Source organism: Labrus bergylta, chromosome 11 (assembly GCF_963930695.1).
Source record: "Labrus bergylta chromosome 11, fLabBer1.1, whole genome shotgun sequence".
Lineage (NCBI taxonomy): Eukaryota > Metazoa > Chordata > Actinopteri > Labriformes > Labridae > Labrus > Labrus bergylta.
The window spans coordinates 18,702,693-18,763,640 of NC_089205.1; the positions used below are offsets into that span (position 1 = coordinate 18,702,693).

Genomic DNA, 60,948 nt, shown 5'->3' on the forward strand with positions numbered 1-60,948 from the left:
AAGTGTTGGTATTAATGAACATAAACATGATAATATGCCAGATTTTTGGCTTGGCATTTCTAAATCATAAAAGTGACATCATATTGTCACTTTAAAACTCTGCACATTTTCTATTACTGTGTATTGCAACTAAACGTACCCAAACTCTTGGATAAAAACCTGTAAAAACACAATTCTACGCCTCTGTTTAAATGGACCTCATGAGATCTTAACATTCTTGAGAAATCCAAGCACAGGTTTTTTTTTTTTTCACAGCATCTCACGGCCACCCCAGCAGGTGAACTAGGTTTGGTATCAGGGCAAAAGAATAACTCCAGCATGTTACCGTACTGTATGCATACTTGCATTCTTGGCCGTACAGCTCAGCTGCATTATATCTCAGCATTATTCAACTTGTCAAAAGCTGAACCAGCCATAACACCAGAGGATCACCAGGGAGTAATGCTGGGAAATGAATTCACAGAAAGGAGCAGAGGGAGAAAGTACCATATGTGGGTGAGAAACATGTTCTCATAAAGGCTGTTTTTCTTTTGTTTCAGCTGTGAGCCCCACCTTAAATGAGGACAGGGAGCAAGGGAGTGCACTGGACAGAGGAGGAGAGGGGAGAGGTAGAAGGGGATCCATTGAAGAATTGGGCATAATGTGCTCTGGGCAGTCCCCAACCCAGCTGTTTTCCATTCAGTGGGAGTCTGAGCAGTGTAATGTAGCAGGGCTGGGAGAGAAGAGAGGGGAAGAGGGAGACTGTGAAACATGGCGTGAGACACAACATGCAGAGGTCATGATGAAGGTCACTCAAGTGGGCCTGTGTGTCTGTCTCCCTGTTTCCTCTCTACTTCTCTTTAATTATTTCTCTGTTAGTGCGTTTCAACATATCCAAAATGATTCAAACTCAACGTTTGGTTCTTCTCGCTGGCCTGCGGCAAACTCTCATCCCACACTGGATAGAGTTACAGTTTACAATAAGCATATAATCTATCAAAATAAAGTCATTCAAAGCAGCCAAACGACCATGAGACACATTTATTGGACACATCAAATACATCAGGTAAGTTGCTTATAATGAAACTACAGCCTAAAAATAATGTGCATTTAATCTATCGCTGAGAATCATTAAGCAGAAATCTGTTAACTCTTGTTAAATTCAGTAATAGCTTCATTACACACCATACAAAAACATGGAAGAAGTTGTAATTGTCCTCATAAATGTATATTCCTGTGCTTAAAGTTTCCCCTATTTTGTCTGTTAATTATTTGTTTTCACAACCCACCCAAGCAGAAATCTTAGGTGTGAAAAATGAAGTGCAAAAAAAGTGTCAGCTTGAGGCTTGCTCCTAGGAAGTCACAGACACAACCCGTTCAAAAAGGCCTGTTTTTACAGTCAAAATGATCATGTTTACGGCCTGGTACAAAAAACGACTGGTCTGATTAGTTAGTGTCTTCATCAGTACACGCTGTACAGGTGCCTGACCTGATTGACGAGCAGTTGCGATGTAACGGTTTGTCAAGAGGCTTAAATCCCGCCTCAGCTCCATCTCTTAGCCTGTAATTAGGTTTACTGGGAGTTAGGTTGAGACAGCATTTCCAGCATGGCTGCCATCAGCAGGCTTCCAAAGGCCCCTGCATTACACTGCTGGCGTTGTCACTCAGGCTTTGTCCATCACAGTCTATGAACCCCCCCCCCGCCCAAAAGCATCCAGTGGTCTCTTCAAGTAATCAATGGCGCTCTATATATGACATCACACATCACACAAATTGCCAGCCTTTTAATGCAAAACAGAGCTTGTACTTCAATTATATTAAGTGCAGATTGTTTGCATGTTCGATTCATTTTTATTCATTGTGCTTGTAAAATCAGCTGTGTCCTATTTGCTTTCATAGTTTTTGAATATTTTGAGCATTACTTGTTGATGACTTTGCGGACCCCCTACAAAAAAGCAGAGCAATGACGTGTCTGTTACACTTTTCATAAAAAAACAGTAATTGGTGGTGCAATTGCTACAAAATGTTGGCATCACGATCATTTCCGCATTACTTCTTCAACCTTAATAACTCATGACTTAAACACCTTACATTAATTCATATATGAAGATGATGTTAATACATGTTCATAACTGATATTTCATCATGAATACATGCATTTATTCATGATCAATTCATGCATGAAATTCATCATAATTCATGGACCCTTATCTAAAGAATTACCCTTTAATTAAAGGTGGGATTCGTTGCTGGAGTAAAGAGTAAAAAGTAAAAGCATTCTTATTTTAAACTATAAACTATAGCTGCGTTAAATTGCATTATATTTGCTTTTATTATTTAAGGACAATAATTAGCTGAAATCCTGTATATAGTTTTGGGTTAGTTAAACATAACATAGATTTTAAGAACACAAGCAACAGCTTGAAATTGAACTTCTGATGAAAATACACAGATATCAAAGCTGCAGGAAATTAAGATGCCTCATCCTGTCTAATCTTGATTCTCTGGTAGTTGCTGTTTGAATGGCATTTATATGAAACACTTCCTGGAACTTCCTTTCTGACATAAAGGTTGTATTCATTTGACTTTTTTTTTTTTTTTAGCTATACCCAAATGATGACATAATACTGTCAGCAACATCTGGACTTTCCAGAAGTTGTTTTCTATGCTTTCAATGAAGTTCGAGTGTCTGATTATATATACCTGATTTTACCCTGCAGCACCAGACTCGACCGTCACCAATCTACAAACAAAGATAGATATAAACACATAACACATTTAACGCATTCTGAGAGCAGAGTCACTGCAGTTTGTTTGTGTGTGTGTGTGTGTGTGTGTGTGTGTGTGTGTGTGTGTGTGTGTGTGTGTGTGTGTGTGTGTGTGTGTGTGTGTGTGTGTGTCAGAGTTTAAATGACTCATCAGCCAATACCTTCGACCTTCTTATGCCCAGCATGGACTCAGCATATATCTAAAGTACAAGGTTACGTAAACAGCCAGTTCTCTAGAAACCAACTGAAAATCCACCTCATCTATGAGTACACCATTAGTCCTTTTTCTGGTGAACAGGGTCTGCAGTCTTTACAAACATACATTGCTCACATCCGAAAAAGTTTTGTGTTAACTTCTGATTTGCTTTTATTTTCATTTTCATAGCCATTGGACTTGAAAACTTAACAAACAGAACATGAACGCTCCACACAGGATCATCCTAATCTATAAAGCAGAAGGGGGTTGTTGAGTCTCTGTGGTGGGGGATGCTAAGACCTGGCACCCACCTTCTGTCCTCCTTTGACATTCTGACCAGGGCACCCACTGCCCGACACAGGACACCTCAGACCTTTGCCATTTAACTTACAGTACGCTGCATCCGAGTGGCAGAGAGGCAGAGTGTAGGCCTGGCCTCTCCATAAGAGCAGTGGGCATTATTTTGGACAACAGCCCTTGAGTTAGAGGTGTAAAAAAAAAAGTTACAACTTACATCTGCTCTTGGGTCTGATGCTCTTTACATCTTGACCATCTATTGAATATGATCAGATAATACGTGGGACTACAGGAAAACACAAAGTGGTTTTGAACAACATGTGTTTGTAGAAAAGAGGTTTTATGTGCGGTGAAGAAAAGGATTGTAACCTTCTTTATTTGATTCAGTCAGTGGCCTATACAACTATTCATAAGTACAGTTGTCAGGAAATAGGGTCGAGAAACGTATCATCGACAGCTAAATCTTCCAATAAAGCAATAATTCCTTTTGCCATACTTTTTAACTTAAATGCTTTTATACCTTATAGAGGGTTTTGGGTTTTTTTGCTTGCTGATTGTTTATCGTTTGTCATAAAGAGAAGCTACAGTAAAATCTATGGACCAATTTTTTTGAAGCTTGATAAAAAGGGTCAAATTGTAGCATGGATCCAGATCTGACTTTTCAAACAAGCAATCAAAGCGATACATCCAAACAAAATGACATCCATTTCTGCTTGCAGGTTTGCATATCTTATTAGACTTGAAAATTGGCCTGTGTTCCCTCTTAGCACTAGATTGGATTATTTACCTAGCAACCATGTGAGTAAAGAAAAATAGTAACCTTTAAATGCATTCACCTGTAACACTTCCTGTATCATATCTTCTTTCACACCAGTACCTAGAGCAACACATTCACCTCTTCAACCAGGGCCTTGCAATGTTTTATCACCTCTTATCACCAAATAAAGAAGTTCAGATAAAAACTATGTTCAGAAACTGTTAAATCATCTTGTTTTACTTGCCCTGTAGGACTTCATTAGGTGACATTGCCATGATCCTGAACCTCAGCATGTAAGTGAGTCCAAAATGCTAAGCACCAACAAAAGAATCTTGGCAAGTTAATTCCTGCCCTTGGAAACATGTCCTAGCTCTGCAAGCTCTGGAAAAAGCAAGTTAGTGGACTCTCAGTTGTCGAATACAGTTTGAAGGCCACAGCTATGAAAATGAAGCCCACGTTGTAATCAACTGGAATTTTCCTTTTACTCAGAGAAAATCATGCCTGCATGTACGTCCAGGTTTGGGGAACAGAATGAACCAGGACATGTGATGAATGTCCCGCTGTTCTTTTTGTTTTCACCTACTGTTCAAACAGCACACAGGAGGAAGGTGTCTTCCATTACACCTGGTGAACTTGATCTCTCAGGAAACACCTCAGCTACATGAACGCTGATTTACAGCAGCTGAGAGGAGAAATGATAATTTGTTTAATGTCAGGACAAGATTTGTGGCACGATGCTTGATTCATATCAAACATCTGGAAAGCACTATGATTTCTTATGTGCTGCTGATAATAAGGTGCTTTTCACACAGTGGAAAAGGATGTGTGTTAGCGTGTTTGTGCGTGTGTGTGCGTGTGTGTATGTAGTGAGTGTGTGTGTGTGTGTGTGTGTGTGTGTGTGTGTGTGTGTGTGTGTGTGTGTGTGTAGTGTGTGTAGTGTGTGTGTCTGTCTGTCTGCCTGGCTGGTTTCGCTCCTGCTGACAGAGTAATGGATCTGTTCATTGTTGCATGTGGACTGTGTGTGATGTATGAGATTCATTTGAAATTCTCTGTCTTAAATGAGGCACTCACACGTCTCCATGTGGGATAGTAAGGACTTAAAGGCGAATGTATCATAGGAAAATGAACAAAAGTAGCTCATTTTTGTGGTCATCGACGCTGTGAAATGCTCTCCATCGTGGTCTTTTGTCTCACGTTTTTCTCTTTTGGTCTCATGTGAAACTCATATAATGCACAATAAATGTGTTAAAATCACAATTTGTTGCTGTGCTGGCCTAATACTGAGAGCTATGGTATGTAAGAGTGGGAAATGAGAAAAGCCTGGTATAATTACATTATAAAATGCTTGGAATTTAATCATATATTCAAAGAGTTTGGAAACTATGAATCCAAATGTATGTATCGTGGTTATGTCTCACTAGTATTTGAAAAGTACACGCAAGAAATTCCTGATGAATAAATAATTCGACATGTTTCCATTATGCAATTCATTTTATTGCCAAGTTGATTTTGAGTATAGTAACAAACAAAACAAACATGACGTTATTCACATTGGCTTTTAGAAAAAAAAAGCTTTATCAACATGATTGTATCGAGACACCATCATTAAATGAAATTATTATAAAAACCCACAATTGAAATTTACACAAAAATTACCTATAAAACATTTTGACATGCAATAAATACATTCATTTCATTAAAGCAAAAGTAAGATCAATATTGACAATGAAATGCAGAAAATGCAAAAAAATACTGTATGGTTTTGTGTATTGCTTTAAACTGTTTGGATGGCAAAAACTCTGTTGGAAACATTTTTTTTTTCAGGGCGCCGGTAGCCTAGTGGTTAGTTCGCACACCCCATGTACGGAGGCCGTAGTCCTCAAAGCGGGCTGCCCGGGTTCCAATCCGACCTGTGGCAACTTTCCCGCATGTCATTCCCCACTCTCTTTCTCTCTCTCTCTTTCTCTCTTTCTCTCCCTGATTTCCAACACTATCCACTGTCATATCACTAAAATAAAAGCATAAAAAAGCCCCAAAATAAACCTTTAAAAAATAAAGAAATCTAATTTCAATTGTAAATTTGTGTGTATGTATTCTTAAAAAAATGTTCATGTATCTGTAGCTGTCTTCGTGGCACTTTGTGTTCCTGCTACACGTTCTCCCCTTAGACCACAAGCACCTCCAAACATCACAGTAATCTTCATTCGGTCATAATCCATCACTTCATCACGTAACCTTTCTACAAGACTAAATTTGGTGTTTTGAGAGTGTGTGTGTGTGTGTGTGTGTGTGTGTGTGTGTGTGTGTGTGTGTGTATGTGTGTGTGTGTGTGTGTGTGTGTGTGTGTGTGTGTGCGTGTGTGTGCGTGTGTGTGTGTGTGTGTGTGCGCGTGTGTGAGAGAGAGAGGACCATGAATCTCAGGTTTTAGTGTGTGTTGGGAGAAAAGCTGTCAGTGGAATCCCCTTTTTTTTAATAATGACTTTTTCTATAAGAAGTGACACTCCAAACGGAGCAGGGCAGCCTAATTAAATCTGACCTAATCTTGAGCAGCAGTCTGCCATGCAGCTGTGTGTGTGTGTGTGTGTGTGTGTGTGTGTGTATGTGTCTGCATGTGAGTTTGTGTGAGAAATACAATCAAATCTCTCCCTGACCACCTTCAGCTCTCCTAAATCCCTGCTTTTTTCCCTTCTCCTTTGAAATGAAACCTTGAAAGTTTTTACACTTTAAACTAAACGATTCTTAGTCCACTCTGTTTATGTTCAATGTAAAGACAGAAACAGATTTGAGTCAAACAGATGGAGGGCAAAAGCAGCCAGAGCCCCCTTTTCCTTGTTCATCTACAAAGAGCCTTCTGTGGGTCATGTGCTAATTAGCTGATCATTTTTCAGTCTGGAAAAAAAAAGGATGACATCTCTAAGGGCACGCTGACATGATGTTAACGTTAAAAAAGAGCTTCCTGCAGAAACTAACAATGAAAAGGCAAAAAAACAACTGCATTTCCTTACGAGAAAAATTCCTGACAGAGGGCAAGGAAACAAATGTAGAAAAAGAGGTGAGCAGACACACAAAGCAAACATCTTTTCCTAGTTATTTACAATCAGACACAAGCCAATTTTCACTCTGATTCTTTTCCTCATCTCTATTCCTTCTTCTCTCTATCTCAGTGCATGACTTGGCCAGTGCAGCCAAGGCCCCGGCTCAATTGTGCAATTTCATACGTGTTTACTTTACTGGCATCTTTCTGCGAATATTTTTGCCTGAACATTTCCCCTCACATTATTCTGCATTTCCTCTACAGCGATACGCTGTCTTTAATCTCCCTTTGTAAGCCGATTCCTGGCCGCAGGATCAGAGTACAATAACCATGTCAGTTTTTTTTTAATTTGGCCCATCATACGGTGTATTTTAGCACATGCCACAACGTTCATTTTGGAAATTGATCAGGGCTTAAAGGAAAGAAAGTAGCTCTCCGCATAAATATTTAGACAACTGTCTTCTTCAGCATGAAAAACAGCTGGAAGTAAGTGGATCATGGGCGAGGAGGAGGTGGAGGAGACGTGTGGAGTGGGTCAGCGGTTTGTGCGAAGTGTAAGAGGAGAGAGGGGACAAAAAGAGGTGAGGAGGGAGGATGTGAGTGGAGGTAATAAGGGCGCAGAGTGAGCGTGGCCAAGCTCTGCACTGGAGGGAGGAAGAGGAGGAGAAGCAAAGTGCCAGAGGAAAGGCAATTGTGGGACTTCTACGGGATCATGAGAGTAATAAAAATCACAATACGATGATTTTTCCAGAAAAGTGCAGTGCGGGGGAAATAAATCTAAAGCAGCTGCATGTAATAAAGACTAGAAAGTGTCAAATCTCTGCCTTGTACTTTGCCCTGCTGCACTGTGGGAAAGGCGCTCAGACATGGAGATAGACAGGTGCAAAGTTATTGCAGTGTTATTGATTTCTCTTAAGGCACTTTTGTATTGTTTGACAAGAGTCAGTTTTTGGTGCAACGTCAAGAAAAGCTTGGTTATTAATACTATTTTGCTCCAGTTTACATTGAAACATTTGTTCTGGAAAAGTAACTATGCATACTTCAAAAAAGTGTCATGTCAGCGTTGTGCTCCGATAAGGCAAACGTTTTCAGAATAAAGCAAAATTGGTCAGAAGCTAAGCTGGACAATGAAGCAATTGGAAATTTAAAGGCAAAAATGGCCGCTGATTTTTGTTTTGAGCACTAGGGATGTCTGCTAAGTGCTTCAGTCCTTTTGGCACACATGGTCGCATACAGTTAATGTCAAACAGACCTCCGATCAGTGTGACACAGGTGACCTCAGCCTGCTGTCACTGGTAGAAAGCTTAAAGGCATACTTTGCATTTTTATCATCAACCTAAACCCTTTTTTGGTCTACATGAGGGCCGCTGGAACTCAGCCAGGTCCTTTTTACATCTATATTGTTAGTGTTACAAAAGTTATGGGCCCGGGACGGTTGCCATAATATTATCAGATAGGACTGAAATGGTCTTAGAAATTAAATAAAAGAAAAACATCCACCCACATCTCAGATCTGGTGGTCGCTTATTTATATAAGCATTAATTCATTTTCATTTCAACAATTAATGTAACCCATAAATTGTTTTGAGTGCCTTGTTTAATTACTTTCAAAACATCTTCATCTTAACCACTTTGGTGGCAATGAGAGGTTTTCTGTTTGGTGTCTCATATAAATTACATTACTGAGGGCAGATCGCATAAAATGCTCATGGGATGAGCGGCTACACCAATAATTGAAACAAGACTTTAGTAATTATTCTAATTAAAACAACCACAGAGGAAAAGAAATGCAGGCAGTTTTTTTACACATATGATTTGAATTAGTTGCAAGTCCTTGCATATTAATTGACTGTGCCCTAATTTTCAAAAAAATATACACATATGGAGAAAATGTTGTAATGAATTCCTCTGACTGAAAGGAAGCCAAAAAGTTTTATCCACAACATCCTGAAAGTGTAACAAAATGTCTGAACGGCTTCCTCACTGCGCAGCCCTTGAAAGCCCACAATGTCGTATCACGTTGATACTGAGCAGAGGTTTTACTCCCAAAGAGCAAAAGACGGGAAGGAAAAGAGAAGATACAGTCTGCTTGTTTTCTGAATGGAGAGTTTTAGAAGTACGAAACACTCTTTCATACTGAGACAATGGCTCGCGCACACCCTGCTGCGTTCTCCCTGCTCCTCTCCCTCCTCATTCTCCGTCTCTCTATCTGCCTCTGAGCAGAAACACACGGCACATCCTGCCCGACACGACACACCAGCCAAAAGTTCACTTCCTGCTCCTCAGTTCGTCTCCTTCACACCAAAATTATTCCCGGGACATGCATTAACAAGCACCTCATTCACTCTAAAGGCATCGGGACACACAAACATAGGAGAAAATGCTTCCCCTTTCTATAGATACCCGATCGTTCTCCCCTGTCTGGCATACGCATTAATGCAATTAAGCAAATCTCAAACAGTGCACATCCTACAGAAATGCTCTGACATTATCTTGCTCTTCCCTCCTGCACAGATTCGGTGTGACAGTGGAAACACTTTGTGTTATTTTAATGGTGTAAGCAAAGGGAAGAGGAGGAGAAGGTTTTTCGTTTAAACTTGTGAATGAGAGAGGCTGAAATTCCCACGACTGACATCCGCCTACTCCTACACTTTCTACACGTTTATACATATTGTTTACTGTTAAAAAACATTGTATCTCAGCTTTTCTTTTTTTTCTTGTCAGAGTGCTTAATAAAAATGGAAACATCATCCAAAACAAGCAGGCTTCCTCTGTGTTTTTTGCTTGTATCTGCAGACTCAGTCTGACTTTAACAGAGAGTTCACTGACCTCTGGAGAAGAGGTCAAACAATATGAGGCTGGTGTCATGCTAGCCCTGCAAAAAAAAAAAAATGCTCATCTGTCTAAGGGAAGAACTGATAACACATCATGTCTTAAAGAGAAGTTTCAAAATGTTACACTTGCAACCTTAACTTGTCTGTATGTCTGTTTGAAACCAGATACTAATGCCATCCTTTTCGCTGAAGTGTAGTTCAGGAATTCACAAACAGCCAGTTTAGATGCTACTGAAATGGCTTTGCCTCGTGTTATAAAAATGGAGTTGGTCAGACCATCAGAAGCCTCTTTGAGGACACGCAATAGAAAAATGTATACAGCATAGAAAAAAGTTTAAAAAAATGTTAATATCACATATTATCTCTCCCTCATGAAAGTAACACGAAATGTATAAACACATGAATAACCACAGGTTTAACACAGGACGAATGCCCTGTAAATAATGAAATTTAAAAAAGGTGTGTGTGATGAATTGCTTATAAAGGTTAAGTAAAGCTTAGCGCCCCCATGCTGGGTTCAGTCCTGAGGTAAGCACCAGTTTCACGTGCGCTGCTTTCATTTCAAATCAAACTAAAGAAAAAGGAAGTGACAGAAAACAACATGTTTGATATGATCAAATGCTACAGAGAAGAAGCCCTTAATTTACTATACTTGAAAAAAAAATAAAAAAAAACAATCCCAAGAGTCAGGCACATGTAATTCTCTGTAATTTTTCTAAGCCTCTAAGATTCACTACGTCTATCACAGTGTATTTATGGCTTTAATCTTCACATTCACCCACTGAGGTTGGCGTTGGCACTATAGTGGTCAGACATTTCTGATCTGAATCAACAATGAAAGTGGAAAAAAAAAGACAAAGAGCAAGAAAAGAGCAAGAATGTTCTTTGGAAAAAAACAAAAAAAAAAATGTGCCGTCTTCCCGCAACCTTTAAGTGCTCTTTTGTTTTCAAGCTGGAAGAATTGCTGGTCAGCGAACGCAGAAATATTCTTTGATATTTCTGCGTTTGCCTTCCAGCAGGGACGGAGAGGGGAGATGGAGGGAGACACTTGCTGGGCTTGAATGAGGTGCTAATAAGTGGATCAGAGGGGTAAGATGGCAGGCATGAAATGGGACATGATGCTGGCGAGCAGTGCGAATTGTCCTGGAGAAAGTGAGATTTCACAGGGATTACTGAGGCACAGCAGCTGGGGTGTGCTGCAGTTCACACGCCGGCTTCCAGGGAAGACCCACAAACCCCTTCTTATGTTCCTATCATGGGCAGATTAGCATGCTGCTATGTGTATGTGCAGAGAAAAAAGGGGGGGTCTGTGTGTTCCTGCAGCACTCAATTGGCCTGTCAACAGTAGCAGGGAGGTGGGACAGCGGAGCAGAATCTGACTACTGCTGCTGCACGATTAATCATCAGGCTAATGTGAATTTAGTTATTCCTCCTGACAGTAAACGACATATTTTTATGTCATTAATTCTGACCTGTCCCCTGCCTCTATGCTTGGCTTCTTACGCTATTGTTAATACCGAAACAATTCAGAGACAACACCCTTTCTTCGATGAAGCTACACTCATAATAAGCAGGGATCAGTGTGTCATCAGTTGGGTATGTGCAATCATGTCCCAGTTCTGACATCACAGGGCTGTGCTTTCTGCTTTTTTCAATAACAACTGAAAGCTGAGGGATGTTAGTCAAACTATTAAAGGAAGCTTTAGCTCAAGTTGAAGATGAGTTTAAGGCTCACAATACTTAGCTAACAATACTGTCACAAAAGATCTGTTAAGGAAGTGGGTAACTTTACTATATTAAGAAAATGAGACTCAGCCAAAATGCTGAAGAACTTGCTCATACTGTATTGTAATTTGTTTTCCATTGGGAAGCAGGGATGTGATTGGGTGAAGTTGGAGATTGAGATACAAAAACTGTCCAGTACCCCACAAACAAAAAAAAAAACATAAAAATACATCATCTCATTACTTTAAAGTCCAGAAGAGTTGGCTTATTCATTTGGTAAAAGTTCCGCTCAGGTCTGGACCGAGAACCCTGAATCTTGTCCTTATGTGCTTTTTGTCTTCTTCTTTTTTTTTGTACACAGGTTTAGGGTCAGGTTGCAACGCTTCCTTGCAACAGTTTCTCTTTGGATTTCACCATGATACAAAAATAAATAACACAATTTCATTTTGGTTTTCAATTTGTAAAGTTTGGCTCAATGGCTGTGATTTTTTTTTAGAAATGTTTGTATGCATACACTGGACATAAATACTGTACGTCTTTGAGTGAGAGTCCTTTGGTCACAGAAAGGCACAGAGCTCCTTTAAGAAGAAGAACTTTAAGATACATTAGATGCATTTAAGGCACTTACAGTTTACACATGTTGGTATGCATTAGCAGACCAATTCCTTTTGGCCTGAGTCTGAGGTGCAGAGGAGATACTGTGTTGAGGTGAATGGCTTTTGAATACTGCAAAAAAGTGTGTGCACACAGACCTATTTGGTGATTTCCATTTTTTAACCAGTCAGGTGGTCTTAGCTGGGGGAGTAGCGGTCAATGATGCGAGCTTCAGAGAGGGCCTGTGAAGGAGGGGGGAGGGCTTGGCCAAGGATGTCCATCTTGTCGTGGGAGAGGCCCAGGTGCTCTGAGGCCAGTTTGGACAGCGGGTAGAGGCTCTCCATGGCCTTTGCATCGGCCACCAGTTGCTGCTGAGCTTGGATGAGAAGCTCGTTAGCTTTCTCCTGCTTCAGGCCCAGATGCTCTGCTGCATATTTACTCAGAGGATAGATGCCCTCTGTAAAGTCCAGCTTCAGTTTCCCATCTGTCAAACCCCCGGCGCTTCCTCCACTGCTGTGCATCTTCATGTGGCTGATGAGGTTGCGCTGCTGGGCAAACTTTCCGCCGCACACCTGACATTCATAGGGCTTCTCCCCTGAGTGTATGCGCATGTGCTCCGTGAGGCGATACTGCCGGGTGAAGCGCATCCCGCAGGAGTCGCAGGCGAAGGGTTTAAGGCCCAGGTGGCTCCGCATGTGGCGTGTCATGGTGCCACGCTGCGTGAACTTCTTGCCGCAGATGCTGCAGGGGTAAGGCCGGGTCAGCCAGTGGGTCTTCTCGTGCTGGCGCAGAGTGGCGGGGTCTTTGTAGGACTTTTCGCAGGAGGAGCAGCGGTAAGGTCGCATCATCTCCATGATGCCGCCTGAACCCAAACCCTGGCTGGATTTGGTGTCCAGGTGGGACAGACTGTTCAAGTTGTTGCTGCTGTTCAGGCTCCCGTAACCATTTGTATTGCTGCTCATGTTTTTGGTGCTGGTGTTATTGATGTTCCCCATCTCCCCTCCAGAATTGCCGTACAGCTCCTCCTCTGTGTGCGTCTCCACGTGTGCGTTGAGCTGCTCCGAGCTCGGGAAACCTTTGTCACAGGGGATGCAGACGTACAGATTGTCCCCGAAGCTCTCTGGCTCGTAAGGCATGTGGAACCTCCCCATCGCTCCAGGGGGAGAAGGGCGACCTTCGCTGCTGCCTGTCTCCTCCGTGCCCGACCCACTCTTGTCGTCCGCTCCTTCACTGTCCTCCCCAGTTTTGTTGTGGTTATGGTGCTGGTCTCCATTTTCACCCCCTTCCTCATCATCCTCATCCTCATCTTCATCTTCAGCTGCGTATGGCTCAGGTTTCACCCAGCGATAGATGTTGCCCATGTCTCTGCCTGCCTCTCCACCGTCTGTGGGGTTGTCAGGGCTGGGGGGGCACAGGTAGCGATCTGTGCTCTGGGAGCCCGAGCGGTGCACGTGGGGGAGGTGCGGGGCGAGAGGCTGGTTGAGATGGGGGAAAGGTGGAGGAGTTAGGGAGCTCGCCTGATCTGTGGACTCCATTTTTTCCGAGGTGAAGGCCCTCCCGTTGGTCCCCTGCATGGGGCTGTTGCGCTCACTCTGGGTTCCATCTCGCTCCTCTTCATTGTGGGTGTTTGCCAGATGGGAGGGTGTGTGCTGGGACTGGGAGTTTGGGCTTTTCTTGGAGAGATCAAGGCCAAAGTTGGGGGAGCAGTTCCTCTCTGGGTGGGCTGAACGGCCGAGCTGCGCGACCAGAGCTGGCTGCAGGGAGGGGAACACCTGAGAGCCCTGGGTGGAGGTGGGGGCATACAGCTCCCCGGCATGGATGGCTAGTCGATGGGGAACCAGCTCCTCTAGTGGTGGTGCCCGGGATGCATGGCTGTGGCAGGACTGAATGACAGGTGTAGAAACTCTATACCTGCCCCCACCTCCTATACCCAAACTGGCAGGCCCCATCTTTGGGTAGGGCAGAAATGCAGGACTTGGGCGTGGAGGGTACTTGCCATTTCTTTTCAGCTTCTTTTTACACAAGGCCACTAGGTCAAGCAGCTGCAGGTAACTAGCTGCTGCCAACACGGCCCCTAGATTCGGTTCAGTGGGAGAGGTGGGGTCTCCCTCAGTAAGGCGGCCTGTGTAGATATAGTCCAGAATGACCCTGAAGACCCCAGGACTCACCATCTCGTGGTCAAGGTTGATGAGATTGTCGTGGACCACCAAAGATTTCAAGTAGAGGCTACTGGCAGCCAGAATGTTCTTGTGAGCTCTGAAGAGGGCGTTCTGCACCACAATGATGACATCACACAGGAAGCCCTTGGTTCGCTGGCTGTTGAGCTGCAGCAGGAGATCCCTAGCATGACTTGGAACATCCATGGCATCCAGCATCGTCTTCAGTCCGCCACCTGGAACAACAGACATCTGTAAACTGTCATGCAGCAATCAGGATTTCAATGCATACGACCACAGTCTGTACCTTTCTGGACCACATGATTATTAACTTCATTATTTTAAAAAGTAATGTTTAAAAACTTCTGATTTACACATCAAAGCACTATTAAAATATATTTGGAATATGGGCTGCCAAAAAGAAAATTAGGTTAAAAGAAAACAGAAGAGGAAACAAACCCAAAACAAATCATTTGCCTGAGGAGACATGCACAAAGATTTAATGAGATCAATAAATGATCACTTTTCTTTTTTAACCAAAAATTTGAATTGCAATATAATGCAAACCTTTTTTTAATCAAATTTGGTTGCGGTGTTTTCTCACTAATGTGTAATTCAAGCTTTAAATATTTACAGAATCATGTTTAATTCATAGTTTCCACTTGATTGAACATGTTCAGGTTGCTGAGCTTGGGCATGGAACGTGCACATGAAGGCACCTCAGTGAAAAGTGAACTTCAGCTGAAGGTGAACGGCCGCAATGGTTTTCTCATTATCAGAAATCTACATGTTCACTTCCTCTGCCGTGTGCAAAAAGAGAAAGAGAGAGAAAAAACAAATTCAGAGAAATTCAAGAAAGTGCTGATATATCGTTGTAGCTGCTGGCTCCCTGATAAAGTATTCCAGAGGTGGTGTGCAGACTTTTAAACAAAGCAGGAGATGAATGTTTCACCCGTGTGATGAACAGCAGGTATAAACCTGCGGGGGAAGGATACATCCAAAAAAAGATAGCTCTCTCAGCCCCTCTGTCAGCCCAGTCATATAAGGAACAGAGCGTGCACTGGATGTAAATCAGCACACACGCTCACACATTCACATTCACACACACTCAAACGTCAACACTAATTGTTCCGTCAAGCTTAAAATAAACTATTTCAGCTGCATGCATGAAACACCATGTATTGTTCACGCAGTGGCATCTGAGGATAGTTTACTTACGAGATTAAACGTCACAAAGTGACCCTGAGGGCTACGTTGCACTGATGGGAAACAAGCAACAAAATATCATGTCATCTGTGTGATCATGGCCTTCCTGACATCAGCTCATTCACTTCTTGTTTATTTCATTCAGCGCAAAATGGGAAGTGTGAATCTATATTTAACACCAAAAAAAAACAATTTAACTAATTTTCTCTTTACTAAGGAGTTCTTAACAATTCAAAAAAAAAATCATGCCTCTATTTTTGTCTTTTACAAAAGAAACAGGTTATTCTTAAAGCTAAAGGTCACTCTCGGGGGGCAATTTTAGCAGTTTATTTTCATGCATGCATGTTCAGCATCAGGCTTAAATTCAACATCAGAAGAGAAAGTCATCACTTCTGAGGTGAAAAATTGACAGTCAGAAAAAATACTACAGTCAGCAAGTGATCATGCAGAGAACAGTCGTGCATACATAAGCAATCCTTTCAATAATCCTAAATGTCCTTTAAATGTGAGATTTATTTGAAGGTTTTTTATTTCTATCTTAAAGGTGCTGTCCTCATTTCTAAACTTACTGCTTGCTGCCATCGTGTATGATATTTATTGCTTAATATTAGATCATATAAATAAACCCAAAGCAAATTAAATAATGTACAAATTAAAAGGTGAGTATAACAAGTTATGGTCGTTTAAACTCCATCAGGTGACAGTCCCAAGTTGTCATCTTAACTGTTTCCACTTCTGGTTTCTGTCTGCCTTTGATTACTCAACGCTCAAAATGTATTGTATATTTTCAGTGTCGGTCACATCAAACGTGTTTAGAAATTAGTTATTGGTTATGGTTACTGTTATTGGTAGTGCAGAGCAAGGTGACAAGTTGTGTACTCACTCTCACACTCACACACACACACACACACACACACACACACACCGACACGCACACACAATGTGCACTTTCACGTATGTCAGCGGTCTACAGCACCAATTGTGCGACACAGATCATCTGCCTTACAAAGTTTAACACAATTAGGTCTTTATGTCCTGACTCAAAGCAGACTCAGGAGGAAGTTAATAATATTAAATAAAAAGCTTAAATTCACATTTTATGTATTTTTGCAAATTTAAAAAAAACATTTTGAGATACCAAAAAAAAAAACACGCAAGCTGAAAACAACTGTGGTGACAAAAACAGTCAAAGTGACTGTGGGTTTCCCCTTTCAACGTAACAAGGGTTTCTTTTCACTCGCTGTCTATCAAAGAATTCAGAGAAGCTGCAGTACGACTTGCCTCTTAAAATATCTGTGCTCACTGTTTGATGTAGCATGGTGACAAAAAAGTGAAAGGCCATGTTAAGACATCTTCTATAAAAGCCTTAATCTCTGCGGTGCATTTAAGCTCACTGCATCCTGTGAGGAAGCCATCTACGATTGCAAAGATGTTTAGTCAGAAAACAAAGTCTGCTACATATCAAGTTACTGTAAACAAATTCAAAGCTTGTGCTACACTTTGTTTGCTCTGTTTGCTATGGTAAACAAGCTGATTAAATCATTTTGTTGGAGTTGAACATGCAGTACAGTCTCCTATAAGAAGGGTACACAAGTCCCTCTAGTTGCAAGCATGTTTTCATCTGAAAGCTTTTTTTTTTTAATGACCCTTCAATATGCCGAGGACATTTACATATTACAGATGTATTTAATAGCAACTGCCACTTCCGTTTATTTGCATTAGATTAATATTCAAAAACTAGCTTTTTTCTCTGTTTTGTCACTTTTGTGGTTTTTGGGGTGGCGCAGGAGACTAAACGTCCTACCTCTGCATGCAGCCTCAGTCATATAAACACTGCAGACATCTGCTTAAAATGTTGTGCTGACAGTTTATTTTATTTCATTTCTTTTTGCTTCCCATACTTTTGTGCCGCCTCTAATTATTTCACAGAAAGTTTGACCAACACTTTCACTGAAAAGTCACTGACAATTTTCAAGAAGATTTTCTTATTGTATATCCAAATGTATTTTGGGTCTTTTTTTTGTCTCACAAGAGGGTAATACAAGCTGAATAAGCTTTACATGCAAAAAAAGAAAATAAAGAACTGTGAGTGTCACAAAAAAGTGCACCCTGCAGTGCAGACCAAGAGGAGCACTTAGGAGAGGTGAAAAGTTGAGTTTTAGTCAGCACACATAATGGGGGAGTCAGTTTCCTGTTATACGTCTCGAGTTATTGCGCATCTAAAAATCATCACACACTTCTGACACAGCTTCTAACTTTTTTTTAGTTTTAAGTGGGTACAGAATATTTCATCTGGTTTAATATTGTAAAATTCATCACTTCTCAGCATTAAATGTTGACAAAAAAAACATTTAATATCGGGCAGGTTTTTTAACCATTTGAGAGTTACATTTAAACCAGTTCATATAGTCTACGTCACTTGTAATTTCGTCTTCTTTTCATTAAAGATCGATACGCCCTGAATTTCTTTGAAAATGTAATTTAAAAAAATATATTTTTTAAGTACCACTAGTGGTCTAAAGTTAATGGGGCTCGTTTAGAAGTTAACACCTGAGAACTTTACGTCGCGTTTTGCATGCAAAGCACTAACTTGTCTGCTGACTTCGAGTCTCTTCGACGTCCTCTCAGTCAGTTTCTCTAATCTAGTTTTACTCTGCAGCTCTTCACATACTGTACAGTAAACCGAATCACGAGTGAACGCATCTCTGTGAGCTGCAGCGGCTCATCCTTCACAGCTTCACTTCATCTCCGCAGATAGAAAGACAGAAAGAAAGAAAGAAAGAAAGAAAGAAAGAAAGAAAGAGCCCTAAATCATCCCAGAAACATCACTTTTTCAGTGTATGAGGCAGCTGTTTCTTTCTCTTTTTTAACACAGCACTCAGAATAATCTTTTCTTACCATTGAGAGGACATAAGATCCTGTTTTCCTTTTTTGCACAGTACATTAGACTAAAACATGCATTGAAAATGATTCCTTAAAATGTTTTTTTTATTTTGTCGGAGTTCCCCTGAAGTCATTGTGTTTGACTTCATTAAACACAGTGAAAGGTCTGCTTTCTATAATCCCAACGCAACATTGTGATTTGCTGCTTCCTTTTACATTTTATTACAGGATCATGACGAAGCCCAAGTTCCCTTGTGACAGAGGTTCACGTCCCCTTTAACGTTTATAAGGTAGCCTACAATAAATAATAAATCACAACACTATTCTAAAAAAAAAAACAATAAGCACACGTAAGGTGAGATGTTTAAAAAAAATCTGATTTTGCGGAGCAAGACATATTTGGTTTAACTTTATTTAACCAGAAATAATTTTGAGACGAATTTTGAAGCGTGATGCTTCTACATTTTGAAACATTAGAGGAATTACAGGCAATTTTACAAATCGTTTGATTGACCGTTCTACGTATTCTTAAACATTTTTTTTAAAAAATAAGAATTTGCAATTAGCCTATTCACGCGAATTCAAATGAGCCTTTCGTATTCAGTTAAACTGGAATACAATTTTTCAAACTTCTGTATGAAAGGCTATAAAATAAGTTTTTGGCATATTTAATCATTTAGGCCTGTGTTAAAAACTAAACAGCTTGCCTCTCTGACAGCACGAGCTGCTACAGTTTAAAGATTGGAGCCTGAACGTCATCCCTGCCCTGTCCTCGCGCAGCAGCGTCTCAGCTCTTACCTGCATGCCCGATGTGTTCTGCCATCCGATCTAAGTCTCCCTTAATGATCATCTCAGCAGCCTCCAGGAGTCATATCTGACGTTTCAGCTTTGAACTGCCAGCCTCCAAAAAACCATGCCAGTTTTCCGCGCGCGTCTGCCAGCTCTTTTTTTATGATTATTAATTGATATGAATTTCTTGTCGCTCCTTAGGTCCGTCCTCCCACCCACTTCCCTCCCTCTCCCTCCTTTCTGAGTATCTTTCAGCCCCTCCTCTCCCACTATTTCTCATCCCCTCCTGTAAAAAAAAAATTAAAAAAAATTACGTGCTTAGAGCAGCATCAGTTTCCTCCAATTTTTTTTCTAGTAATTTCCTTAGCTATTTTTGAGACGGAGCAATAACGCGCACCGGGATGATAATGGAGCCTCTATGCGCCTTAAGTGTTTTAGCGCCCCGTGTGATGTCAGTCTATAATAAAACTAAAAGGTAACATCGAGGGCAGGAACTTCAAGTGACCCCGACATGAACTTCTCAACACATCGTCTTAAAGAGACAGGACACTATTGTACGCACACGTACATGTGTTGGTTATTTATGATCAGTGAGCCCACTTAAAAAAAAAAAACTGTGGAAAGCAGTTTCAAGATTGGACACAACTGCTTTGACTAAGAGTTGGTAAACGTTCTTAGTCTATGTTTAAAAACCTTCAAGGAATTTTACTCCACCCAAACACAAAATCATATTTCATTTTAGTTCGTCCCTGAGGCTTACATTTTCATCAAATGTAATCAGTAATCATAGTAATCATGTTTGCTTTTTGAATGGGGTATAGGAAATGAATGCACAAATAAATGTTGGTGTTGGGTAATTGTACGTCTTTTAAATAATTCAAATCAAATACAGTTTAATAAAAGTGTGTTACATCTCAGCTCATCTCTTGCACACCTCTCCTGAGAACATGTGTGACTTTAATAAACTCTCTGCTGCACTACAAGAAAAGGTAAGTAAAAACTAACAGGAGGTTAAAATCTCTAAAACTGAACAAACCCCTTTCTCTCTCTTTCTCTCTCTCTCTCTCTCTCTCTCTCTCTCTCTCTCTCTCTTTCTCAGACACCTGTTGCAACTTTGTTTTTAAACATCACGTAGGCCTACATATAGATTGAAGTGTACAGCTGACTGCATGGCTAGATGAAATGTTCTTGTAAATAATAAAACATATAGGCTAATAATAAACATGCCAACCTAATTAAACATGTGATTTCACATTTCCATCCTGTATGCTATCAACTAGTAGACTATCTAACTAGTCAAAAAACGGTTTTGTGCCTACATCAAAACGCTCTAGCCTCTGTTTTTTAATTCTTTGAAAAATTGCCTCTCACTACTTTAACAATCAGCATATTTCCCATCATATCAAAAATGTATTCAGTTAATTAATTAAACTAAAAGATCATGTTGAAATTGCCTTCTTACGACTGACAACAGAAACATTCAACTGCCTACTATAAAGAGACTGTTCGCCAGATGAGCCTGAGGCCGGACATGCCCAAAGGATCCAGATGCTGAAGCCTTGTCTGCACTGAAAGCTACATCAGGAACATCCGCTCACAACGATATGACATTACAAACTTTTAAACCGGTATAAACTCATTAGTGTCATAAGCAGATATGACAAGAGACAAAAAAATCAATGCTCAGCTTGTAAGTCCTCCGCACCTCTCTGTCGTATCCCAGTCTTACCTCGGACTCATGTCTGGTACTCTGGCCGTCTGTCTGCTCCCCTTTTCTGCATTCCCTCATTCAGAACTCCGCAGTCTCCTCCAGGTCCAGCTCTCTCCCCAAACTTCTCTTCCGCGTAATTTTCCTGTCAGTTCTCTCCGGGTTTTCTCCGTATTTCCCTTTCTTCCAGATACTGATTTTTCTCACGTGTTGTTAACGAGACCATCTGACACTTCTTACTGTGTCGGGGTCCGGTCGGACCAAAAACCTGCCGGCGGAGACTTTACGCGCACAGCGACACCCAATGGCGCACTCAGTCCCACTGGACTTATTACGAAGGACAAGCTGATCTGTGAGAGGGTGGAGTGGGGGGTGAAAATGAATCATAGAAGCATCATAGAAAAAAAAAAAAAAAAACGTTCAGTTACCTTTCACCAATATGATCTATGTTAACAGTCGAATTCATCATGTTTTTCAAGGAATTCAAAGTAATAAGTGCAGCTTAAAAGGTTTGTAAACCTTTATCACTTTTTACTTTCACTAATAATGGGCAGTTTAGGAAGAAGTATAAAGATGTGTACTCATGTAAAAGTGCCAACAGTCTGAAAATACTCAGTGCTCATGCTTTGAGTCATGAAAATATTTGTTCTTTGTTATTTTTCCCCTACTAGTAACATTAAACGTGACCTTTATTATCATTGAGAATATCTGGAAGCTCTTCTCAAATGTTGCTGTTAGTAATGATGACCTCTTTTAATTACACAATGTGCTGAATAGTTTCTAAACATGTTTTTATATATATATATATATACATATATATATATATATGGGCCTATATTATGTTTATGAGTAAATTTCAGACTTGAATTCTGATGAATGCAGTGTAGTAAGAGGTATTATATTTTCCCAGATATATTGGTGACAAGATAAAGAATCATCAACTCTTGAAGTAAATATGACATTTCATGGAACTTTTAGTTACTTTAATCCCCTTTTTTATCTCAAGCCTGATAAAAAAAAAAAAAAAAACTGACTGCCTTTGAATGTCTTGCACTTTACATTTTTTTTGTGAGTCTGAAGGGGGTGGAGGGGGTAAAATAATTTTAATGTTTTTTGTCAAATGTTAAGAAAATGTCTCTGGGTCTATTGGGTATATTGTTGTTTAATGGCTTCAATGCCTGCAAGAAGAGAAGTATATTTTGATTCTTTTTCTTTTTTTACACACTGTATGATGAAGTCATTAACTTAAAAAAAAACCTATGCTGACATATATTCAATCTCCTTTATTTCGATGGCTTGTGTCAGAAAGATTTGTCTGTTATTGTTCACTCAAGTCTTTCCACAGCCACCCTGAGGTGTTTGAAAGACCGCAGATTGAAATTGATGAAAGTCATTATTTTACCATCACTGCAATCGTTAATGGACAGTCAGCTGTGATGCAGTAAAATACTTACCAGACTGAGGCCTGTTTATGTTTGCTGCCATCACAACAGCAGCTGACAATCTCGTAAGTATGCAGGGTCTCTTCCTCTCGAAAAAGGTGCTAGGCTTTGATTGAAGTGATCCGAGACACCCTGTGAGCCTGCTGGTATTGTCTCCTGCTTCCATGTTCCCTCGATGAACTGTTGATAACCTCACGGACTGAGGCAGCAGACCTGTGCAGGAGAATAGATGTGCTGTATCAAGGATGTGACAGCGTGTTTCGATTCATGGTCCAAAATAGTTTTTTCCACATGAGGAAACATGCCAGGTTTGTCCTGATTAATTGCTGTTTGTGTATACACCTTGAAAATAGACTGGTGGTTTTATTAACCTCTAAAGTTATGGGGTTTATACTGTATTTATCGGATTATAAATATCTATAGCGGCCTCTTATATTAATGTATTACACCATGACTTAAACCTGGGCTATTCAACATAAAAAGGTATTTAATGTAAATATGCAGATTTTGAATAGGGATGGGAATTGCAGGGAAAGTCAGGATACAATACGATAATATAATGATACAGCGATCTGTGATGATTGATATATTGCAAGTCAATCATAATAATACATCACGATATCTGATACAAAAGGCCTCCAAAAAGGTAAAGTGGATTCATATGTTTATTGCAATGCAATTTGGTGTGAGTGTCACCTCCTATGATACTTCATCCTTTAACAAGTTTTTGCTGATGTCTGACATTATCACGCTTTCTTCTTCTTCTTCATCTAAGCCAATGCGAACTTCTTCTTTGGGCCAATTCAACTTCTGTTCACATTCCCCTTTATGTCATAAGCACCATCATGAGGGGTCAGGAAGAAGTGACACTGTGATTCAGATCTGTTCAGAGCACTGTATTTTTGTTTATTATCTAAATATCGATATTTGGAACCAGCAATTTGATAATTATGTAAATATGCACATTCTTGAAGATGATAGCTATTCAGAGAACAAAAAATAAAGAATAATATGTGAAATATGTTCGTTTTTAATTGGCCATAGCTATTGTTAACATAGCTAAAGTTAATTCATGTCATATTTTGATTCTATCTCACAATGCAAGGAATGATAGCTCACTTTTCTGGAAAGGACCAGACATACTGACACTTCACCATAAAGCAAAACCAACAGACGGCTAGGACAAAAACTCAGTAAGAGTTCTGATCTGTGAAGATCGTCCTTTAACATGTTTGGGGGGGTAGGAAAGAGTTTTTCAAATGTTTAATTGAATAGAAAGTAATGTTGTTTAGTTTCTGTTTTCTTACACTTCTCTGGGTACAGCTGTTGTCTTCCCAGACAGACTTTATCTCTCTAATCAATCAGCCCCCAAAGGCCTGCGCTGGACGTTCAACTTCAGCCTGTCAAAACACAATTTAACATACCGTAATCTGCAGCTCTGCAAACCTGAAACGCTGAACTCTTAATGAACTGGAAAAAAACAGCCTTTAAATGGCTGGTTGTAAGCAATGATTCAATTAAAGCTGAGAGAGCTGAGCAAACACAGCACAAACACAGTCCAGAAAGCCCATCCCAAAGAGCGTGCATGTCTAGTTCCCCCAAAAGACCCACTCTCAGTGTGGAAAGAGAGCTGGAGATAAGGCCGGCTGGACAGGCGGATCCCTTAACAGTCTGCTGTCACCCTCTAAATCACACACCTTTCTCACTGTTTCTCCAAATGCAGGTTTTACATGTGACATATATCTTGCAGAAGCCTTTCTGGCTGGAGTTGGAAACACAATGAAGAGGTGTACTTTCTGAATGACTGCAGCCAACTTTTAGACATCTGTGAGCGGATATGTTGCAGGGTCACAAAGTCTCTGCGGCCCAAAGCACCTCTTTTCAATTTAAAGTTTTGAAAGAAGAATTTTGCAATCACCTTATTATTGCTCCATCTCTGCCTGCCAGAAGAGGAAAAGAGCAACGCTGGACATTAAACAGGACAGTCCAAAAGTAATCTTAACACCTTGAAACAGACCATCTGAGTGCAATGTCCCACACTTTTCTCAACTACTCACACAAGACCTTCTGCTCTCTCTTACTCCTTTCATTCCCATCAATCATCCCTCTGTCCTTTCCTTTCTTTCTTTCTTTCTGTCTGGTGGACATGGCCACACATATCTCCAGATGCTTGCTGTGACCGCTCCACCATACCGGACACGCCCCCCTCCAGCTTCAGATTTCCCTCACCACCAGAAATTGAACACTAGGCTCAACATTTACACACAGACTCTCTCCTAATTCATCCTAATGAGCAGTTTCGTGACAGCTTTAGAGCAAGGCATGTCATTAGAAGGAGCAGAGCTGTTGTGAGCGTTGGGCCGCTATTCTATAGTTTGCTCCTCTGCCTAGATTATTGGGCCATCAAAATCACTTGATTTACAATACGCCTACTTTATTTTAAAATAACATCTTCAGGCAGGCAACATGCTTAAACAGGGTTTAAGCATGTTGATAATGAGGATCATTATGAGGATCCTTCCCTCATCAGTAGGCCTACTTACTTATCTCTAAACTTTAATCAATAGAAAATTAGGAAGATTTTAAGAACATTTTTACAATACAAAAAATATAAAAGTAATAGGCTTCTAGGTTTACAATGAACTCATTCATTCTCTTATTAGGATTTGGCTGTCTGCACAATATACAGGAAGCTATAGCTAGCAGGCAATTAGCTTGGGTTAGCAAAAGCACTTCAAAAGCAAACAGTCAAAAGCCTGGTTGTGTCAAAAGTATACATTTTCTGTGTACCTGCTTCTCTAAAGCTGACCAGATAGAACATTTTGGATGTGCTAACAGAACCAGGCAAGCTAATCAGCTAGCTCCAATTTCATATTAAGCTTACATTAAGGAGAGTTGTTGTGATCTTTTAATCCAACTCTCTAAAACACAATGAGTAAGAGGGAGACTTTGAAAAATTATTAACTTTTCAAAATTAAAGTAGTGTTACAGATGGGTTATTGTTTATCACATTGGTAAAGATAGGTTAAACTTAAAACTACGGCATACAGCTTTTTACAGTAACCAGTGCACAATATTAAATTCTAGTAGAAGGAACCCTTGAGCAAAGAAATAAGAACATGTCGGGGGTAATGGGCTACTATAGGCTACAACTGAAATGGTTGCCCCTTAGACCCTTAATGGCTAACAAAACACGTACACCTGGTCATATTGATCATATCTATCATATCATATTGGTCAGATTTTTTCTTAAACTCGGCTAATTGAGTCTGCACACTTTTGAAAAATAATGAATATTTGATTTTGTTGCACAGAGACATACATTTCTAAAACAGCTACTGAACCTAGCATCGATACTGTGCGATGTCACCTGCTGGTCAACAATGAAAATGTCATCTTGAAGAGAGAGAGGCTGCAATAACAACACTGCTTATCACAAGCTTTTAGGTTAAAATGGCAAACTGGAGTTGTGTTTATTGGCCAACTGATTATGAATTGGATTATTTGTTCTTCTTTTAAGCTCTCTGATTAGTGTCCATTATCTCCTGAGCAAGTATGTCTTGTTCAGCCGTTGCTTTAGATGCTATGTTCTACCATGTTTTCAAAACTTTATATTTCCAGCATTCAGTTGGTTGGCACACAGAAACAAATCAGTTAAGTTGTAGGTAAGAGAACCGAAACAACCTGCTGAAAGGTGCTACAATACTTTGTAAAAGCTGAGGTACTGAAGAGTGGCAAATCCTCCATCGGTTTATTATTACATACATGTGAGCTGTTTTACATACAAGTAGCTACGTGATCCAAAGTGGATATGAAAAAAAAAAAGGGTTTTGGCATCTGGTCGCAGCGCAAAAATCTTGGATTACAAGAATTAAACAACAAAATCAGTGTTTACCTTGCAGCACATTGAAATAATATTTAATCAGAGCAGGTCAAGGCCAGCCCTAATTTCGTTGGTTTTGTCTTGCTAACTCTTGCCCTAGAGTGTGTGTGTTTACGAGTGTAAATGAGAGTGTCTCTGAATGTGTGTTTGTGTGAAGGCCAGTCCAGTGGCCGTCTGTGCAGCACATGGCTGTCCGATACATGGTCTCTGCTCCCTGGTCTCTCCTCATTAGCCTCACACAGTGCAGCCATTCCCCCTCTCCCCTCCTCTCCCTCTCTACCTTCAATTCATAGCGCACACAAGGGGAAGAGCGAACCTTTTGTTTTCTGTGTCCGACCTGCATTCCAGCCCTCCTCCTCCTCCTCCTCCTCTTCTCCACTGACTAAATCTCTTTTCCGGCTTGATTCTGCTGAAAACCATATGGTGTGTGACATCATCAGGGCAGGAAGCAGTCAAGAGGGGAATGGTAGAGAGCTGGGGAGAGATTGGCTTGCCAGGTTTCTGTGAAGTGATGTCAGCAGAAAAGCACTCTGGGAGGCCCATTGGGGGGTTATAGCAGGTTTGAAATTGTATCAATTTTTTTCTTTAGATTGTACTCCCACCTGTATAATCAGGGGCTGAAGAAGGGTGAGAAGAAAGACCGCATGCGCCTTAAAGGTGATTTTTTTTTTTTTTAACAAGTCAGGTCGCGAACCGGCCGCTTAGTTTACATCCGTGTGCAGGTGCTGCTGCAGCAACAGAAATGTTGATTTCCAATTGTTCCTATAATGCTAAAAACTTCTGCAGATCATTTAACTACTTCTTCCTGGCAGTCCCAATCTGCTCACCAGGCTTTATGTCTGTCAGAACCCTCCCTCCCTCCTCCTTTTGTTCTCTGGGTGAACTCTCCAGCTTTGTTGTGCGATCCTGGTCTCCATACCATCACTAGAGACCCACTCCAGCTCTCTATCAGCACACACGAAGACACACATAAACACTCAGTTCGCCACTCATACAGTCAGCATCTTTCTCCTTCACACACAAATACACATGCACTGAAATACCCTCACTGATTAATGGCAGAGCTGGGGAGGGTGCCAGGCAAAGGAGGGGAGGCATTAGAGGAAAGGAGAGGAGAGGGGAGGAGGAGAGGCTGCTGCAGCTGTGGTTTTGGAGTCAGTCTCTGCGCCCCCTTGCTGCCCCCTCTCTCCATCTCCTCTCTGGCTCCTCCAGGGACACACGCCTTGGCCAGGCCCCAGGAACCAGGGAGTCAGGACCAGGCTAAAGGGGGAGGAAAAGGGGGGTAACAAGAGAGGGAAGGAAAGTTATCACAAAAGAAAGAGAAAAACAGAGCTGAGCTAATGTGAAAGTATTGTCAGGCAGCACCTACATAAACAGGAGTGCATGAGATGTTTCTCAAAAGTTTTCACGGGCAAAGCGGTACAAAGCATCAGATTTCCAAAAACACTTGAGCCTGTTCAAGTTTGTTTTCCTATTTGATACCGATGCTGTCATTTGGTTTTATGTTGCAACAAAATAATTTTTCTCAGAGTTGAAAAACAGTTCGCTTAGTCAAGTACCTTACATAAAGCTGGGCACTTAATTCATTTTACGCAGAATTTTAAGATAAACTTTCCAAGTCGCATTACAATCAGATAGATCACTATCTGAAGTGACTTCAGATAGTGAAGTCAAATGCTCTGGGAAAACTGAGCTTGGGATGTTTGCCTCTTAAAAGTCAGACTTTTAATTTCTAACAAATTAAATGATTGGGTGACTCACCTGCAAAAACTCTGTCCTTGCAGCGATAAAGCATTAGCAGATTCTTCAACAAGCTTAAACCTGTAGACCTGTCGCAATCACGTGCAACAAGATTACTGTGCAAAATGTACAAATCCTGCATAAAAATGAAGAATCTGTATGTACAATTTTGGTATCGGAAGTGTTCTGGTTTTTTCATTTGTATTAAGATGGCTGTTTCCAGGAAATCAATCTGTGTGGAGAACATAAGGGCTTGAAACGCAACATTCCTTAATGCAATCTCAGAACACTTCAGCAGTATTCCATCTTTATTTACAGTCACCGGCCCCAACACTAACTCCGATCTTGCTTCTCAAGATGCTAGTCGGACTGTGAAGAAAGTAAGGCATGGAAGAGGAAGTTTTGGCTGGAAGTCCTTAACACAACACTGACCATTTCAGATGCTCTAAAAAGTTTTTTTTTAATTCTACCAGCGGCATGCATCATCATCATCATCAGACAATAGCTGATGGGTTCCAAGATTGGCTAGTGACTAAATCAATGAAATGAGTTCTTCCCCCAAAGCACTCTCTTTGGGATTGTCCTGAATTGTACTGTCAGTGAGGCAGAGCCTGTTAATTTACTTGTTTTTGTTGGAGAGGCATTTTAGCAGTTGGATACGTACAAAAATAGCTAACTCTAGCAGGTTCCTTCAAAGTTGCTGACCCCGTTTTTTAACTCCTAATTTTGTGATGTTTTGTTATGTATTCTACAGTAAAACTTTTTACATGCAATGGAATACACAAAAAAAATAACTTATCAGGCTCTTACGAACCCCAAATAGCAGAGACATATGGCCCAGCTTTGGCATCGAGCTGGCATTCATTCGGCACATAAGGCATGTGAACTGAACATGGCTCACGTGTGGCGGAGATGGCATAATCTTTAATGCAACAAACCAGATATGGACCACTTGTTTAGTGCAGTATTTGACCCAGATGTCAAATTTGGGCCACACATGTATGGCCAGGCTTGAACCACTGCTAAAATGTAATTTAAGATGTTTTTGAATGAGGTGACAATAGTTTCATGCAGTCAGCTGTTAGCAAGATGGGTTTAATGTTTGTAAGCTAAAAATACCGATAAATGTTGAATCACATGGATAACTTGACTTCTTATCCAAAGTCCCTTTGGATAGGTCTAGCACAAATCAAACACCCTTTAAAAGAAACGAGAGACACCTGGTGGGCTGCAACTTCTCCAGAGGGGAGTGTTTAACCTCTATCAGTTCTACCTCTGGAACCTAATGGAAAGTCGTAGTAGAAGTTTAGATGTGTGCATATGTGCATTTTTAATACTGCCTCCTACAAGCAAGGAAAGTAAAAAAATGTTAACAGTCCAGCCACCTGCATGCTGTTGGTTTAAGACCTGCTGGGTTTTTTGTAGCTTCTGTTGTTTGATGTTTTACTTTCAACATGTTTGCCAAATTTTACTTTCTTACTCTTCTTGTACAGACGACCTACAATTCAACACTTAGTGTTTGTAGATAGCACACGTGTTCAAATAGCAGAGGCTTAAACTTCTTCTGCCTGGAAGTGGTGCTGTTGTTGTAAGTTGTTTGGCTATGACAGTTGCATCTGCATGGTTGTCAATTTTTTTGTCAACCCCCTTTCAGCCACAAGTGGAAAAAATGACATCAGGTTTTCTTTTAAAGAAGGATTTGTGAGTCTGATTGAAATAATAGTGACACAGAAAGACATTCTGGTCATCTGAAGACAGATTTTGATGTTTCTAAAGGTGCTCTTTAAATGTAAGACATATGATTACAAGCAGTTTTTGCTTTCTCAAATCTGTTTGCATGCAGATGTTTTGCGCTCCTCTCGGCTCCGTCTGCAATCATACACTCGCTGCACTCAAAGCAGCAGACAGCTAATTGCTGCGATTAATTGTTCCAACATCAGTCTGCTGCAGTTGTACCAAGCATCTAATGAGAAAGGAAGTGTTGCCTGAGAAAAACAAGGAAAGTCAATGATTTTGTGTTTCCCATTCTTTCAATCTGTACGTTTGCAACAGCCAGCCCTGGTAACTTTACTCCACAATCGTATGTGTCTTCCTGAAAAAAATGATGAGGATGGAGAGTGAAATGGCAGAATTTACAGATTACCAGGTGAATGGAGCAAAGACAAGAGACAGTAGATGAAACCTTTTGCTGTACACGTGGCTGACTTGATTCTCTCTGCTGATCTTGTCAAAAGCCTTTGTAATAAATTTAACATTAATGTTCACAGAGATGGAAAATGTACCTCTGTGCTCATTAATTGATTTGTTTGTTATGCTATTTTATTCAACTTTGCAGGATGTTTAGCTCTCCTATGTGTGCTTGAACCCAACGTGTGATCTGCTCACCCCCGCTGCCCTGCACTCCTGGGTAAGTGTATATTTGAGGCCTATTCTTTCTCTCTTCTCTCCCCCCTTTACTCTCAGTGTTTTATGGGCTGTGTGCTGCGGTGCTGTGACCTCCCTCTCACCCCGGTGCCACCCAGCCGGTGCAGGATTCAGGCGCGCACAGCCCCTGCCAAAAACTCATAGCGCCACATCTGCAATCCATAAACGCCAGCCACTCTCGCTCTCCTGCTCCCTCGCCCACACCGCCTCTGACTCTCACACTCCTCCATTTCACTCTCTCTCTCTCTCACTAACTTTTTTATAATAATATCCAAATTCTATGCATGCCACTTTTTTTTTTGCATTCCTCTGATTGCTTCCTCCCACCACTTCTGGTTTTATTCATGCTGAACATCAACCAGATCTTCCCTTATCTCTCACTCCCCCCTTGTTCTCCTCCTTCTGTCTCTCCGTCCAAATCGAATGGAAAAAATCCCTCACCCATTATATCTTCAGTGGGAGCCAGCTTAGTGTGGTGGCAGACAACCGGGGAACCACAAGACATTCCTGATCCAAACAGCACTAAGTCACCAGTGTTCACGTCCTGTGACGCTGCCAAACACACACTTCACTTATGGGCTGGATGCAGCTTCACCACGTCGCAGTTGGAGTCCCCAAACTGCTCAATGTTTATCTGTATCAAATTGATAGTGTCAGGGAAAAATGTATCCACACTCAGAGCCATCTCTGTACATGTGTTACTTTAAGCATTCTCCATCAAGGGGGTATTGAATTCCCCCTCCCCTCACCATGAACTGTTGGCCAGCAAAGCACACACACACACACACATCCCTCCCCTCAGCTTTAACAAGATGTGTTCAACACATCACTGTAACTGTGCCCCTGACTTTATACATGTACCCAAAAAAAAAAGTATGAAAGAAGGAAATAAATTGAGTGTTACCACAAAACTGTCCAGAGCTCCGAGCTTGCCCCCCCATGGGCAATAAAGATATTAGTCTTTTTCAATTGTACCATCTTTTTTTTTCTTCAGTTCTTTCCACTGTAATCAAATAAAAATGCACAGAGTGAACTTTTGATCCCCTCTGTTACTTGGATCATGTTCTTCTCTCCATCCCAGAGTTTCACCTTCTGCTTTCCCAGACATTGGCATGCCTTCGTGCTGCAGTCCCACTACAGCCTGAGGATGAATCATGTTGCTGCAAGCATGCAAGAGCACAGTTATATGATAAATATTGCAATTCAGAAATCAAGTGTTTTCCCAAGCAAGGATGGGGCGTAAAAGAACGCAGACCAGCAGAACATTTTAGCTTTAGTCCAGGCTGTGAATGAAGGGAGTAAGTGTTGACTGGAGCTAAAGAGGAGGTTAGGGTGAGACCACCACAGAGGGGTCTATTGTGTTTCACAGTCTGTGTACTGCTGGTAATGAGCAAAATACTACAACTAATTCTACATACGTGTCAATGATTAAACGTACAGGGAAGTGAAGATCATGAGTGTGTATGTATGCAATAATTGATTTTTAACTTTTGTTTGCTCTCTTGCCCTCACACTGATATGTTGATGCCACCCCATCGTCAATGTTGAAACCATGGAACTTAAAATAGCTTGAGTGGGTCAAGAAGTCTTGATCTGTGTTGTTTCAGACTGTATTTACTTCAGTACGAGAATTTTGATTTAAAAGTTTTCGGTCGCCTCATCTTAATTAAATTAACCTCACAGCTGCTTCATATCAAAAGCTTTGAAGGCACAAGTCATTTGTTATGAGAAATCATGGAGAAGAATTTAACTAAAAAGAGTAAGTTGGCAGTTTTTGTATGATTCAGGTTCCCTGATATCCGAAAGATCATCGACGTGTTTACATGTCTGCAGATTTTGGGACATCTGTGAGCGACTTCAAAGCGTTGTCAGTGTAGAGTGTTCCATTACTAACGGAAAAGCTATCATCGATTTGCCTGTTACTATAGTAACAACTATAATTATTTCAGTAACCTCAAAGCAGTCAACACATTTACAACTATTCCTTCAACAGTAACCACCCAAGATATTTTCAACCTTCTCAATCAAAGCCAGAGTTGATGTACAAAGTAGTGAGAAAGCTTCTGGAATACTTAATCATTACTGCCATCTAGTGGGTGAAAAATAATCTGCAATGGTAAAATGTAAAAGGATTACTCTGGATCAACAACCAATAAACAGGAAATACTTTTGAACACAATTGTTTTTATTAGTAAGTCTAACACTTTTTTGATACTGTCATGCGATCACACTGATTTAAAGTTTGTACTGTGGTTCAGTCCTTGCATGTTTATTGCATTTTAAGAGTAGTCACTCTTTCCTACTCCATGTCCAAGTCGTCCATCTCCACGGTGAACTCGCTCTTCACCCAGGGTAATGGCAAAGGTACGTAGGGGTCATATGTCCAGCGAGGATACACTCTCTTGTACAAATTCATCATGATTGTGTCTTGAGAGCGCAGCTGGTTATCAAATACACACTTCATGTGACCGTGTGTTCCTGAAAAATAAAACATGACAGTCAGATTTTGAAGGACACAACAGATGTCGCTTACAGCTGACCAAAGTAAGTTTAAAATGTCGTCACCTAAAGCCTCCTTGATGTGGCCTCTCCGACCCCACTTTGTTCTCAGCTCCACTGGCTTGAACCACATGATGTCATCTGTCATAGGAAGGAAAAAAAAAAAAAAAAGAACAGTCAACTATGAAGCTGAATGCCACAAGTTAACTGTTACATAATATGATTTAGTAATAAGAGAAGTATAAGAACATCATTTTACCCCTGTTAAAGAACATGTAACGGGCAACCGCAGAGCGCCGGTTGATTTTGAACGGGTGTCCACTCAGTACTATCCTCTTCAGCACGACACGCTGAGGGTCACAGCTGAGCAGACTGCCTGTAGCCACCAGGTCCTGGATGCCTAGAAAGCCAAAATAAAAAGAACACAATTATCTTAAGTGGATAACTGAATAAAATGATTAAACAACAGAATAGAGGGCCAAAAGTTCAAAATCAAGAGAGCCGAGCGATAATTAAATCTACTTATTTTTATCTCACCATCGTTCCTTTGTTTGAAGAGCAGGATTCCTGCCGGCGGGAAGACGATGGGAGCGTACACCGACACCACGGTGGGGGAATCTTGCCTGAGGAAGCGCTCCATCTTATGTTTGTCAGCTGGAGAAGAGCACAGCCAATTTCAAACACTCAAAAAAGCATTTATTACTGCAGATCTAGCAGCCAGAATTGGCCTCAGGTCACTTGCTTCTACAATCATTCAGCTGCATATCCATAATGTTATTGACCCACAAAAGAACTCGTTCTGTAGATCCACAGCCTTCTATGTGACTGTATGCTGCTTCTATAATATAAGAATGTCAAATATATCTTCAAAGTCATGCAGTGGCAATAGTTGGTTGTTGCTTGTCTGTTATCAAGATGGCTTAATGCATCGAGTCCTTTGAAATGAATACATTTGTGTGCAATATCTAACTTTTATAAATGTTTGTGTGTTTGAAATATGATTGTTTCTTTAAAGGGGTTCAGGTGGACATAGGGGCCTGCTTAGGAGAATCTTGCTTGATTTTTACCTGAGGTGTGCTGAGAGAAGATGGGAGATGCCCTGAACCTCCGAAACCCACAGTGGAACACCAGCTCCTCTTTAGATTTGATCGGCTCTGTATTGCTCGGGTGTCTCCTCACCAAGAGATGCATCACTGACATCTGTGCATAGCGGAAGGAATAAAGAGGTCATGACAGTGAAAAACACTATTTCTATATTTTCTCACATGGCTCCGGTTCATTGAAAAATTCAGAAAGTGTAATAAAAAAATTTAAAAAAGCATTTAGCATACCTTCTGTTCATGGGGCAACAGAGACACCAACATCAGAGGTCGGCCTGACTGGATGCTCTCCATCACAGAAGAAGGCACATCAATGATGTGCAGCGTCACATACCAGCCCACCTGAGAGGGAGAGGACGGCAGAGTCAGAGAAGCCACAAATGTATAAGAGCAAATATAAAGCCCTTTTAAAAAATGTATTTCTTTGTTTTTTTTACCATGGCACCCTCTTCTTCAGCTGCTGCCTCGGCCAAAATGCGGTGACGAGTGCGCTCAAAGCTCTGGAACTGGAAGATGCGAGAGTAGTTGAGAGGCAAGTTTTCCATGGGGTCCCACGGCGAGGAGCGGAAACTTTTCAGGCCTCTATAGCGCTGAAATCTGGAGCAAAAGGACAGCAAGGGAATAAAGTAAGTAAATTATGTGAGGATTTCTAGCTTCGGTCTTAATTCAAAATGATCGCAGACGTCTCCTCTATCCAACATAAAGAAGCAGAACCGACCTTATTCGAGCTGCAACATCAAGGGGAGTGTCCACCTCATCGGGAAACATTTCATTGGCTCGAGCCTCGCGGTAGCGTTTAAGGCCTTCTACTTCGGCAGCTTCATCAATGCGTTCATCGTAGCGCTGATCAGCCCCAGTTCGCTCTGTGGAACAGACCTCTTCCTCCTCCTCCTCCTCTTCATCTTCATCTTGTTCATCTTCAGAGCCTGATCCTGCATCCTGAGCAGAGGGGATACAGTACAGTTTGATTTTAATTGCAGTCGCACTGAGCCCTGTTGGTATTAGCATCCTAAACAGAAAAATGTAAGGGACTCGAAATAAGTAAACATTTTACAAGTGGCTAAATGAGAAGTTGGTGGTCCACAATCCATTTGTGACAAGCTGAGAATAATTGTGTTAACCTGTTTGGAGAGATCAAACTGATGTGTGGCATAGGGTTCATTTAGTTTCTACAGTGTCGGTTTTGTAAGGTATCAGAATGAACACTGGGATAGTTACCCTCTCTTTACCCAGCAACTTGTCTATTACTTTAAAAAAGCCCAAAACAATAGCTAAACATATTACACACAAAAAGGTTTTCCTTAAGATAGCATGGTCGCAACTTCTAAGCCACAAGAGGAGGTATTTCCTCAACAACCTGCAGTGGAAAAAAAGACATCGCACAACATTTAGTTGTTAAAATATCTGTCTATAAAATGGCTGGATTACATTTGAGGGGACAGTGTACCCCCCCCCCCCTCCACAAACCCTCTATCCTCTTGTAAGACAGCTGCACTGTATATATCTCATTATGTAAGAAACGCTAACACCTTGATTCAAATGCACAGAAACATCGTTTTTGGAAATTTTGTGAACTGACCCTTTTAATTTACAAGCGTTCAAATTAGTGCAAAAATGTATGTCCACTATCTTGCTTTAACGGTGATCATTGGACACCTTTTAAAAGTATGGTGTCATTTAATAGAATCACTTTTGTTCACATGGGATTTGTTACAAAGTGTTGCTGCAAACACAAACCTCACTACTTAGAAACCTTGCCTGTTACCAAAAATATTTTAATTTGCCTTCTGGTGTCCTGCAGCACCATGTAAACACAGGTGATTTAGTAGTGGATTCCTCTGTTCACACTGTGATCTAACACCACTAAGATGTCTGAGATCAGTCTGTCTGCACAGATATGAAGAGGTGTCTCTTCTCTTGCTGTTCTCTATTCGTTACCCTGTTTGCTCCAATATTCCAGAGCAATTCAACATCACACAGAGAGCTTCTTGCCTTCACATTTTCCAAATTGTTGTAGTCTGAGAGATTCTAGGTAAAGAGATGTAATGTTATTGTACTAGAACATTAGGTAAGATTTTATCAGTGACAACATTTTTTTTTTATAGAAGACTTAAACTGTGTGTTACAGTCTGTCTGTCTGTCTGTGTGCATGTGACGGGGAGTTTCCACAACTCAAAGAATGGGAATCCCTGGTTTGACATATTTTTCCACACTCATTGTGTCTACAAAGAAGTCCTATGTTTCTGAACATTCAGCCTTAGGATTTCAAGAGAATCCACTTCCATGGAAAATATTTTTAACTGAAGAAACGAATCAAGACAACATATTTTACAGTCCTCAAACTCCTAAAACTTGATCGCAGACAAAGCCAGACGCATGGGAGGAAGCACCCAGCAGGGGTTGATTCACAACCTTTCCAACATCCTTGCTGCAATAATAATAATCATTATCATTTGAAGTGCCCTTTTCTCTATTGTTACCCTGTCCTAGATACATACTCCTAAGACATCAAACACATGCTAATAACAATCCCCGATCGTAATGAACCCATTGCATAAGGAAGAGTTTCCTCGACCTCTTTTCATGCAGAGCTGGAAATAAATAAATTGTTCAACCCCTCCCTCCGTCCAGACAGGAAGTTCTGTTCACAGGAAAGGAAGACAGGAGGCTTCTCTCGGGACTCCAAACACTATTGTTGTGGTGCGCAGCCTGGCACTGCAGACGCTGAGAACACAAACAGTGACGAGGAGCACCCATCGAGGGTCACGTATGCAGGGCTGCTGCAGCCCACCGGAACCACAAACGCATCTTCTCCAGAGGTAACTGTCCTCGATATCCTCTCTGAAACTACACTGTTTGACTCAAGCTAACACGGTTGTTATGACAACAAGAGGAAGCTGAGCAGACTAATCCTGAAGGTGGCTTCAGGCTGAACTTGGACTGAAACAATTCATTCAATAATAGTTTATTACAATCTCAAAACAAATCGACATGTAAGAAATGTGGTGATATTTTGGAGAAATGTATTAGATTACATTTGACAAGCATTTTCTCTTTTATCTTTACGTTGTATTACTATTAACTAGAGCACAAACGCTTATTCGACCAGCCGAGAATGTCAGCCGGTATTAGCATATCCAGTGACTATCAGTATGGGCTAATTTTATCGCAGATATGTGCTGATAGCGCTAGAATTTTCCATCCGTCAAATAGCATTTAATTGAAGTTTAACTGTATTACACTAGCAGTTCTCTTTCCCCAGCAGAGTGCGCTGTATGGATAACAACTATGACACTACTAAGTATCAAGCGGTGATGCCTGTACATGCACAGTTACTTTCCAGTTGAGTGACCGTCTTGTTTTCATTATACTGCATGTCGTTTCCACAAGTGTTGGATAACTGCATTTGATGGATCACCGCAATAAATGTGTTTATCTTTATCCATCTCTACAGATCAAACATAGATCTAAGATTAGAAAGATATCAGCCAATATATTGATATCAATTTTTTTTTCCCTTCCCAATATCAATATCGGTATTGGTCGGGCCCTACTATTAACTAAGTGCAATTTTTGAGAAAATCTACAATGTGAAAATAACAGCTCTGGATCTGCAAACTTGCAGAACTTTCACAATACATTCATGGATTGCACAATTAACTCACAAATATTGAGTTAGTCAATGAGGTCGTAGGAGTTTTGTAGCCCAAGTTTGTTCACTACTAAATGCATTTAAGCATGTTTATCTCTCTCACAGACAAATGCATTTAAATAGGTAATACTCATTTTATCCTCTATTTACATTCATCTGTATTGAAATGCTAGCTTTTTCATGCTAAACATCTGCAGCTCACTGCATGCCACCTAGTGTTACTCTGATTATTGTGTTTTTTTTTTGTTTTTTTTTTTAAATGCCTCTTCAATTAATTTCACATTCAATCTGATCCCACTTGTGATTTAGCTGTTGCCTCAACCAAGAACTCTCAAACACCATCTTTCATTAGTAGATTAAATCATTAGTTGCCTTTTGCACCTTTGGCCAATGGCTTAAAGGTTCAGACGCAGCTCTCGTAAACCTTAAGTCTCTGACATCTTTGTCCAATTCGATGTCATTTTTCAATTTGCCACTTTTCTGTGATAAAGAGGGATAAATGCCCCAAAAAATACTTAAGGCGTGTACCTGAGAGTTATTCTCTTCATCGTCTCCATCCATGGCCTCGTCCAACATGTCGTCATTGTCATCGTCATCTTCACTGCTTTCCTCGTCCAGCTCTCCATTCTCCTCCTCGTCCTCATCGACGATCCACGCCGCCTGGTAGTCTGATGTTCCTTTAGGGACCCTCATCACACGTTTGTTCTTCCTGCCCTCTAAATATCAGAAAGAAACATTTAGAGTCGTTACTATTGTGAAAGATTATTGTAATCCACTGATTGAGTTCATCTAACAGTCCACGGTAACTACTCCCACAGGAATCTTTTTTTGTTCATTGTTTTACATCATGATTACTTCAGAAGACAAAATGCTAAACTTGAAATCAAATCCATTTCAATAGGACCTTTCTAACACAAATTATTGTGCCCATTTTTAAAGTTTGTCTCATCCCAATAAGTAATGACGCATGATCCTGCACCTTCAGCTTCCAGCAGCTCTGTTTCCGTCGGCCACGTCTGCTCTCCGTCCATGGGGTCGACCTCAGCCTCCATCTCCAGACTCTCCCTGCGGGATGGATCAGCTTTCATAAGAACCCTCACTGGGGCTTCATCTTCAACTCCATCCTGTGAGCAACAGAGATAATGGAGTAAATATTAAGTTTAAAATGACAACCCGGGGGTTAAAAACAGTCAACTGGCCTGCTCAGATACAATACCCTTTTTATTTTTTTTTACTCCAACCCATATACGAACAATTGCATCTAAAACGACATTACATTGTTTTTACTGAATTGCTTTTCCCCAAAATTTATAGTCAGAAACTTGTTCCATTAATTTATCTACAATTTCAATATCTGATATTGAAACGTTTATCTTGCTTGCTTGAAAAAAAATGTATCATTGTAATCAATAATGCCTCAATTATTTTCTGTCACATAATTGACAGTTCAAAGTGAACCGTGTAAATAAACGATATTCTAACATTTATGTACCGGTATACAAGTTTATACACCATGTCGAGAAACAAAGGCTTATTATTAATATGATGAGAAAACAAGGACCTCCATCTTGTTGAATTTTAATCAATGTCATAAATAAAATGTTAGCAATAAGTCTGAAAAAAAAAAAAAAAAAAACACCCACCAGCATGTCAACTTCTCCCTCCTTGCCAGGCTTTGCTGGTCTGGCTGCTGTTAAATGTAAGGGAAGCGGGTCTGATGGAGCATCGACCTGACTGAGCTGAAAGTCTCCGTGTCCACTGATGTGCACTAATCTGTCGACCCTCAGAGGTCGGCCCCGGACATATCCAGAGACACAGAGCGTTCCAAGGCCGGTGGGTCCTCCGCCTGTCCCTTCAGCGGGGCTGTTGGGCGTAAAAGTGACATGCTGAGCCAGAAGATGTGAACGCCTCGAGCGGAAACCCAGCTTTCTCTGTCTCTGCGTGCCCAGGTGTCTGAGAAGTAGAGTGGCATCCTGCTCTGAATCCAGAGGGAAGAGGCGAGTATCGGGAAACCGGATCTCTGTGATCTTTGACAGAGCTCGTCTGGACTCGACCCTCTTCTTCACAGGGAGGTCAGACACACCCTGACACACCAGCGCTGCATGGGGTTGAAGAGACAGAGGCTTAGAAAATACACACCAAGGGAATCAAGAAAACCTGAAGATGTTTTTTTCAAGACACTGTAAATCAGGGGTGGGCAACTGGCGGCCCGGGGGCCACATGCGGCCCCCATCAACCCACAATGTGGCCCTCAGGTCAATTTTTACACATCAGTTATTTGGAAACATGAAGAAAACATGACAAAATCTGCCATGAAATCATGAAAACCAGAAATATGTCCACAATAATATTTGATCACTGGTATATGTTGAGTTAAATTTGAGTCATAATTGACTGTTATTGTTTTTGTATACTACAATTTGGCCCTTTGGCAGTGAGAATCAAATGAATGTGGCCCTTGCTGTGACCAAAGTTGCCCATCCCTGCTGTAAATCCATGTGTCAATTCAGGAGTCTTAAAGTTTCAACATTATAGGAAGAATATGAGTCATGGCTGTCTACAATGAGTGTGACACCCGAGTCCTGCTGTCTGTGATGCTTTCCGAGACATATCTATAGCATGTTTACATCGTTGGGACAGCAGGCAGGCTCATCCCTTCGCGTATTAAAAATTGTGTAATTGAGGGACTAGAGAAAAGAAGAACAACATACTGTACTCACTGATTATTTGAATGTGCGTTTCTAGATCACGCTCATTTCAGGTAAATCTACATGCAGTGTGAAGATACGAGCACAATAAAGATCGCCAACATTAGCGTGCTAACACAACAATGCAGCTCGAGTCGTTTTGGTTTCATGCTGGTGCTCAAGGGCGACATCTGCTGGATCAAAAATTGCATATTCTTCCTTTAAGTTCAAGTTGTACCCACCATGGCTGGGGAGGCCCTGGGCAAAGAGACAGGACAGACAGTGGTCTCCATAGCTGTCCCAACCTTCAGTGGAGTCCAGCACAAACACAAGGCTATCTGCGATCTTGGCCACATCCAGCAGGGAGTGCATGTCAGCTGTTTCAAGGAACCATAAAAAAAAAAAAAAACTTCAGAATGGAACAATTATGCTCATCACAAAGACATAACGTAGTACTTTATCGAAGGTCTTTCTAAATGTTGCTTAATAACGAGGGTCTGCATTACTCTCTTTGATATAAATAAATTCTAAGAAACCCAAAATGTGTATTCCGGGTAAACCCTACTTCTTTTACAGGATTTTAAAAACCTGGCAGGAGACATTTGTATGTTTTTCAGGCTTATGTCATTTTATATGTATATTTGAAAATACATCAATTAAACAGGTTTAAGTCATATCACTGTTCAAGTAGGAATTGGCTGCATTTCAAAACGGTTCCATATCACTCAGTTCTTACCTGTGCTTTGGCTGAGAAAGTGGAATCTTTGTTTAAACCGGGGTAAAATCATCCCAAAACTGTCACTAATGCCACTGATGCAGCGCTCCTGATGTACCACGCCCCCAGCGCCCTCCCCTCGCAGCAGTTTGGTGACAACAGCAGCATCGACGGCAGCGTGGAGGGACAGCACAACGACCAAATGAGGAGGACCATCCCTGCTGCCAAGACGTCGCTTTTCTGTCAGGACCTTAAGATGAGATGAGAGACATTGAAATGCTTCAGGATTCAAAGAGAGAGAGAGAGAGAGAGAGAGAGAGAGATAGAGAGAGAGAGAAAAGAACGAGAACACTTTTCTTCATGTGAAATAAGAAACTACCATGTCTTTCTTATTCCTGCGGAGCTGGTTGGCTTTGTGCCTTCTGTCCATCTTCTTGTGCTCCTTCCTTTGTTTTTTGGTGAGGGCGGTTACAGACACTCTCCCTGAGAGACAGGCAGAAACAGTGATTTATTTTTTAAGTCGTTACTCAAACCCAGAATTTAAGGCTTGCTAAGAAAATCTGACGGCATTTGGACTGAAATCTAACAAGAATGTTCAACTCTTCACAGAACTAATACAAGTGTTAAATTAGTGCAAAAATGTATGTCCACTATCTTGCTTTAACGGTGATCATTGGACACTTTGTAAAGTATGGTGTCATTTAATAGAATCACTTTTGTTCACATGGGATTTGTTACAAAGTGTTGCTGCAAACACAAACCTCACTACTTAGAAACCTTGCCTGTTACCAAAAATATTTTAATTTGCCTTCTGGTGTCCTGCAGCACCATGTAAACACAGGTGATGATTTGCATGCATCATGAAATCACTGCACTCCCTTCTTAAAAAGTAACACACCTGTAATTCAACCTTTGAATGAATACAAGGTGTGAACACGTCCTTAAATGCAACGAAACTACAGGCTGTCAAGGAATCTGGAGTAAATATGGCTTCCTGTTGGCCATTGAAGTTATTATTGATGACTACAATATATTTGCTGTTGTCTCTGTAACATAAAATTGCTTTACTGCGTTGAGCTTTCATTACAGATTCCAAGATAGTTTCTATTCAATTGATAAATGAGACCATGATTTGCATTATCATTGATATAATGGATTGGAAATGCAGCATATATCTATGGATTAATGCTTGTTTACGAACTAAAATGTTTCTATTGGTTAAATTTAAACACAGCAACAATGATTTGCACTAGAGGAAGCCTGCCAATTGAAAATGTTACTTTCTAGTGCGCTTCTGTATAACAAAGATAATACAACTGATCAAGCTTTAACTTTTTATGTGTAACTGAGCTATGTTTTTAAGCGCTGTTTCAATTGTTGGCTGACAATAAACTCGATCGGAATATTATGGTATGACAAGTGCGTTTTCTATCCTGAGGCGGACCAGACTTATTAGTCAGAGATTTAAATGGTGTTGGAAAACCAGGAGAAGGATCAATCGTTCATTATCAATGTCTTCACAACATGTGTAAGAACACCTCTGCATGCTAACTCCACTCATCATGACCCACAACTAAAGACATACCTTCATTTGCCCGAAAATTCAACACGTGTGTTTGCAGGGCCGTCACCAACACCACAAGCTAACACAACACAGCCAACGTCGACGCTTCATAATTAATACAATTCTTACCTTTGTTTTCCCTCTCAATTTCACCTTTCGTCCGGTGCTTGCCATGTTTGTGGCCTTTGTTTTTCTGTTTAAATATGCCGGGTCTGTGTCCCTGTTGTTTTTCCCCATTCGCAGCCATTTTCACCATGTGGGAAAGTCGGGCGACATACTTCCGCACTCACTATGTGACGTCACCAAAGAGGCGCGTCCTCAAACTTTTCGGAGAGTTTCTTCTTCAAAATAAAAGCCGAGGTAATGCATAATAATAATAATAATAATAATAATAATAATAATAATAATAATAACTTTATTTATATAGCACCTTTTAAAAGCACAGGTTTACAAAGTGCTTTGACAAACAGCAAAAACAAAGCAAACTAAACCAAACACAGAAGAACATTAACAACAGAAAGAATATAACAGATGCAAAATACTAAAAATAATTAAATACAATTCAACAGAAAAGAACCCAAAGTGCACGATACCCAACAGACATATATAACCCGACCATCACAAGAACCATGATAAGAACCCAGGAAACACAAGAACCCAACAGCAAGAGCTGAGACCAAGAGGAACCAAAGATTTAAGATGTAAGAAACTAAAAGATAAAAGCAAATCAAAAGATAACAGCAATAAGAAGGTAAGAGCAGTAAAAGAAATAAAAACAAGTGGTTAAAGGATCAAAAAACCCAAAACTATAATATTAATAAAAATAAAAAGTAGATATAAATATGAAACATAAATAGACAAAGTAAGTAAGATAAGAAATTACCAAATTAAAACACAAGAGGAGATTAAGATATGCGCATAAATACAAGATAAGACCATAAATAAAAGGACAGTAAGAAGTAAAAGAAGATAAAAATAGTAAAACCAGTAAGAGAGGACATTAAGAAGACGATATGCATAAGGGCATATTAGCCTGTATTGTGCGTTATGCGATGGATTGCAGCATTCATTTGCTCTACTTACAAAATAGAGCCACTGTAAATATTTGTATCTCTACATCAAAAACCACATGTACTATTGTTTTGTCAATAAAGACAACTGCATGAAAATGTGAATAAAATAGCATTGCTCTAATTAGACATTTAAGAATAAATGTTATGGCCATTTTACTCTCACACAAACTGAAATAAAACAAAAGTTAGACAAAATAGAACACTCACTTAAACATTAAAGCTATGAAAAACTAAAAATTACTAAATACATGCCTCTCAATGAAAATATATACAGAGTCAATCTAAGCTTTCATCAAATAAAAAGTCATCTTCTTTCCAGTTATTTGGTTTTGGAGTATAGGGATAGGAGGGCAAAGAAAGAGATGTAGGTATAAGGGAATAACATTATGCATTGGCTACCCAAGTGAACGAGCTCTGACACCTAAGAGTTTCTGTTCTATTTATTAAAACAAAGGTTACATTTGTTAATGCTTCAAGTGTAAAAACATGTTCCTGTTGCTTAACATGAATGACCACCATTTAATATAAGCTTCATAACATGTATTTTTCAGTAAAACAATAAATAGGTTGGATTTTTAAACTTGGGGTACACTATTTGGTTTACAGTTAAAGTCTTGTATTGACTGCTTTCAACAATAACATCAAGAAGGGTCCATGTAGCCTCATGGCTCTTCTCTCTTCTGCATCAAGTTGTGCAACACATGCAGCAATTGGTCACATGTGGCACCCACTGAAGAGGAAGCATGTCAGTAACACAGCCTCCTTCACCATGGTCCAAAAGCCCTCTCACAGTCAACTTGAGTAGATTTTTCCATTTGTTGCCTTTGTAAAAGGTCTTATCATGCAGATAGCAATTGTCAGAGAGAGGAAGAGAGTTTGAACATGGATGAGAGGCTATAGGGGTTTCTTTAGCTGTTACATCATGCACAAACCTATCAAATGTAAATAGAGCATTGGTAAACAATAGCTGACTATATTTTGCTGCCTGAGGGGAGAAATGCATACTCTTGGTCTACTGATGAAGGATTCTTAAGGTATGATGTAAGTACCATGCAAGCAGCAACCCCTGGAAATCCAATATTCAAAGAAGTGAGTATTTATGTTTCCCATTACCGTTAACTATACAAAAAATTTAAAAGCAAAATATAATATTTTCCTTTCTTAACATACATTGCTTTAAGCTATGTAATGCGTGTTTAATGTGCCAATTTAACGATAACAAAGCATTAATGTGTGTTTGAATTCCTCAGTACTAGGCCTACAGTGGAAAACCTTGAGATGAGTTCTTCATTTGCACTTTTTTTTAACCAGCCTGCAGAGGAACCCCAGGGGAAAGCATACACTGTTTCAGTGTACTGCTGAATAAGGGACCATTCAAGTATTATCTTGTAAATGTGTCTCAGGGCAGGGCAGGTTGGCATCAAAATTGTCCCATTTATAACTGTCCACTTATATCTATATTTTGTATTTTTAAGTTAAGTTTAAGCTCTAAGTTGTATTTAAAATGACACTTTATAGTTAGGTTAAAATGTTTTGTTTACTTGCACTGTTGTTAATTTACTGCTCTGTGTGCCTTTGAATTGCCCCCCCCCCCCCCCCCCCCCCCGGGGACAAATAAAGTTTTTTGAATTGAAATGTACTAACAGACCCCTTTGCTGAGGAAGAGTAGAAAAACTGATGTCTACACAGAGTCAATTGCTGCTCATGAGTAAGAATTTCATAATCAAACCAGTATGTCATTCATTATAAACACTTCACAAAAAAATTGTTTTAATTTCTTCCGTTCTATTGTCAACATCATATTTATTCTTTAAAATGAACCAAAATGAAAACTGTTGAAAGTTTGCATATTCCAAAAAAAAAGTATATTCCTTATTTTTATTCATTCAATTCAAAATAAGTTGCCTATGAAAAAACATGATAAGGATAGGATAGGATAGTACTTTTTTTTTTGATCCCCAGAGGGGAAATTCGGGCGTTACAGCAGCACTGACAAGAAAGCTCAAAAAGACACATTAAACAGAATAGATAAGATAAAAAAAAAAAAAAAATTAAATTTAAAAAAAAAAATGAAAATGAAAATAAAAATAAAAATGAAAATGAAAATGAAAATGAAAATTAGAATTAAAATTAAAATTAAAATTAAAATTAAAATTAAAATAAAAACAGGGGGTATATACAGTACAAAATGAATGATGAAGTTAACTGGGGGGAATAGAGACTTGCGACAGTATTTGCAGAGAATGACAAGATAAAGTGACAAGTGATGATTAAAGTGACTTGGTATGATAAATAGCAGCAAGTAATGTAAGACAGCAGAGAAGAGAGGCAGTGTTGCGCCACAGTAATGCAAAGTGCAGTTATATAATATAATGTAGTATAATATAATATAACATAGTGCAATATGAACAATATAGTGTAATATAATTAAATGTTATGTAATATAGACTAGTATAATAACATAATAAAAAATATATAGAATGTACAGTATATATGTATAGATAAGATACTATTCCACAACTTTTGTATGATTTGAGAAGTCTCAATATACTACTGGTCTTTTCTTCTTTTTTTTTTAATTCTGTCTGTGCCTGTGGATGTTTTTGGGTCAGGGAGAGTTTACTGCAGCTCCAGCAGGCAGGGCGGAACTGCTGTTTGTGTGTCGAAGGAAGACGGACAGTCGGAGAGAGAGAGAGAGAGTCACAAGCCAACGAAAAACCAGCGGAGATTGTTAACATGCCAGTGTATTTTTTTTTTTTTTTTTAAGCTTGAATCTCTAGTTTCCCCATCGACGTTGTGGATAATAACACGGCTTGTTTAGCTGGTTGTTAAAAGGAGGTTGTGTTTGAACTTCCCTTCATATTCCTGCCCAACGTATTTCCACGAAGGGAGGCGGCGGTGGAGCGCTCGGCAGCCATCTTTGGAGCTGCCTGGGAGTGGGATACGACTATCTGGCACCCCAGATACTTCGAGGGTGGGGATTTTTTTTTTTTTTTTTTTTAACTTATTACACTGAATCTGTACGTTATTATCGACTGACAACGTTAGGAACTACGAGTATTTAGTGTAGTAAGTGACCGCGCCTGGGATGAAACAGGAAGAATACTCGGTATTATCCCAAAGTGTTTTGAATTACACGACAGAGTGCTGAAACCTGGCCTGTCAAGAGAGGGTGAGTTTCTGCTAACTGAGCTAAGCTAACTTAGCAAACATCACAGAGGTTTAGCCTGCTATTTGCTGCTATTTCTGGCCAATCCTTCTTAAAGTGTGTCCTTTCCATTAAGTACATACAGGTGTTCATGTGACAGCTTAATCCACACGCTGTAAATGTCGCGCAGATTGTTTTATTTTATGACACGTAACTTGGGGCTGAGCTAACGTGAAGTTGAGTGTTCAGCTAATTTTTTTTTTTTTTTTTTTACAGTCAACGCTGGTTAGCTCAAACCTGTGATTTGTTTGCGCTTTGTAGTGTTGTTTGGGTCTTCACTTTCTCAGACCTGCTGTTTATGTGACAGCTGAAGTAGCTTTTGGTGAAGTCATCCCACCAAGTCCTTTCTCTAATCCCAACTTGTGTTGCAACATTACTGAAGCTCAATTAGCCACAGTTCATTTAGGATGTAATCATGTGAAGCTGGGCTGCGAGTTTACTCATCTAAAAAAAAAAAATAATCATTTTGATATTACACGTCAGACTTCGGTTGTGTCATAATGGCTTACACATTTAAAAAAAAAAAAAAAAACATTTACAGAATTTTACTTCCAGGTGATACCCTCATTTCTTCATAGTCAACCACTAAAGCAGGGGTGGGCAACTGGCGGCCCGGGGGCCACATGCGGCCCTCGTCAACCCTCAATGTGGCCCTCAGGTCAATCTTTATACACCAAAACATGAAGAAAACATGACAAACTCTGCCATGAAATCATGAAAACCAGAAATATTTCCATAATAATATTTGATCACTGGTATATGTTGAGTTAAATTTGAGGCATAATTGACTGTTATTGTTTTTGTTTACTACAATTTGGCCCTTTGGCAGTGAGAATCAAATGAATGTGGCCCTTGCTGTGACCAAAGTTGCCCATCCCTGCACTAAAGGTATGCAATGTAATGTAGGCCTGTCTTCAGTTGGCTGATCGATAACAGTTTTTTTAAATGTTGTTCTTGGACAGGGATAGTAGTTGATACTGTTATAATGGGATTTTGTTATGATGATTACATTGCTTGACAGATCAAAATTACTACTACATAAAAATGTATACTTATTAATAAAAAGTCAACATTTTCTTATTGATAGGGAAGTTTTAAAATGTGCGTTTCACTGTCTAGAATGCATGTCTGAATACACGCCATCGATGTCAAGACAAGACAGATAATCACCAGTCACCAGGGCCCCTTCCTACCTCCCTATAGCTCTGCGAACAGGAAATGCTGAGAAATGCAGCGCAGTGAGGACATACATCGGGAATTCCAGCCCTCCAGCTTTTGTTGTCCTGTCCTGCTGCATTCTTGTGCATGTGTGAGTCTGTGTTAGTCAGAAGGCAAGGGTGTTTTATGGAGGTATCAGTTATCATCACTCACTTTTGTCATCACGTGTCCTCGGTTGAAAATGCCATCATGAGATATGACAACAAGGCTCATTCATGAGCAACAATGTAGTACGGGACAATGGCAATAAAGAGGCACAGTCCCACATGGTAATGAGGCTTTATTTCAGCGCAGTGGTTGCATCTTTGTGGAAGAGTGAGTTGTTCAGTGTTGTCGTGAGACAAAAGATGTCTGCTTGAACTGGGGGCTGTATCTCCCGGGCTGGGAAAGAAGTCTTGTGACTCTAGCGTCAGCTCTGCATCTGTTTGCAGCTGATCGTCTGAGCAGCATGGACTCAGTAAAATCTCCTTCAGTGATCTTTGACAGTGTACATCTGTCCTACTGCGGAAAGCTGTATAAAACACATTTTAATAGGAAGCAACAAGTTTTTACAGGTCATTGGATTTATGTCTGTCATTTAAAAGGATGAGTTTTCCTCATATTTAGAAAATCAAAGATAATATCACTTGTGGTATCCTGTCATACAGATGTAGGTTTAACATATTGAGCTTCGGAGGTAAGGTTAATCCACACACCCTCTCGCACTGTCAGTATTTTTAAATTACAGAAGGAAACAGTTTTAACTGTTTCAGAAAGGTTGTTGGATTATCCTGGGTGCAGGACATTGTTTTTGGAAAGATACACTATTGATTATCTTGAAAGGTTGGTTTTTTTTTTTCCTGGTGAGGGGGTTAACGAACTCTTCGATTACCGGTACTTGCAGGAAGGTTTTATGGACAATGTTTGGTATGTTTGATATGTGTGTTTACCTAATACAGGTTTAACAAGTAGTCCAATCACTGGAACACTTTGTTACAGTTCAGACAAATGTCTCGGTGAAACAGCGAGTTATTGCTTCTCTTTCTTGTTCGAGCTGGTGATTGTCAGCTGCACAGTTCTTTGTTTCCTCCCAACATCTGTCCGTCCACAATACCAGTCACTGAAGGTGTTAGGGGAGGTTGTCAGTACACAACCCACTGATTTCCTTACCGGGGTTGCTGTTACTATGGAAACAGGAGACTTATGTCTTGTCACTGCAGGTTTTCCTACTGACCATTCTCCACATGTGCACCTTAGATCATGGTTTAGTTCATGGTTTGCATAGCGTACGTTAATGGGCTTTGTTGATGCCGAAGGATGCGTCACCTAACAATTGTTTCTTACTGTAACATACAGCGCAATTCATGTTACAGCATAATATTATCATTGTAAAGGAGTCTCATCTCAAATCAATGTTTCTCAGCACAAAGTGTGATATAATTTAAACTGGAGACACATGATTACATTAGGCTGTATCACTCTGCTGCTTGTTTGTTTTTCAGTCAACTCATTCTTGTTGTTCTTTCTACTTTTTAGCTCTGACCACATATGAGACCACTGTCCTGCAGATGAGCCATCGGTGGGGGCTATCCAGTCGCTGTCGCAGACCCAGATAGTCCCGGGCGGCAGCGGCATTGCCCCCTTGCTCCCCATTATGCCCAACAGCAGTCGGGCGGGGAGCCTGAAGGACCCCGAAGTTGCTGATCTGTTCTTCAAGGAGGACCCAGAAAAGCTCTTTGCAGACCTGCGTGAGATCGGACATGGCAGCTTCGGTGCTGTATATTTTGTGAGTATTTCCAAATGTCAGGTTCTGGTCCAAGATCAGGGTCATATTCTGTTAGTACCAAAACCCTATTCATCCTATTTCATATTAGTGAGGCTCGAAGACATTAAGGAAGCATACAGACCTGGTGAAGTTAAAGAGCCGTCAGAGCTGTAAAACTAAACCTAGCTAAGTTTATGAAATTAATTCAAGTACACATTTTTGTAATAGCGCCCTGTTACTGTCTCTGTAAAGTGGATATTATTCACTGAGACTTTGTAGAATACCGTGTTTCTGTCAGTCAGCTTACAGGGTATAAGCTATTTGTTGTTGTTATGTAATGCTACTTCCCCCGAACAGCTACATTGAGTCAACATGTCGCTCCATGTGAATTCTCACAGGGATCATGTAGTTGATTCTCTAATACAGATTATGATGTCATAATGGTTTAGGCTAAAATATCTCTTACAGTGATTTTGAGTTTATTATGCAAAAAGTACAGTCTTAAAGTTTCACAGGAAAGTTATACAGAAAAAACATATAAATTGAGTATTTCAAAAAAACTTGCAGCTTCAGTCACTAAATCACTCAGGGGTTTTTACTGATTTTTAACCAATTAAAAAGCACCAATCAAATTCATCCCAACGTTATGTCCCGCATTCTACCTTTTGATTGGTTAGATCCCATTTCAGTTGGCAATGCGTCATTACCCAGCAGTTAGACACTCTCGATGTTCAGTTTCACGGGACTTTAAATCAAGTATAGATTATAAAGACAACAATATGTAATGTGCTAACTCTTCAGGCACGGGATGTGCGGACAAATGAGGTGGTGGCCATCAAGAAGATGTCTTATAGCGGGAAGCAGTCAACAGAGGTATGTTAGCTTTTACAAATCCCTATCATGTCAGAAGGGAAACTGTTATAATTTGTATTCTTGAATGTTGTATTGCTTGTTGTTTCAGTCCAGATTTTATTTTTTATTTTTTACTATTCTTACAGAAATGGCAAGACATAATCAAGGAGGTGAAATTCCTGCAGAGAATACAACACCCCAACAGTATAGAGTACAAAGGATGCTACCTGCGAGAGCACACAGCCTGGGTGAGCTTGTACATGAGTGATGATGCTAACAAATGAAATGCACTGATAGAAAAATATCAAGGGGACTAAAGTTAACACACTGCCCTTTTTATTCCACTGCAGCTGGTAATGGAGTATTGTCTGGGATCCGCCTCTGATTTGTTAGAAGGTGAGTTAAAAACATTCTTAACTTTCTACAAACTGTGTTTGTGCTTTTGATCTCACAAGACTTTGTGTTTGACCTTTTACCCCTCACCAGATAATGGGAAGTTGGAGAGTTAGCGTTAGTTAGCTCACAACGACAACGATGTCCACACCCCTCACAGATATATACAGTTCTACACCTCAGAAATCAAGTCATGTGGACTTGATATGAAGGAAGAGAAACTTTCCAAAAGTCTGCCCGTCCGTACCCTTTGTTGACAAATGATTAAATATAAAGACAGAAAGACAAATCTCACCTTTTGCAATGGCAAAGCGACTCTTGTGGTTATGATATTAACATTATCAAGCAGTAGCCAAAGCCGATCTGAATAAACACTTTCTCCGGTCACAACTTGCAGAAGTCACATGATCTATAGCCTGTTGTAATGCTTAAGTTTACACACCGACTGTGTAGTTGGGAGTTGTTGTCTCTTGTGACATCGTTATTACATTTTAGTCTAGTGCTGTGTGGGTAACAATGTATTTCCTCCCCTGAACTAACTGTCAAAATGAGAGACACCTGGGCTTCATGTGTATGAAAAAACCTTCACATAAAAGAACATGTCATGAAATGTGTTTGTACAATAAGCCTATTCTCTTGTCACTAGAAAAAAAATAAGCCAAAGGGCATGTTTTTTTAACTGACACATGGCATTTTTCTTTTACTTTGGATTTAATCATCATCTTGTATTGAATCGAATAGTATCAAACCGAATCGCACCGAACCCCTTGTAATTTAATAAATCGCCCCTGAATCAAATCCCAAGAGAATCGAATCGTATCTTGTCAAGAAGTGATGTACTGTGTGAAAGTATTTATCATGCTTGAGTACGAGCAGAGAGGCTAGCCTTCTCGCCACTTTTTGTCTTTTATTTACATCACTGTTGTCAAATGTCTCCGCTCCAGTTCACAAGAAACCCTTGCAAGAGGTTGAAATAGCTGCAATTACCCATGGTGCTCTCCAAGGCTTGGCTTATCTTCACTCCCACAACTTGATTCATAGGTGAGTGTTTGAAGTGTTCAGGAGCTGCTGGTGTTTCTGCTCTTGGGCGTTTTTTGTCTTCTTGTGCGGTGTTGTAACAATATCCTCCTCTGGGTTTGACAGGGATATCAAGGCTGGAAACGTCTTGCTGACGGAGCCAGGGCAGGTCAAGCTAGCCGATTTTGGTTCTGCGTCTATCGCCTGTCCTGCCAACTCATTTGTTGGGACTCCATATTGGTAAGATGCAGCAAATGTTAAGCTAACACAGAGTTCTTTGCAAACTTTGGTTGAATTTCTATTTCAATATTGCAATTGTCCTGAATTTGTGTTTCTAGGATGGCCCCAGAAGTAATTTTAGCTATGGATGAGGGTCAGTATGATGGGAAGGTGGACATCTGGTCTTTGGGAATAACCTGCATTGAATTAGGTAAGGTCACATCCATCTATTTTTAAACGTTTACCAACATCTCAATAGTCTGACTTTATTTAAGCAATGGATAACTGAATAATGTTGTATTTTTCTTTCCTGGTGTGATTTTCCTGCAACATGTGACTCCTCTTACTCAACGTGTAGCTGAGAGGAAACCTCCACTTTTCAACATGAATGCAATGAGTGCCTTATACCATATAGCACAGAATGAAAGCCCCATGCTGCAGTCTAGTGAATGGTGAGTAGCATTTTAATCTTATGAGCCTTTTTCAATGTTTCAAAACCTGAACTACTAAAATAATAAATAACATAATTTTATCCCCCATTAAAATTTAGGACAGAATATTTCCGAAACTTTGTAGATTCTTGCCTTCAGAAATTCCCCCAGGATAGGCCGAACTCTGAGGAGCTCTTACAGGTGAGAATGACTTTAAAAAGGCAATCAAATACTTGTATAATGCTTTATGGGTAATCCCTAAAACTCAAATCAGAATCCAGGGTTTTAATGCAAGAGGTCTCTTCTGTGTTGGTCCTCCAGCATGCGTTTGTCCAACGTGAGCGACCAGAATCGGTTCTAATCGACCTCATAAGTCGGACAAAGGATGCAGTACGGGAACTGGACAATCTGCAGTATCGCAAAATGAAGAAGATCTTGTTTCAGGAAGCCCACAATGGACCCACAACCGAGGCACAAGATGAAGAGGAGGTCTGTTTTGTGACGGCTTTAATTTCTCTATTATTCAATTTCTATCAACTCCAGTTTAGTCAGTATTTTATGTATCATCATCTTATGTTATTAAAGAGGGAGCTGTGGTAATCATGCTGCTTACTGTATGTGTGTTTTGTTTTTTTTCAGGAGCCCGAGCACAGTGTGAGTAGGACGGGTACAGTGAACAGCGTGGGGAGCAACCAGTCCATACCCAGTATGTCAATCAGTGCCAGTTCGCAGAGCAGTTCGGTCAACAGCTTGACAGATGCCGGAGACGACAAGAGTGAGGTGGACATGGAGGGAGACCACACAGTTATGTCCAACAGCTCCGTCATTCACCTGAAACCAGTAAGAAGCTCAGGTTCCAGTCTTGTATAATTATTGTGTTTTAAATACAGTACAAGAAATAATTTGATTGATTGTAGTATCTTGTTATGTTGATTACACATTCTCTGAATCGTTTCTATCTTTCAGGAGGAAGAGGCATACAATGAAGAGTCAGAGTCTAACACCAGGCCAACAGAGCCCCAGTCACAGCCTGCACAAACTCCACGGCCTAAACGGAACCGCGAGCACTTTGCTACTATTCGTACCGCCTCAGTGGTAATTAAACAGATTTTGTATTTACACATCAAATATGAAGATAGCAAAATGACTTCTATCTAACCAAGACAACAGCTCGTGTTGGAATCCTGCTGGATTTTCCACATCCATGGGTCGATTTTGGCTTTGAGGCTAAAAATGTGTAACTTTATAATGTAGTCAAAAACAGAGCTATGATTCAGATCTTATCTTTAATGTTCTTAGAAATGTCTTTAAAAAAATTAATCCTTAATTTCTGGATTTCTGCCTGACACATTTTCCTGTTCTCTCAAAAACGTTTTCCTTCCATTGCAACAATAAAAAGATCTTTGTCTCGTATCTTTCAGCTCACTCGGCAGATTAAAGAGCACGAGCAGGATTCTGAGTTAAGGGAACAGATATTGGGCTACAAGCGCATGAGGCGGCAGCACCAGAAACAGCTGATGGCTCTGGAAAACAAGCTGAAGGCTGAGATGGATGAGCACAGACTCCGTCTGGACAAGGAGCTTGAGAACCAGAGGAATAGCTTTGCCCAGGAGATGGAGAAACTGATAAAGAAGCATCAGGCGTCCATGGAGAAAGATGTATGCTTACATTTTAAACATTCACATGAGATATCTTGTTGCTTTTTTAAGTGAAGTGCATACTGACTTTGATTAACTTTTTCTCTCCATTAGGCAAAAACTTTTAGCAACGATGAAAAGAAGTTCCAACAACATATTCAGAGTCAGCAGAAGAAAGAACTCAACAGCTTCCTGGAATCCCAGAAACGAGAGTACAAACTTCGTAAGGAACAACTCAAAGAGGTAAGAGGGTTCCCCAAAACTTTTCACTTTACTCACTGTATGTGCCATCTGGTCTGTTCAGTTGTTGACCTCTAATTTGTCTTCGGATTCAGGAGTTGAATGAAAACCAGTCGACACCCAAAAAAGAGAAGCAGGAGTGGTTGGCAAAGCAGAAGGAGAACTTCCAACACTTCCAAGCAGAGGAAGAGGCCAATTTACAGCGTAGACAGAGGCAGTATCTGGACCTGGAGTGCCGCAGGTTCAAGCGGCGGATTTTAATCGCTCGCCATAATATTGAGCAGGACTTGGTGCGAGAGGTCAGCTCACTAGTCTTTCTCCTTTACTGTACTGCTGTCTAAAATGTTACAAATAGGAAGAAAAAAGTCTAGAATTGAGTTATTAATTAACTAATTGCCTCACAATCTCATCTCATTTCTTTGTCCCTCCATTTGCACATTCACAGGAGCTAAACAAGCGTCAGACCCAGAAGGATTTGGAACACGCCATGCTTCTCCGGCACCATGAGTCCATGCAGGAGTTGGAGTTCCGCCAGCTCAATACCATCCAAAGGACGAGGGCTGAGCTGACCCGCCTGCAGCACCAGACGGAGCTCACCAACCAGCAGGAGTACAACAAGAGGAGAGAGAGGGAACTGAGGCGCAAGCATGTAATGGAGGTTCGCCAGCAGCCCAAGAGCCTCAAGGTGAGAACTCAGTTTATGTACATGCATGTATACTGAATATTCAGATAATATTCTTATTGCAGTGCTAATGTGTTTTAAGTTTTAAAAAAAAAATGCATCAGACTTAAGACGAGGCAGTTTTTAAACCACCTTCGCTAAATAAACTGTCAAAATATGGAAGAAAAGAAGCTCACGTTTCTCTTCCTGTGAATTTGCTTGGTTACATAATTTCTCTACAACATAGTCCAAAGAGCTACAGATCAAGAAGCAATTCCAGGACACGTGTAAGATCCAGACCCGGCAGTACAAAGCACTGAGAAACCATCTGTTGGAGACCACACCAAAGTCAGAGCACAAGGCAGTCCTTAAACGGCTGAAGCAGGAGCAGCACCGCAAACTGGCCATCCTGGCAGAGCAGTATGACCACTCCATCAACGAGATGCTTTCCACTCAGGCGGTGAGTCTGGCAATGGCAAGAGTGTAGAATCCTGAAGAGTTTAATGTAAGACAACAGTAGTTCCACTAGATTGATATGTTCAAATCAGTTATAGTTGTTGTTTTTCTATCTCCTCAGCTTCGTCTGGATGAGACTCAGGAGTCTCAGTGCCAAGCCTTACGAATGCAGCTACAGCAGGAGCTTGAGCTTCTGAACGCCTACCAGAGCAAGATCAAGATGCAGACGGATGCCCAGCATGAACGCGAGAAGAAGGACCTGGAGCAGAGGGTGTCGATCCGAAGGGCCCTGCTGGAACAAAAGGTCAGCCTTAATATTCTTTTACAGTAGCCTGACTCCATAATCATTTGCACAATTTATAGGGTGCTGTTTAAATGCCTAGATGAATTTCTCAGGTTTCAATTGTTCTGCTTTATTAGGCCTGCTAAATTGTGATTTGTGTTTTAAAAAAATGCACTTTGAGGCAAGAATGAACATTTTTATTTACAAATTCTTCTGTACTTATTTAGATTGAGGAGGAGATGCTCTCGCTGCAGAACGAACGCTTGGAGCGAATCCGGAGCCTGCTGGAGCGTCAAGCCCGAGAAGTGGAGGCTTTTGACTCAGAGAGTATGCGCCTGGGTTTCAGCAACATGGTGCTATCGAATATCTCCTCAGAGGGGCTCAGCAATAGCTTTCCCGGTGCTCCAGGAAACTGGAGTCACCATCAGCAACTACACCCATCAGGGAGCTCTCAAGGGCCACAGTGGGGCAGCGGGGGGTCAGGTGCAAGCCATCAAGGTGGCCATCACCACTATCACTCCAGTCCAGGAGGGGCCGCTATGCAGCAAGGCTGGGGGCAGGGCATGCAGGGAGGTGGGGCTCCATCACCGTGGGGCCACCCATCAGCAGCAGCCCTCGTATCCCGAAGCAGTGCAGGTGCACAGAACAGCCCCCAGGCGATGGGGAGGACACCCTCAGGAGGGCGCAGTGAGCAGAGCATGAGCAGGAGTACCAGTGTCACCTCTCAAATATCCAACGGGTCACATCTTTCCTACACATAGATCTCCTGCTCGCCCTGGAGCTTGAGCGGGGAGATGTAGAATCCAATACAACACAGCAGAACAGAGTGATGGCGCTGGGCTCTGCTGCTTTGTCACTCCCTGCGCCTCAGTTTCTCCCATGTACAGATGTGGATGTGTGATCAAAAATTTTTTGCTCAGGTCAAAAGGGCTGGAAAAGACGCAGCCCGCCCTCACGGCAGTTTATCGGCACACATGCAGATCCTTAAATTCATGTTACATGAGCAATTTGAGTGTCAACATACAATACTCCCATCGATTTTTATTTACAGCGCTCCTATGGAATTTTAAAACCTACATGTTTTGTGCTATTTGCAGCCATTGCTCTCATTTGCACATCAAACACTTGTTAAACAGCCTTTGACATGTGTTCACTATGTCCTTTAAGCAATGTGGTATCAAACAATCACAGGAAAGTGATTTTATTTAGCCCCCCTTCCTTTAACTCTGCTGATTCATCATCAGTTATACACTGGTTGATGGTTTGATTGCAGCAGGCCTATCAAAAGTTGCTTTGCTGTTGTGATACCAGCCTGCTGTAATGGTCATAGTGATAAACTTGACGCCAACTTTTAACCAGCCATTCTATTTCACCTGATTTCCCACCGGACATCAGCCAAAATGAGACATCACAAAATGAATAGCCAAATAAAATCATCTTAAGTGATTCAGGCTTATCCTACAACACTACTACTGTGCCTTTTAACCTTTCATGATAGAAATCTTGCTCAGATGTTATAGTTTAAATTTTAAGATTTTATCAGTTTATAATCAGTGACAGTGCATCTTTGGTCACAGAAAGGTTCAGTCCATTCTGTGCTTGTACTTCCAGAGGACCCAAATACTTCTCTCAAATAGCTCTATTCACTGTTTGCAGTAAGTTTTAGGTCAAGTCTTATACATGTTAAGAAATAGAAAGTTACTTGTATATATGAGTTACTATATTTTTAGGGTCTTCAGAGCGGCGGTACACTAGGGGTGAACCCCTGCGTTACAGAGAATGTAAGTGTACACATTCACAAGGGGCAATATGAGGAGAGACTATTTGCCTTCAAAAACAATCCTAGCATTGATCTGTTGGTTTTTATTAGTGCCTTTTTAAAACTGCTGCCTTTTTAAAAGCACTTTATACAGCTAGATATGTGTCAGTTTTTTCACAGAACTCCTGGTGGATGAGTGTTTTGTCGGTACGCCTGTAGTTAATTTGAGTAGTCAAACTAACTGTGCTGTGATTTATTTAAGGAGCAATTTTCCCCCTCAAGTACAGACAAAGAACCTAGTGCATGTCTACATAAAGAATGTGAGAGGAAGTATTCCGCTGTAAGTGTTACTTCTGAATTGTCACTGAATTGAGGTTGCAAGGGTGCTGAGGTCAAAGAGTTAACTGAGAAGAGAATCCATTATGTGCAGGCAGAAAGGTTAACGTTATCCTCATGACCATGACAGCAGGCTTGGCACTACTAACATACCTACAACACTGTTAAAAACAATTTTGGGGCCCAGTTAACTAACACTACAATAAAAGGGTAAAAAATAAAAGGGTGCTTAGAAATGTTACAACATCTCAACAGAAGCAAAGAATCAGGGTGACTGAAAGTATGCTATTGTAGCATAGGCATGTTCATTTAAAATGTTGTTAACACAAACCCTGAGAACAGCCAAATACAAAATGTAGAAGCATGTAGGTAGTCATTTCATCCTTTAAACAGCACCTCTAGTAATATCTGTTTCTCTTCTCTCTTTTTCTCTGGTTTTATTTTAAATATCATCGGGGAACTCTGTGCCCTTTCAACCGCTTCTCAGTTCAACTTTCCATTTCCCTACAGAAAAAATGTAAACACTTTGTCGAAAAAGGCCTTCATGTAAAATGATCCGGAGAAACTCCCCTGAATCACAAAGCTGGAGTTAAATGTTCATATGTGTATATTTTATTAAAGAAAACATTTAAAGACTAAACTCACTTTTTAAGAAAATAATTTCTAAAAACTAACTTTATTTAACTGACAGACCACACTGATATTAGCCAAACATTTCGCTCTCCAAGTGAAAGCCGCTGAGTTGTCTGGACATAGCTCATTGGAAGATATTCTTGGTTTGTGTGCACAGACAGAATGCCTCATATGCATGGATTTGCTGTCATCTTCTTTTAAATGCCACTTATTTATTCAGGCAGCGATCTCATCTCGGCGTCATCACTGCAGAGTTTGTTCTCCCATCGCTGCACCCGTTTGACATTTTGCCTCCCCCGCCCCGCTACTCTGATTCAGAGCCAACTTTTCACATGCTGGCTCTCTCTTGAGTAATACTGTCATACTGTGATATGTTCCTATCACATGTGAGGACACAAGAATGCTGGGGTCTTTTTCTTAACTAGGTGGGATTTGAACTTCCACATGTATGTATCCTACCTAAATTTCTACATTATATCAAGTGACATGGTTCGTTCCCCAAAATCTCTTTAATGCCAAGTGACTTGTTCCTGCGACTGTTACAGAGCAGGTTATAGTCCTCATTTCTTGTCTGATTTGTTATTTGGTAGGAAAATGGGAATGTATTTATAATGATCAGACCTTTAGTCAAAAGCCACAGCCAAGAGTTTGAATGTTAGGCCAATCGAACCTCACGTACATGCCAACCTTTAGTTTGTATGCGCCATTCTAGTTCACTTTAATGTCAGTGTTTTGTGAGTGAGGGAGTCCCGATAATTTTGTCAATCATTGTCAGTCAGGAAACCATTCAACCAACCTGGGTTTGATTTTAATTTTTAATTTTACATTTGTTCAAAATTGTGTTCTTCTGACTGAAAACATGTGAGGAAACTGAAAACGAATAGGCAACAGAAAAAGGTTCTAAGTTCTATGGTCAAACACTGTGCCATACCCGAGTTGCCAAGCCCAGATACCACTGCATTGTCTCATCTTCATATCTTAGGGGCTGGTGGCATGACATGTAAGACAACTAAAATCAAAGTTGGTTCTGGTCTAGTGTCCAAAGAAAAAAAGAAAAGAAAGTCTTGGAAAAGAGGATGTGATGACAGGCAATTAATGAAAAGAGATTGCATTTCTTTGAAGATGTCAGTATTCTTCTTTGGCACATTACCACTACGACTCATAACCTGTATTAAACTGTATAGATGGTGGAAGTTGTTATTGAATGTCAGAGATATTATGAAGATACTACACAAAAGATGGTCAAGTACTAAAAGTGGATTTAAATTGTGTATAAAGACTCATAAAACAGAATAAGAATAGGATCAAATTTATTATTTTGTTTGTATTATATTTACCATTGTGTTGGCAGAGGGACATTGAACAGAAATCAGCTGTAATAAAGTAATTTTAGTATAACTTGTCTCATGTATTTTTTCTATACTTCCTGTTTCATTGAGGTTGCTCACGTGCCATGCATTACAGCACTGGATGCCATAAATGGTATATTATTGATGCTTCTTCCTAAGTAATGGTGTGACAGAAGACCCAAGACAAAGGCATGACAAAAGAATTATTGGCCCAATGAAAAGATACTACTGTGGGCCCCATAATAATAATAACCCCTATTCATAACTCTTGTGACCTATGAAAAGCTTCAAAAAACGTTGTTTTAGGTGCACAGACGGCCTAGCGGTTAAGTTGTTCCACATGTATTGAGGCTATAGTTCTCAGAATGGTCGACCCGGGTTCAAGTCCGGCCTGTGGTTCTTTTCCTGCATGTCGTTCCCCACTCTCTCTCCTGATTTCCTTCTCTACCCACTGAACTATCCAACAAAGAAAATAAATCCTAAATCTTTGTTTTACACCCTGAAAATTGGTTTAATTTTAGATTAAGTGGAGATTGTCACAGCAATACTTAAATAATAACTTTAGTCATGTATAAATGTTATAAAATAAGAGTCGATGAAGTGCTACAAGGCAAATGACAAACTACAGGCGACTAAAGAATCCACACTACATGGCCATACCCAGGACCAAGGGACAAGAAAGAAGAAAGGGTAAAAAAACAATAAAAAGCAGTCAAAATAAATGGAGGAAAAAGTCGAACAAACAATCAATAAAGAATAAAAGTCATAGGCAGAAACTAAAAATATAAAAGTTAGAGATGAGTTAAA

The 60,948-nt window shown here is 40.4% G+C and overlaps 3 protein-coding genes across 5 annotated transcripts; 1 reads left to right on the forward strand and 2 right to left on the reverse strand.

Moving 5' to 3' along the window:
• Window positions 1-5,469: 5,469 nt before the first annotated feature.
• On the reverse strand, window positions 5,470-21,313 carry hic1 (hypermethylated in cancer 1). 2 transcript variants are annotated; one of them, XM_020654526.3, is made up of 2 exons: window positions 20,948-21,313; window positions 5,470-14,576 (listed from the first exon to the last, which is right to left on the reverse strand). In XM_020654526.3, the coding sequence occupies exon 2, from the start codon at window positions 14,557-14,559 to the stop codon at window positions 12,382-12,384; it is 2,178 nt and encodes a 725-aa protein (XP_020510182.1). In that variant the 5' UTR covers window positions 14,560-14,576; window positions 20,948-21,313; the 3' UTR covers window positions 5,470-12,381. The 2 variants fall into 2 exon arrangements, with proteins under 2 accessions (XP_020510182.1, XP_020510176.1); XM_020654520.3 differs by lacking the exon at window positions 20,948-21,313 and adding an exon at window positions 19,228-19,433.
• Window positions 21,314-32,579: 11,266 nt separating this feature from the next.
• Window positions 32,580-42,921, reverse strand: tsr1 (TSR1 ribosome maturation factor). Its single transcript, XM_020653912.3, has 15 exons — window positions 42,762-42,921; window positions 41,448-41,551; window positions 41,090-41,318; window positions 40,596-40,730; window positions 39,310-39,764; window positions 38,646-38,790; window positions 38,195-38,382; window positions 34,733-34,953; window positions 34,452-34,611; window positions 34,246-34,356; window positions 33,982-34,114; window positions 33,452-33,568; window positions 33,174-33,314; window positions 32,981-33,055; window positions 32,580-32,893 (listed from the first exon to the last, which is right to left on the reverse strand). The coding sequence occupies exons 1-15, from the start codon at window positions 42,886-42,888 to the stop codon at window positions 32,715-32,717; spliced, it is 2,520 nt and encodes an 839-aa protein (XP_020509568.2). The 5' UTR covers window positions 42,889-42,921; the 3' UTR covers window positions 32,580-32,714.
• Window positions 42,922-46,365: 3,444 nt separating this feature from the next.
• taok1a (TAO kinase 1a) lies at window positions 46,366-60,190 on the forward strand. 2 transcript variants are annotated; one of them, XM_020654366.3, is made up of 20 exons: window positions 46,366-46,877; window positions 49,647-49,896; window positions 50,677-50,748; window positions 50,874-50,975; window positions 51,078-51,123; window positions 52,065-52,161; window positions 52,264-52,377; window positions 52,476-52,567; window positions 52,715-52,808; window positions 52,907-52,988; window positions 53,109-53,276; window positions 53,427-53,627; window positions 53,754-53,882; window positions 54,209-54,445; window positions 54,539-54,667; window positions 54,760-54,963; window positions 55,110-55,349; window positions 55,573-55,785; window positions 55,903-56,085; window positions 56,292-60,190. In XM_020654366.3, exons 2-20 carry the CDS (start codon window positions 49,765-49,767, stop codon window positions 56,823-56,825), a joined length of 3,069 nt encoding a protein of 1,022 aa, XP_020510022.2. In that variant the 5' UTR covers window positions 46,366-46,877; window positions 49,647-49,764; the 3' UTR covers window positions 56,826-60,190. The 2 variants fall into 2 exon arrangements, with proteins under 2 accessions (XP_020510022.2, XP_020510013.2); XM_020654357.3 differs by having other exon boundaries at window positions 46,366-46,679.
• Window positions 60,191-60,948: the final 758 nt, after the last annotated feature.

Bases quoted from the DNA above. Each gene is read 5' to 3' on its own strand.
- hic1 (XM_020654520.3), bottom strand. From the start codon at position 19,279: ATGATCATTAAGGGAGACTTAGATCGGATGGCAGAACACATCGGGCAT. The intron at 14,577-19,227 runs GTAAGAGCTGAG...CTGTTGTTCCAG, and splicing joins AGAACACATCGGGCATGCAG to GTGGCGGACTGAAGACGATG.
- tsr1 (XM_020653912.3), bottom strand. From the start codon at position 42,888: ATGGTGAAAATGGCTGCGAATGGGGAAAAACAACAGGGACACAGACCC. The intron at 38,791-39,309 runs GTGGGTGTTTTT...TGTTGCTCACAG, and splicing joins AGGGAGAAGTTGACATGCTG to GATGGAGTTGAAGATGAAGC. The intron at 33,315-33,451 runs GTGAGATAAAAA...TTGGCTTTCTAG, and splicing joins CTTCAAACAAAGGAACGATG to GCATCCAGGACCTGGTGGCT.
- taok1a (XM_020654366.3), top strand. From the start codon at position 49,765: ATGCCCAACAGCAGTCGGGCGGGGAGCCTGAAGGACCCCGAAGTTGCT. The intron at 50,976-51,077 runs GTGAGCTTGTAC...ATTCCACTGCAG, and splicing joins TGCGAGAGCACACAGCCTGG to CTGGTAATGGAGTATTGTCT. The intron at 52,989-53,108 runs GTGAGAATGACT...TTGGTCCTCCAG, and splicing joins ACTCTGAGGAGCTCTTACAG to CATGCGTTTGTCCAACGTGA.